Source organism: Amphiura filiformis, chromosome 11 (genome assembly GCF_039555335.1).
Source record: "Amphiura filiformis chromosome 11, Afil_fr2py, whole genome shotgun sequence".
In the NCBI taxonomy this organism is placed as follows: Eukaryota; Metazoa; Echinodermata; class Ophiuroidea; order Amphilepidida; family Amphiuridae; genus Amphiura; species Amphiura filiformis.
In genome coordinates, this window is record NC_092638.1 from 53344576 (window position 1) to 53412595 (window position 68020).

General features: G+C 39.2%; 3 protein-coding genes across 4 annotated transcripts; all 3 read left to right on the plus strand.

Annotated features, from left to right (window-relative positions):
- The first annotated feature begins 2414 nt into the window (after positions 1-2414).
- LOC140164998 (carbohydrate sulfotransferase 13-like) lies at positions 2415-6953 on the plus strand. Its single transcript, XM_072188403.1, has 4 exons — positions 2415-2572; positions 3473-3582; positions 4320-4417; positions 5858-6953. Exons 1-4 carry the CDS (start codon positions 2538-2540, stop codon positions 6755-6757), a joined length of 1143 nt encoding a protein of 380 aa, XP_072044504.1. The 5' UTR covers positions 2415-2537; the 3' UTR covers positions 6758-6953.
- A 5869-nt stretch (positions 6954-12822) lies between these two features.
- Positions 12823-40789, plus strand: LOC140164999 (uronyl 2-sulfotransferase-like). 2 transcript variants are annotated; one of them, XM_072188405.1, is made up of 10 exons: positions 12834-12918; positions 13024-13193; positions 20182-20303; positions 22886-22971; positions 26054-26200; positions 26809-26903; positions 30524-30676; positions 31802-31902; positions 35474-35649; positions 39484-40787. In XM_072188405.1, exons 3-7 carry the CDS (start codon positions 20189-20191, stop codon positions 30663-30665), a joined length of 585 nt encoding a protein of 194 aa, XP_072044506.1. In that variant the 5' UTR covers positions 12834-12918; positions 13024-13193; positions 20182-20188; the 3' UTR covers positions 30666-30676; positions 31802-31902; positions 35474-35649; positions 39484-40787. The 2 variants fall into 2 exon arrangements, with proteins under 2 accessions (XP_072044507.1, XP_072044506.1); XM_072188406.1 differs by lacking the exons at positions 20182-20303; positions 22886-22971 and having other exon boundaries at positions 12823-13193; positions 39484-40789.
- A 10813-nt stretch (positions 40790-51602) lies between these two features.
- On the plus strand, positions 51603-60624 carry LOC140164047 (carbohydrate sulfotransferase 14-like). Its single transcript, XM_072187312.1, has 4 exons — positions 51603-51778; positions 54803-54906; positions 55574-55698; positions 59436-60624. Exons 1-4 carry the CDS (start codon positions 51666-51668, stop codon positions 60318-60320), a joined length of 1227 nt encoding a protein of 408 aa, XP_072043413.1. The 5' UTR covers positions 51603-51665; the 3' UTR covers positions 60321-60624.
- Positions 60625-68020: the final 7396 nt, after the last annotated feature.

The window sequence follows — 68020 nt, forward strand, 5'->3', positions numbered from 1 at the left end:
CTTTCCCGGTACGGATCATTCTGGGACACCCTGTATGTGCCCAATGAGCAAAATGAGGTTTCTGTTCTATACAGACAGTGAGACACTCAACGTTCAACTATAGTATTTAGCCTGGATATTTTGAAGCCAATGATGGGTTTTTCTGAACCAATCGCTCACCGAGCGCGAGCATAAATTCAGCTTATTTTGTAATAGCAGCTACTCTCAGCAGCCGGCGGGTAGTATATACATGTTTTAAAGACACGTGGTTTGATGCAAATCGAATTTCCATTGGTTCGTTTACTCTCTATGCAAAATAATTCTTTACCTGGTGAGGACGATGTGTGGTAGGCAGGTAGGCAACCAACTAACTACCTATTAGCCAGCGAAGTGGTTATAGTCACGCATCTTTTGACATTGATACTATATATACTGCGCCAAGAAAGTACCCTTACACTTGGAAAAATAATCACAATTTCAAAACTGAACCATATTGGGGTAAATTTATTTTTGTAATAGATGCACATTATGACACCACATTGAATCCAATGTGACCTCAAGAAGTAAAGTTACAAGCAATTGAATAGACGAAGGTCCAGTTTTAAAAGTGACAAATTGGCCTATACAAGGTGCTAAAAAGATTCCAACAAGCGCAACAAAGAGACTACACAGTTTCTTCAATGAAACTTTATTTAAAGCAGTTTTTATTTCAGTTTTTACTTCTCTGTACTTTTCATAAGTTGCATTTTATTTGTCAGCTCTTTTGTTTCAGTTTCCTTTTGTTCCTTTTGTTTTAAATTAAAGGCACACACAAATTAGCCATTTACCACTCTCAAACCAAATGTCTAGTCCATGGAGTTTTGAATAGGCCGGCGTGTCACTTTTAAAACTGGACCTTCGTCTAATCAAATGCTTGTAACTTTGCTTCTTGAAGTCACATTGGATTCAATGGCGTGTCAAAATGTGCCAGATTAGATAGTGCATCTATTTAAAACATTTTTATCCCAATATGGTTCAGTTTTGAAATTGTAATTACTTCTCCAAGTGTAAGGATACTTTCTTGGAGCAGTATACATGCAATAGACTTTTTGTTGTGTTCATTTTGATCGTGGTGCAGAACTCAAAAGCGTGATCCAGTTACAGATGTTTCAATAGGATGTTTATGTATAGACGAGTCAATTTACGTATGAGCTATGGAACACCAATGACTCTAAACAATCTCTTAAACACCATCCAAAAAAGATTTTTAAAAAGGACACACTAGGGGAAAATGGTAATTGGCATCTATTCGAAATGGCCACTAATGCAAGGCTCAAACAGGGGGATGAGACTGCATTGGTTAAATGTCGGGACATATAGGTCACAATTTGAGAAGAGATGAGGTACCACCAACGGCCATTTGTGGAAGTAAAAAGCCATGTCTGTGACCTGTACCATAATTGCCTCATCAGTTAGGGGCTGTGCAATATTTATAATGGTAAAATTTCTGAACGGCCCGCCAAAAATCGCTTGCCCACCCCACCCCTCGGCCTGCCAAAATCGCTTGCCCCCCCCCCTCGGCCCGCCAAAAATTCTTTGTCCCCCCCCCCCCTCCTCCTTACGCATGTCAAATTTTTGGGATCCCATTTTGCAAACCTAAAATGGTCTAGATATATGTTGCGAGCGCAGCGAGCAGGAAAATGTGCATATTAAAGCGTTTCCGTACTGTTTTCCTAAGTCTTTTTAGAGCGTTTTATTTAAAAGGTGCCCATGAATGTGTGCCAAAAATCGCTTGCCCCCCTCTAGGCAAATTTTAAAGAAAGAAAAGTTTGGTATATATCTCAGTTATTTGGTTGCCATGGTTACCTGGGTAACATCAACAAATAGGTCAAGGTTAACATAATTCAATGGGCTTTGAATTTGTTACCCTGTTACTCAGGTAACGAAACACCTGAGATATTGCCAACTATTCTTTGGTTAAAATGTTTTTCCAAGCGGGACCATTTGAGACCACTTTGAGCAAAATCGGGGCATTTTCTTACCCCTGTACATAATGATGGAGACCAAAATATGACATTTGACCTTTATGCCTATAACTCAAGAACTGTAGGCCTACATCAGAGATAGGTCAAACTATAGATGGATTTTTTATAGTCCCAAAATTGTGGAATTTGAGGCCTGCATTGGCGACCATTTTGGAAATATGCGAATTAACATTTTTTCCCTGTGCCCTTTTTTGTCCTTTTTGGATATGTTGTTCAGGAGGGTATTTAGAGTCACTACCAAGCAAAACCATTGGTGTTCCATTTTTGTCTTGGTGCGTCCATATTGGACGGTACTTTAATTGACATGTCTAGTAGTGCCTATTATAGTGGTGTGCGCCCTTATTATCATGCCTTTCGCTGCTGCTCTGTGATGCCTAGTCAGCCGTGCAATCCTTGAAAAACATGTTTTTGAAGGCATTCTTCTTGAATATTTGCCTAATTTACATAGCAATGATCGACGACACTATTGACTAGTTGTTGTTAGTAGGGCCTACTTGTAGTGAATGTGCAACTCTTGTTTGTCACTGGTGGTGTATGTGTTGTGTGGTTTGCGGTATATGGTTTAAAAGGTAAGACCATGGAGGTATTTATATACCTCCATGGTAAGACACTAAATAATAATGCATTTTAATCATGTCAAGTCAATACCGTAATAATAATAGGCCTACTATTTATCAGACTGCGATGGGCACTCTAGTACGAGATTCCTCTTCATGGACGTGTATTAAATCAGCCCCGATAAAATGAAACACTTAGGCCTACATTTCCATGTTTAAAATATGATCATGAAGTAGGCCTAATAATGTATACTTACAACTTTTATGGCCCGGGGCCATGTTATCATGGTAAACTCCATGAGTGTAATGTAACTTTGGTAAACTCCATGAGTGTAATGTAACTTTGCATCGTCTATTGTCCATGATATCAAACGATGTAACTTTACATGCACGACATGTTAGCAGCTCGATCATGTTATGCAGCACGATGTATAAACCATCGATGATGTAACTTTACAGAGTCTAGCCCCAATGTTTATCATCAAGACAACTTAAAAAAATACTGTCAGCCATGCCATGTGATCGTCAGCGAATCATATTCGTCACAATCAACCCATATTCCATATGCAGGGCATTCAAATAAATAATTGTTTTCATGTAAGCATTGTCTGAAATCAATGATACTTAAAAACATTGATTTTGTCCGATACATTTAGAAAGGACTAGTATAACCCGGGATACTCGTATAACCTATTAAAGTAGAGGTGTTACAGTTTCATGTACATGTCCTGTTTTGCCTTTAAATAAACGGCTTTCGGCTTAAATTATTTTATCACATCTAGTGCTACTAACAAAGGTTAAAAAAAACTGAATTTGGATGATTTTACGATTTTGCGAAATGATTAAACCGCTAAATAAAATAGGTCTTGAAACGTTACAAACATTGACGTACTTGTCCATATTTTATTTCAGATTCACAATGAGATTAAAGAGGAATTTGTTGTCTATTGTCATTATTGTCGTCAGCATCGTTGGAACTGTTTTCGCGTTCATAAACTATCAAATGGAAACAGGAGAAACAGGTCAGTGCATTTTCATTTACAATGTTTAAAAATGAACTTTAATATTTAGATTTTTAGTTTTGATTTCAATGTAATTAGCCTTTTCGAAGTATGGCGTACACAATAGGAGGGCAGTATTCAATTTGGGTAAAACCCGGCAAATTCAAAAGGCTTTACCCACTTCGTGCAGCGCCATCCTATAGTGTCCACTATATCTCGAAAAGGGAATATAGGCCAAGATAATAATGTTATACAAGTGCACTGAAAAGTGGATCTTTAAATAGACACTAAGAATTTGTGTTGCAGTACAACTTGATTGGAGTTAATTTTTACCTCTAAAATAGGAGGCGTGGTATGACGTCCTTAATCAAGTTGATGCGATCGAAGTTTTGGGAATCCCTTGACATTTTTTTGTCAATCAAACCGGGCAATCAAAATTAGGTTTCATGCCAAATATCTTGCTTTTATTCAGAAGTGCTGTTATGTATCTTCCGTGTGTCAGGAAATTTGCGTATTTAAACGTTTCCGTCCTGTTTTTAGAGCGCTTTATTTAAACATGTTAAAAGATGCCCCACACATGTGCCAAAAATTGCTTGCCCATCCCTCTTTTTTGGCTTGTCAAAAATTGTTTGCCCCTTTCGTTCGGCGGCTAAAAAAATCCTGTTCCCCCTCCCAATTATTTTACCCTCCCCATCATGGCTCATAATTATTACATAGTTCTAACATTTCATGCATTTTTTACATCTTATATTTTGCAGCTCACATTAATTCTAATACTAGGCAAACAGAAAATCCGTCATATTCAAGTGTTGCGGAAGATTTCGAAGAATTTCTAGTAGATAGAAGTAATAATAAAGTAAGTATTTTGTTTATAGCCGTGCGGGAGCACGCTTCGTTCCAAATAGGACCAGAAACAAAGACCCGAAAACTTCAACATTGATGTTGCATGGTATCAAAATCACACGTAAAGATGTAAGCACTTGATCATTGTCATTCTTGGCTCAAATGTTCTTTGGAAAGTTAAAATATTACATCAATTACAATTAAAGTTGGAAAGCTTCCAATTGCAGAAATCGAAGTTTTCTCGGACAAACTGTTATTCATCTTCAGTAAAAACATGAATGACATAACACCGTCGGATTATAAAATAGATAATGTGGACTAAATTTAATGAGATACACAAACTTTAGGAATGCGGTGAGCGAGTATGAAAAAAAGCGCCTTTTGATCAAACTTGGAATGAACTGCACTGATGCACGCATTATGTTATCGTTCATTTCTTCGCAACCAATCAACCGAATTAAATAAAAAATTTGTATGTGATGCACAACAAAATAAGCTATGCGCAACATTTTAAATTTTTTGATTCTGATGTCTATTTCTGGACTTACGTACAATTTTATTCGCTCGGTAATTTTTTCTGGGACACCCTGTAGAAGCATTTGCCTTTATAGTATATGGCGCTGTGTTGTGATATTTGAATTGAAATTATGTCTTGCTACATTAGCATGATTAGCGGAACCAACGTTTTTTGACATCCTTGCATATCAAATGTTAAAACTAGAATTGGATCCATTTTTTCATATGACCACTATGATTCCCACGAGGGTCGAAGGTCATTAAAGGGGCTAAAACTCAAATTTGTTCTATCATGCATGTTGTAACATACCTTAAATTTTTCCTCTCTTTTTGAAGAAAAAACCAATTATGTTGCATTAGAGTGCTTATTTCTGTAGTTATAGAGTAAAGTTGATTATTAATGTCAAATATCTCATGCACAGAGGTAACATTTTCAGAATGCACGGATTCAATCGTAATTTGTCTCAAATTACTCCTCTCGGCAAACGAAATAGGAAATAATAGTTTGTTTGAGAATCGAAAAGGGAAAGGGACCATCCCCGGTTCTAATAATAATATGGGCTTCTTGAATTAAGTTTGTTTGATTTTTTTCTATGGTAAGGGGTAAAAAATTGTAAAATTAGTGAAGAACCAAAGCAACATTGTTCTATTGCCGGGATATTTCATTACAATTTTTGAAAGTTATCAAAATACAGACTGAGAGGTCATACATATGACGTAGTTTATACAACAAATCATACCAGGATGCTGTAAGTTCAACAGGCATGACAGAAGCATTACCACTTATATAGGCCATAAGTTTATTCAATATAAGATCTGCGATCAAATCTAGGTTCCGGGATCGTGCATAGGTACACTGTGCATGTAAAGCCTATGCGATAATACTCAACATAACATTTTCTTTAAAAACAGTCAATTTCCTGTGCTCTGTTTTCAGGACGATGTGTCAAACGTGTCGCATACTCAGATAGAATACGACTTTGACCAAGTTCAGCGGCACCGTAAAACTCACCTCAACGGCGCGTGTGATCGTCTCAACCAAACCCGCACTCTTCCCCGCGTTTCACCGGCTTCTACCTTCCACTTCATTATCAGCGATAAATTCAAATTCTTGTTTTGTTTTGTACCAAAGATTGCATGTACAACATGGAAAGGTATTATGATTCAGCTCTATCATAATCAAGTCGGACCAACAAAGAAGCGGTTTGTTAAATTGGACGAGATCGGATCACCTGAAAAAGTGAAGAAACGGTGGCAGAATTATAAGAAAGTTGTTTTTGTTCGAGAACCACTAGCCCGAGTTCTTTCAGCATACTTGAATAAATTGCGCGATGGCGACAAGAAAATTCAGACGAAATGGGAAAGGCGGTTTGGCGCCCAAATTGCTAACATTGCTAGAAAAGATGACACATATAAACGTAGAAATTCAGATTTCACTTTTGTGGAATTTATCAAATTTATTTTAAAACTTGGACCTGATATTAAATTAGACTCAATGAAAGACCACTGGCTACCATATAGCTCGTTTACGCATCCTTGTAGAATACAATATGATTATATCGGCCATTTTGAAACTCTAGCCTATGATGGTCCAACGATTATCAAAAAATTAGGCGTGGAGGATGTAGTGCAATTCCCGGAAGTACATGGTTCTGCAGCAGTAGATGGGTTGCAAACAGAATATGCCAAAGTGCCAATCGATTTAATTTTGAAATTGCAAGAATATTATAAAATGGACTATGAATTGTTTGGTTATTCAAAAGAAGAGAGTTTAAAATTAGTATTGGGCAATAGAACTACTAGCGATATGCCTCCACAGGTAGTGATGCATGTATAACATATAGAGCAGTGGGCACGAAGTGAGATCTATGGGCAGCAGTGGGCCCGAAGTGAGATCTATGGGGCCCGAAGTGAGATCAATAGTACTATTTTCCTGATGGGCGCAGCCTCGAAGGAAAAAAGTATATTGATCTCACCAAAGGACCATAGTTTTAACCAGAACCTCGAATAAAGGTAGTATATATTTGATTTGATTTGATTTGGTATTATTATTTTATTGCCAGTACAGTAAATTACAATATGAAAATACACAAAATAACAATAAGAATTAAAGATTTAAGCAAGAATTACACAGGATATAAAATATACAATTTGATGTTCATGAAAGTTTATCTGTGTTGGTATAAATCATGATTTTGATTTAACTTATGATCCAAACACAAGGAATTAATTCCTCCCTCGGAATTTTCAGATGGTACTCCATCTTTCATCAGCGCGTGAGTGACCTGATAACAGACTCGTAGACTCCTGCAAGTTTGAACCGGCCCCGTCTTTGTTGAGAGATGGTTGGTTAGCTTTGATGTGAACTGCTTCTTTGAGTCCATGTTGGAATCACGTGTTATCCCCGTCGAGTATGTGAACTTTGTCTGAGTCCACGAAGTGTCCAGGAGACTCGATGTGGTTTGAGACTTCAGATGCTGTATTACTATAATAGGCCTCCTATATGTTCACATACTCGACAGGGACAGCAGGTGGTTCCAACGTGGAGTCAAAGAAGCAGTTCACATCAAAGCCAACCAACCATACCTCAACAAAGTCGGGGCCGGTTTAAACTTTAAGGAGTCTACAAGTCTGTTATCAGGTCAAAGGTCAAACAGATCACGACATGATACAGTCACTCACTCGCTGATGAAAGATGGAGTACCATCTGAAAATTCCGAGGTAGGAAATAATTCCGTGTTTGGTTCAAAAATTAAATCAAATTCATATACAATTTGAATTAACATGTAGAAAATTGTGTATAAAAGTCACTAAAATCATTTTTTGAAATATTGCACTTTTTAACATGTATAAAATGACATGGATGGAAAGTATAGTAAAGTATGCAGAACAACTCTGGGTTGCAAAGCAAAATCGCAAGTTATTTATAAAGGAGATCAACAAAAAACGGTTAGTCCTGGTCCGAAACTGAGATAAATTACTACTATTTACGCAAAGAACGACCATGACACTCATTCCTGGTAGGAGGGATAAGAGAACTTGTGCGATTGGTTTTGGAAAGCCCTTCGGCGAACCTAAGACAGTGCTCCTCCCTCCTATCAGAGAGGGTGTCAAACTTGCAAACTTGAAGAGCATCATCATACGATAAATAGTGCCTTCCCAGGATTGTTCTGCAGGCACGTTTTTGAATGGCCTCTATTTCTTTACTCTGTTTAGCTGAAATACCAGAATGCCAAACCACATCGGCGTACTCAAGAATTGTTTGACATGTCCACTATACACGACACCAAGCTCTTAGGTGAAAAAAAAAAACCAAAGCGTTTTAGGGTTCCAATGAACCTACGGATCGCAAATCCAATGAACCTACGGATTCCCATATCAATGACCTTGCCAATAAGAAGCATGTGGTCGACAAGGTCGAATGCTTTCGAGAAATCCGTATAATATAAAGTACCACTGTCCATATGTTGCGACTCCTCTCCGCTCCCTGGAAAAGAAAATGAACAAGAGAAACTAAATAATGAGAAGTGGACACTCCTTTTAAATTCCCATATTGGCGGATTTCATTTTGAATAAGTAATAAAACCTTCAGCTATTTTGGCAAAAATTGATGTGAGCGAAAATGATATCAACTTGTCAATATTTGGTGGATACTGTTTAGGAATAGGGATGACAATTGCTTTCTTCCACTGCTCAGGAACGTAACCCTCACTATAAGAATTATTCAAAATATCGGTAAGAGGCACATTTAACTCATATATATGCAAACTAATTGGCCAGTTTAGGCCGAACTTGATTATGGCCGCAAGATTTGGCAGATTTAAGTTTACGTAACTCGGCATAAACTTCCCATGGGTATAACTGAGGAACTGGCTCTTCAGCAAGAAGATAAGATGGTAACCTAGCTGCTACAGTCGAGAAGATCTAAACAACAGACACATGAGCGGACTTAGAATTAATAGCATTATTGGCAATGCCTTTCAAATCTTTGTCCTCAATACCCTGGATGTTTATCTTGAGATCAGGTTTACTAGAGTTTGTAACATTTCTAATTTGTTGATGCCATTTCCTAGGCTCTGTTGTTTGTAAGTTCCTAATTCTGGTAGCATGGCAAATTGTCCGTTTAGCTGACACGAATCATAAAAAGAATAGTTTTGCATATATGTGTTAACCTACTGAGAAAGAGGTTAAATATGTCAAATGCCATTGGCTGGCCATAGATTCTTATGTCAAGACAAACAATTTGCCACCAATTTTGGGAAAATCGGAGCAAGTGGACATTTTTACCCCTGTACAACTAAAATGTGCGATTTTTACCCAAAAATTAGGTTTTTGTAGAATAAGTGATAGGTCGTAGATAGCACAAACTATACATTTTTGAAATCCTTGTGATCAGATGAATAATTTGATGTTTTAGGCGACAAGATAGGAGCATTTTCACATTTTAACCCCTGTGTGACCGTTCGTGGCCTCTAGAGGTCACTAGGGGTCAAATTTGAAGTGCCTCCACATCTTAAAATAAAATTTTGACCATGGTACTTCATGTGTGGAAACTCCCATGCTTTTATCACAAAGTGCACAATTGTACCAAATTTGGGAGCTTAGCAGCTAAACTATATGATAATTATGGTTATGGTTTTGTATGTTTTAATGCAGTTTTCACGGAGCTTGTAGAGCTTGGAACTTATTGAATTTGTTTGGATACTGCATGATGCTAATTGCTATTGCTACAGAATTTGAAAATCCTGAATTTCATCTTGCTCAACACAGAACTTTCAGATCTCTTTAATGAAATGTTTACATGAATATCCATAGAAAGGTCAAAAGACAGCCTGAACCCCTGAACTAGTAATAAACAAATAATTCAGAGATTCTTGCGTACAAATCATTTCAAAATTTGGGTTGATGTTACGTACCCCAATGTCAGTTTCGTACTAAGACTTAGCACTTTCTCAAATTCACTGACCAATTCCTGCTCCTCGACTACTGCTACTGACCAGTTGGAGCTGACGTAGGTGGCGCTGTTAGGAGTTGGTCGTAGATGTGCGGAAGAAAGTAGTTCCCTTCGTCTCTGTTGAGTGTTTTGGTCCCCCTCTTTCTTATCCAGATGGCATCCTTGGTGCATTAATTGGTCAGTCAATTTGAGAAAGTGCTAAATCTGTTTTATTGACAATCCTGATGAACTTATTTGCGGATAAAAATATAAACTACTTGTGTGTCCTGAGTGCGACTAATTTCATCTTGTTGCGTAACTTGCGTTGCGTCTCTGCTTCCTGCTACTAATCTGCACTTTGAACTATTTTCTGCGTTTTAATCTTGCGGCGTTGCAAGTGTCTTGATAATTAAGTCGTGTTCACACGGTCGGACTTACCGGTTATAAGTCGCTTATTACCGGTAATAATTCAGTTATATCCGACTGTGTGAACACGACTTTAATGAATCAAATCATAGACCGTGAAGACATGGACGGTCATCTGCAGCATATCCTTAGCTCTTGATCAAAGCTCACGATGATTAAGCTTTTGATATCAAATTTGGTATCAACCTTCGAAGGAAAGTGTATCGAAAAATATTATATAAATTATCAGACTGACTAAATGGGGATGGAACTAGTGGCGACTTTTTAATTTGGCTGTGTTTATAACGCAAAGTGAAACTCATTCAATGCCAGAGTAACAGGTTTTCTCAAAAACTGGTTTGTAAGGAATCTGCTGCACAGTGCACATCGTCATCATCGCTATATCTTCGTGTCAAAAATTGCCGTGATAGTAAAGCGAATCCTCTCGTTTTTCAACAGCTACGTATGGCGATTTTGTTCGAGATAGGCCGAGCGACTCAGGCTAAGCATACCATGACTATCATATGAGATACCACAGAGTTTTTATATTCTACACATTATTACGATTTGTGCATGCTCTTGTACCCCATATGATGTTGCTATTACAAGAAAAATCGATTTGTTTTCAGGTAAAACCCAGGTTTTGTTTTCACTACACTAACTTGAAATGCAATTAACTAATTAGCGGCGACTGCTGTTTGTTGTGTATATATTTTACTGCATTTTATCCGTAAAGATTTTTAAATCGCCGTAAAAATTGTGATATATTTAATTTTGAGAATTACAATTATACTTTATAGGTATAAAGTAACACGTTTAGCCCATTCAGTTAAGATCCAGGTGCTTGTATAGATTATTCAATCACAAGTCCTATAACACAATACATATGTAAACTTTCTTTATCTGTGTCAATAATAGAATATTGATTTCAACAGAGTATGGAGCTGTATGGAAAAAATATTTATAATACACTATGCAGTGTCGACACCCAGTGTTATAAATATGTGACCATCCAGCACAACTGAGCCCTGAAGTCGCCAATCATCATTTTGAGATATTCAACCAAAATATTCTGCTTGAAATTAGCTTTAAAATGATGTATATCATGTCTATAGTACTTGACATTTAAATAGAGAAAAATCAATAAAACAGTCAATAAATCCTTTGTTTCCTATTGTTTATTGTTAAGTTCAATGGAGCATATCTCAATAGTGGTCACATATAAACTTAATACTCCGTTGGTGAGTGACGGGCGATTGGTATTTCACCGAACGCAAGAAAAGGAGGCCTATCTGATTGGCTAGAAATCGATCACTTGATCGCTCAGTGGTGTAGTACAAACTCAAAATGGAGACATGTTATCAATTCGATTGAAATCGATACATGACGCAGTTAAAGAAAGTCGATAATGTAAACTGTATTATAGATACAGCACCTGGATCTTACACTGGTTCCTTTATATAATTCGTTTCTCAAACAGTTGAATATATCACAATTTTAACTTTTGATTTCAAAATCGTTACTTATAAAATTCAGTAAAACATATCCACAGCAAAATACCGGTCCCCGCTAATTAGTGTATTTAATTTCCAGTTAGTGTATTAAAAATAAAACCTTGGATTTACCTGACAACAAATCAAATTTTCTTGTAATAGAAATACCATATGGGATACTGATCATATACTATAGCATACTGAAAACATTGAATAGAAACTGTGTGGCAGGCTCTGTGGAATCTCATATCGTCTTAGCCTGAGTCGCTCGGCCTATCTCGAACAAAATCGCCATGCGTAGCTGTTGAAAAACGAGAGGATTCATCGTACTATCACGGCATTTTTTGACACGAAGATATAGGGATGATGACGCTGTGTGTTGTACTTGTTGGATTCCTTGCATCATTTCCTTTATTAAAAATGTAGATTTTATGCATATGCATTTTTCTCAAAAATTATAGCGTATTGGTGACAAGTAAGATGTATATTACAGGGGCAAGGACTACATTAATACTGCACTCGAAATTTTATTTTCAACAGACAACAGTTGTGGAGTTACAGTAAAAAATGAGGGAAACCCAATATTTGATCAATAAATCAATAACTACTTGACGTGAGTTGCTGAATTTTCAGCGCAGTAGTAGTAGTCCTTGCCCCTATAATATACATATCTTTCTTGTCACCAATGCGATATAATTTATGAGAAAAATGCAAAAATGAGCACAAAATTGGCCAGGAGTGTAGTACCCCCTTAAAGTGACCCTTCTTGCCCCTTAAAACACATTTACGACTACGCAATAATAATTTTACTTAAAAAACAAGAGGAATTCCCTTGGAATACACTATACCACTCTTAATGCAGGTATGGTTATTTACTATTTACTAATAAAGGACGGTGCTTTGGTTGATATAAAAGGACGGGGGCATACTGGTGTGCATACACGATAGAAGAGTTAGAATAATAATAGTCAGCATGGTCATGTCTGATGACTCGTGAACTCTATTGTTGCAACCAAATCAGCGGTGAAAATGTTCAGGCATCCATATATCTGTATATCCACGCGTTATTATGTGATACCACGTTGAGTCAGTACCAAGTTCAATTTAATATTATTCGACCCTATTTAGATTTCTGACTTATTCAGGTTCTCAGGTTCTATATACATGGTAGGTATGGCCAAAGACCTTCAATCATGAAGTTGTATTGATTGCATTAAAAGGTCTTTGGTATATTAAAGGAAAGTCACTTTCCTGATTATAACCAAACTGCAGGTATAACTCGGTGCGCCTTCCAGACATGTACTTACAGGGAATCATTTTATACCCGGTTAATGCCGTAAGAAGAATACAGGATCGATGCATGGACCGGACGAGACCTGCGAGTTTTAGAAACTTGTAAGACATGGTTTTACTGGAAGGACAAACTCGCGGAAGACTCATAGGTATGTTTATGTAGATATAAAACTGTTGACGGAACTGTTGATGTGTATTTTATTTATCTTGAGTTTCGTACCTCGTACCAACCTTTGTGTGATATTATACTCAAACTTTAAGGTTAGCAACTATTTTAAACTGTTGCGATTTGGTAGTTCACAGTATCTTGCGAATGGTAGTGAAATTTGGCAAAGATTACATTGATCATTTCATAGTGAGTGTGTAGAAGAATTCAAATATCACACATTCACAGATATACTTTTGTAGGTCCTGTGGTTCTTGAGTAATGTTGCGAACGGGAGCCATTCCATGTCAACTCCAGGGATGTGCACCGCAGCACCGCTTCAATTTTTTCTTTTTCTGTGTGGTGGTAGATATTGATGAGAAAGTAAAATCATGAAAATTTGAACTTGATACTTTATTTCGTTTTCCCGTGGCATCAATTTGAAATTAAGAGGGGTCAGCGTAAAAAATGTGTCGCAACGCGAAAGACGATGTTTGAAGGTCCACAAATGTATAAAGGGAACCGCCAACAACTTTGAAAAGTATTAATCCTGGGGTACTTTTTTGTGTAGAATTCAAATATGGCATCAGAAAACGTATGACTCCTTTACTGTAAAAGATATAGGGCCCTCAAAATGCAACTTCGTCCATCCAGGACCAACTTCGGGGGGGTCAGAACTCCAAAAGTAAAAATAATTTTATGGTCCATTTTTTTACCAGTCAGAGCCCTTTGGTAGGACATTACTCTTATCCCATATTGAGCCTATTAGAATACTTTTAGCTGAGATAATAGCTTTGGGACTCGATGACTCAAATATGAGTGTTCCAAAACGCTACTAATTCAACGACGCTACTTGAGAGAGCAAAAAGTGGGGACCTGGGCCAAATTTTGACAAGCCATATCTCCAAAACCGCTTGGAGTTGAGCATTCATTTTTTCCATGTGTTCATTATGCTCATAGAAGTATGCTAGAAATGATTTTCACCAAAATTTGAGGGGATGACCACTGACCAACCAACCAACCCATTTTGTTGATGTGGTTGGAATGACATATATGTGAGTAGGCAAACCTAACTGATGTTTTTAAAGCAAAGTCATCGAGTCCCAAAGCCAATATCTCTCAGAAATGTTGTCCAAGAACATATTTTCAACATACCTGAAGTTGATGGTGGGGCAAAATGTCTGACATTGGTTTTCAGGGGGGTCAAAATGTACAAAAAATGTACACTTGGAGTTTTGCATGGGTAATATCTCAGCTAAAAGTATTCTAATAGACACAATATGGGATAAGAGTAATGTCCTACCAAAGGGCTCTGACTGGCAAAAAAATGGACCATAAAATTATTTTTACTTTTGGAGTTCTGACCCCCCGAAGTTGGTCCTGGATGGACGAAGTTGCATTTTGAGGGCCCTATCTCTTTTTAAGTAAAGGAGTCACCCGTTTTCTGATGCCAGATGTGAATTCTACACAAAAAAGTACCCCAGGATACATACTTTTCAAAGTTGTTGGGGTTCCCTTTATACATTTATGGACCTCCAAACATCGTCTTTCGCGTTGCGACACATTTTTACGCTGACCCCCCCCCCCCCTAAATTTCAAATTGATGCCACGGGAAAACAAAATGGAGTATGAAGCTCAAATTTCAGGATTTTACTTTCTTATTAATATCTACCACCACACAGAAAAAGAAAAAATTGAAGAGGTGCTGCGGTGCACATCCCTGGAGTTGACATGGAATGGCTCAAAGAGGACTGAAACAATAACACTTTTGTTCAACGTACATAACTCATTAACAACAATCAAGCAAGTTTTCAAAGTATATGATTGCTAGAATGAACTTTTGCAAAAAATGAACGTGTTATTTTTCAATATACTTCTAGTGCCCGTTTCTATTCATCGTTATGTATTCTTCTCCGTGCATTATTTTCGCGAACTACTTCGCGTGCAGGTTTATATAACCTGCGTACAGGTGATATAATGAATGCAGCAATTAATATTACCTATTGTTTTAATACACTCAAAGTATATGACGGATAATGTACTCGTGCAAATGCATTCGTCAAGATAATCGCACTTGCCATGGAGTTATTGCATTTAGCTCTCGAGCCTATCGGCTCTCGAGCTAAATGCAATAACTCCACGGCGCGTGCGATTATCTTGACTAATGCATCACTCAGTTCATTATCCTTAACATAATATCGATATTGATTTAGATAATGAAAATCGATTTCTTTGTTTGGCTGCTTCAACCAGCAGTACCTCGTCAACTATTTCAACCTTTGTGTGATATTATACTCAAACTTTAAGGTTAGCAACTATTTTAAACTGTTGCGATTTGGTAGTTCACAGCATCTTGCGAATGTTAGTGAACTTTGGCAAAAATTATATAGATCATTTCATAGCGAGTGTGTAGAAGAAATCAAATATCACATGCATATATACTTTTGTAGGTCCTTTACTCCTTTGGTTCTTGAATCATATAGTAAAGAGAACTGAAACAACAACACTTTTAGAAAAAATAATATTATCAAGCACGAATCACATGGTTTTATTTAAAACAAACCTCATATTGACCATAAAAACGAATAAAAACAGTCGCCTCTTAAAACGCGATATTCAAAATTCCCTCGCCAAAATTGTCTAAGTGCAATGACGTAATTGTTATTTGTGCTCAGCCATCATTGTATTAGGGGCCTACTAGAACGTCCATGTTCTCCCCAATATGTAACTCGTGGGTGATTCGTAACGAGCGATATTTACACAGCCGTGACGTTAGTCACGGCTGTGTCTTTTTTCTTACAGGTTCTTTCTTTACACAGCCGTGACGTTAGTCACGGCTGTGTCTTTTTTTTTTTTTGTTTTTCTTCTTCTTTCTTCTTTCTTTCTGTCAACCATTACATTTGCTCTAGCCCTCACATGCTTACATCGATTTTGACTTAACTTGGTCACAATGATCATTGACCATGCCCCTACATGTCACATGAAACTCGTGGGGTCAAAGGTCACGCAGGGGTCACAGGGGTCAGAAACGTGATTTCAACTAAAAATGCATCTTCTCCCACAACTTACGTAGGACAGCAACCCTACTTGCACACATGCATTGTTATTACCCAGTGTCTATGTGGTGTACACAGATTTGGGGTCAAAGGTCATTAAGGGGTCACTTCCGGTATAAAACGAAAAACCTTCAAAAATTTGTATTAGCTAAGTAAAACATAGCACAGTAACGGTATGTTCACATATGATCTGCAGTCACCCAATGTACATGTGGTATTTTTTTATTTGGGGTCAAAGCTCATTAAGGGGTCACTTCCGGTATAAAAAGAAATACCTTTAAAATGCATCTTCTTCCACAAATTATGTGGGACAGAGATGCCACTGCACACATGCATTGCTATTACTCAGTGTCTATGGGGTGTACACAGATTTGGGGTCAAAGGTCATTAAGGGGTCACTTCCGGTATAAAACGAAATGCCTTCAAAAAATTTTATTAGATAAGTAAAACATGCGACAGTAACGGTATGTTCATCTATCATCTGCAGTCACCCAATGTATATGTGGTATTTTTTTATTTGGGGTCAAATCTCATTAAGGGGTCACTTCCGGTATAAAACGAAATACCTTTAAAATGCATCTTCTTCCACAGATTCTGTAGGACAGTGACGCCACTTGCACACATGCATTGTTATTACCCAGTGTCTATGGGGTGTACACAGATTTGGGGTCAAAGGTCATTAAGGGGTCACTTCCGGTATAAAACGAAAATCTTTAAAATGCTTCTTCTTCCACTAATTACGTAGGACAGTGACGCCACTTGCACACATGCATTGTTATAACACAGTGTCTATATGGTGTACACACATTTGGGGTCAAAGGTCAGTAAGGGGTTACTTCCGGTATAAAACGATATACCTTCAAAATATCCCTTCTGCCACAAAAAGCATAGCAAAGTGATGCCACGTGGACACGTGCATTGACATTAACCAATGTCTATGGGGTTTTCATATATTTTGGGGTCAAAGGTGAGAAAGGGGTCACAACACGGCTGTGTTCGTGGTCTTAGACCACAGCTAAGTCTAGTTCTTCTTTCTTCTTCTTTTCTTTCTTCTGTCAACCATTACATTTGCTCTAGCACTCACATGCTTACATCGATTTTGACCTAACTTGGTCACAATGATCATTGACCATGCCCCTACATGTCACATGAAACTTGTGGGGTCAAAGGTCACGCAGGGGTCACAGGGGTCAAAAACGTGATTTCAACTAAAAATGCATCTTCTCCCACAACTTACGTAGGACAGCGACCCTACTTGCACACATGCATTGTTATTACCCAGTGTCTATGTGGTGTACACAGATTTGGGGTCAAAGGTCATTAAGGGGTCACTTCCGGTATAAAACGAAAAACCTTCAAAAATTTGTATTAGCTAAGTTAAACATAGCACAGTAACGGTATGTTCACATATGATCTGCAGTCACCCAATGTACATGTGGTATTTTTTTATTTGGGGTCAAAGCTCATTAAGGGGTCACTTCCGGTATAAAAAGAAATACCTTTAAAATGCATCTTCTTCCACAAATTATGTGGGACAGAGATGCCACTTGCACACATGCATTGTTATTACTCAGTGTCTATGGGGTGTACACAGATTTGGGGTCAAAGGTCATTAAGGGGTCACTTCCGGTATAAAACGAAATACATTCAAAAATTTTTATTAGATAAGTAAAACATGGGACAGTAACGGTATGTTCACACATGATCTGCAGTCACCCAATGTATATGTGGTATTTTTTTATTTGGGGTCAAATCTCATTAAGGGGTAACTTCCGGTATAAAACGAAATATCTTTAAAATGCATCTTCTTCCACAGATTCTGTAGGACAGTGACGCCACTTGCACACATGCATTGTTATTATCCAGTGTCTATGGGGTGTACACAGATTTGGGGTCAAAGGTCATTAAGGGGTCACTTCCGGTATAAAACGAAAATCTTTAAAATGCTTCTTCTTCCACTAATTACGTAGGACAGTGACGCCACTTGCACACATGCATTGTTATAACACAGTGTCTATATGGTGTACACACAGTTGGGGTCAAAGGTCAGTAAGGGGTTACTTCCGGTATAAAACGATATACCTTCAAAATATCCCTTCTGCCACAAAAAGCATAGCAAAGTGATGCCACGTGGACACGTGCATTGACATTAACCAATGTTTTCATATATTTTGGGGTCAAAGGTGATTAAGGGGTCAAAACACGGCTGTGTTCGTGGTCTTAGACCACAGCTAAGTCTAGTTGTTTCTTTGACGAGTTGAAACTCTCTCGCTAGCAGTGGCGTAACTACGGGGGGCAGGGGGCAACTTCTAATTGTTTCAAAAATTGCCTGCGTCTAAGATATTCTCGGGGGGGGGGGGTAGGGGCGCCAACTTTGTTTCTTGCTCCGGGCGCTACCAACCCTAGTTACGCCACTGCTCACTAGCAGTCGAGTTTGGGTGAGCGACTGGGGCGAAAGCGATCGCTCGCCTCAAACGAAAAGGCGTGACTAAATACTTGTTACACAGCCGTGACGTTAGTCACGGCTGTATTTTTCTTACAGGTTCTTCTTTCTTTCTTTCTTTCTTCTTTCTTCTGTCGACCATTAAATTTGCTCTAGCACTCACATGCTTACATCGATTTTGACCTAACTTGGTCACAATGATCATTGACCGTGCCCCTACATGTCACATGAAACTCGTGGGGTCAAAGGTCACGCAGGAGTCACAGGGGTCAAAAACGTGATTTCAGCTCAAAATGCATCTTCTCCTACAAATTACGTAGGACAGTGACGCCACTTGTACACATGCATTATAATTACCCAGTGTCTATGTGGTGTACACAGATTTGGGGTCAAAGGTCATTAAGGGGTCACTTCCGGCATAAAACGGAATACCTTCAAATTTTTTTATTAGCTAAGGAAAACATAGGACAGTAACGGTATGTTCACATATGAGTTGCAGTTACCCAATGTATATGTGGTATTTTTTTATTTGGGGTCAAAAGGTCATTAAGGGGTCACTTCCGGTATAAAACGAAATACCTTTAAAATGCATCTTCTCCCACAAATTACGTAGGACAGTGACACCACTTGCACACATGCATTGTTGTTACCCAGTGTCAATGTGGTGTACACAGATTTTGGGTCAAAGGTCATTAAGGGGTCACTTCCGGTATAAATTGAAATATCTTCAAAAATTTTTATTAGCTAAGAAAACCATAGGAGAGTAATGGTATGTTCACACATGAATTGAGTTTACCTAATGTATATATGGTATTTTTTTATTTGGGGTCAAAGGTCATTAAGGGGTCATTTCCGGTATAAAATGAAATACCTTTAAAATGCATCTTTTCCCACAAATTACGTAGGACAGTGATGCCACTTACACACATGCATTGTTGTTACCCAGTGTCTATGGGTTGTACACAGATTTGGGGTCAAAGGTCATTAAGGTGTCACTTCCGGTATAAATCGAAATATCTTCAAAAAATTTTATTAGCTAAGAAAAACATAGGAGAGTGATGGTATGTTCACACATGAATTGTGTTTACCCAATGTATATATGGTATTTTTTTATTTGGGGTCAAAGGTCATTAAGGGGTCATTTCCGGTATAAAACGAAATACTTTTAAAATGCACCTTCTCCCACAAATTACGTAGGGCAGTGATGCCACTTACACACATGCATTGTTATTACCCAGTGTCTATGGGGTATACACATATTTAGGGTCAAAGGTCATTAAGGTGTCACTTCCGGTCTGATACGAAAAACCTTCAAAATGCCCCTTCTGCCACAAATAACATGGCAAAGTAATGCCACGTGCACGCATACATTGACATTTGCCAATGTCTATGGGGTTTTCATATATTTTTGGGTCAAAGGTCATTAAGGGGTCAAAACACGGCTGTGTTCGTGGTCTTAGACCACAGCTAAGTCTAGTTCCTTTTTTTTTCAGGTTCACAATGAGATTAACTATAAGGAAGTTATGCCTACTATTTGTTCTTATCGTCACATGTGTCGTCATCAACATCGTTGGAAACTTACTCCTAAATTATCAAAGAAGAACAAGAGAAATAGGTCAGTGCGTGTATAATTATGCAAGGATGGTTGTGATGATGATGATAATGATGATGATGATGATGATGATTTTTTTTTTTTTTGATTTGATTTGTTCGGGTTGTGACAACCCTGGATAACCCAAGAAAGCCTCTATTGAAGCTTATTTCCATTGGGGTCCATTTGAACACCAGGACGGGTTGGGAACAGTCAGGGGTTAACACCCTACTCTTTTCGAAACTGACTGCGAGATACATGTACAGGTATGGCTCTCTGCACACGGGACCGAAGGCTTAACGTCCCCTCCGAAGGACGGAGTACTTTCATGATTCATTTACCCAATTCTAAATGAACCATGGGGGAGAGCGGAAGTCTAAACTTAATCTACAGATGTTGCCAATTAATTTCAGACTTTTTTTTCCAAGTCAATATCCCAGCAAATCGCCACCGCCGGGAATCGAACCCGGGACCTCATGCACCAAAGGCAAGTACCCTAACCATTGCGCCACGCTCTCCCTCACGATGATGATGATAATGATGATGATGATGATGATGACATGCGCGTATTTGGGGGGGCTATGGGGGCGCCAACCCCCCGGGGTAAAAGCAGTGGGCGGCCAAAATGAAGGGGCGGCGGAAGAAGAAGGGCGGCAAAAACAGGGGCGGCAAAAACGAAGGGGGCGGCAAAAAGAATTAGTAAATAAAAAAGGGCGGAAAATTTGATAAAGCATAACAAATTTTGAAAAAATGGTACTATAGGCCCTACATCAAAATGTGGTGCTTTTAGGGCGCTAGCGCCTGTAACCCTTTTTTTTTTTTTTTTTTTTTTGCTCTTCACTTTTTCAAACGACCGAGAAAAAAATTGGGTCAACCATTCCGGGCTGTTGAGGAAGTGGCGGCAAAATTGGTCAGATGATGCGTTTATAGTTAAGTTGGAAGGAGGGCCTACGTATATGGCAAGCTAAGCGGCTCAGAACGTGGGACTAGCTACGCGCAGCTTCTTTCTCGTTACGTGCAGCTTATTAACCAATCAGATTCGCGGTTTTAAACACGTGGAGCTGATGTAAACATCCTCTCTCACAAATATTACGTTGTTAATTTTGTAAATGAAAATATCTGTAGTATATCAGCAAAAAATGGTATAGGTGCTATTAAAGTAATATCTGAACAGAATGATGATTGTTCTATATTTAGGGGGCTATCATTTTCTTCGGAAGGGGATCCCAAATATAGGGGGTCATACTTTTTTGGAAAGAAAAATAAGGGGGAGGGGGTCATAAATTGATAATGACAAAATGTAGGGAGTCACAAGATGACTACAGATAGTGTGTTTATTGTATTCAAAAAGACTGATTTCAATACAATTTTAGCCTGTCTAGGGGGTAAGGTGTATCGGTGGTGGGAGTAGGGGGTCATAACATTTTGATGCCGAAATAATGAGGGCCGCAATTTATTGACGCCGACTTTTTGTAAATTTAGGAACACCCTCGTTCCGAAAAAAATGATGACCCATTTTACTCTCTCCATATTTACACAGTGGCATGTGATATCGCTTTCCTATCTTTACACAGCGCTTTACATCAGTAGTAGTTGTTGTTTGACCTTCATATCCCCTGCACCGCTAATACAGCCCGAGTATAAAGTTACTTGCTATTAAACACGATGTAAACTTGGAAACAGTAAATAAATATGCTTTGTGTCATTTTAGCCAGGCATTAGCAACATGTTCTCTTGACACGTGCTGTGATTTGGCCTCCTTTACCCGTTCGTTATCTATGCTAATTCCGTAAATTAATTACAAGATAATAATTGTGAAAGAGGATACCTATAACTATACTACGCGCAGCTATACGACCCAACCACGTGATTAAATTTGACTATTTTGATTGGTCAAACAGCTGCTCGTAACGAGAAAGAAGCTACGCGTAGCTGTTCCACGCTTTTGGCCCCCTTGGCTTGCCATATACGTACACCCAGTCGGAAATATAATTCAAATCAACGTTTCTAGATCAGAAAACATGCGTAGAAAAAGCTTAAAGATAAGCTATATGGTAACAAATTTTAAAAAGTGTCCCTAGGGGTTAACAGGGGTCAAATTTCATACAACAGAGTTGAAATTTCAAAATTGCTCGGATTTTGTCACAAAAGCTAAAGTATTCTTCTAGTCATAACGATTCAGAAAAGTATAATTTGACCTATCTGCGACGTACAGTTCTCGAGTTATAAGCAGAAAGGTCAAAATTAGGGGTGGTTAGTTTCTTTTGCCATAAAGGGGTCAAAAACTAAAAGTGCTCCGATTTCAGTGAAAATGGTCTCAAATTGTGTAAAATTTGCACTGTGTAGAATGCTTTTTTATTGCCAAAATCCAGCTATTTTCCAGTATTTCCCAAGTAGTGGGCCCTAAGTATTTTCTGGAAAAGTGTCGAGGAGAATTTTATTTTCCTCCCTTCAATTCTGTCATAAAAACTCTATAGTGTTCTAGGGTATTATATTTTCTGCAGAAACTGAGTAAGTTTTTTCTCTCTCTGTCTCTCTTTGCATCTTTCTGTCTGTCCTCTGTCTTTTTGTGTCTGTGTCTGTCTCTCGGTCTCAATCTCTCTCAGGATCGCGATTTATTCTGGGAATTTCAACAGAGTCACCACAAAAGTTAACGGAGCATAAGAAATATGGCGTGCCTATTACGGGACTGGTAAGACCTATACATGTAGTAATAAGTCAAAATTAAACTTTGCCAACAAAATTAACACACTGCTATGTTGTTCTACCGTAATCCAGTTGAAAATTATATGGTTTTCAAATATATTTTTGTGACTAACATGATTAAGGCCTGCAACCATAACAGCTTATAACGATGCGGAAGATTTTATATATCAGGAAAACTTATTTGATTTATTATGTACCTTTCTCCGAAAAGAGTTTATGGGGTAAAATTGTATACAGGGGTCAAATTTCAAAACATTTAACGTTTTATTCACAACCGCATCACAGTATTCCTCCCATAATGATTTCGGCGAAAATCCTGTCGCAACCATTCAACTTAAAGCCATATTATAACATTTGCTGAGGAGGACGCCCTCACTGATTTTTTAAAATTCATTTTTTTACACGAATATATTGCACTTTATTAAACCAATATACCCTGCAAAAAATCAAGACTCTAGGTGCTGTAGTTTTGTCAAAATCCGAGATTTTGAATAAAACGACGGAACCGGCGTTTTATTATTACGATGGAATTATTAGTCGAACGCATACACGATGTTCTTAACACACAGTACGTACACGGCGTGCGGGACGGTGATCTACACAACAAAGGGTCGTACCATAACATGACCGAAAGAGTGGTACGTATTGGCAACATATGCGTTGGTAGTAAACTCCAATTTTCTTTGCTTTGCCGTGGTTGTTCGGCTCAAAATTAAAAGGGGATATATCTGACAGTAAAACCTAACATTTTATGGCAAAGAAATTCTAATCTATTTTGTATGAAAATGTTATAATATGGCTTTAATTATATTGTACCAATGTGGATCGTAATATAAAGAAATGATCATGAAATATCTTTAACACATAACAGGCTATAATATCTGAAAATTTGATCATTCAAATCGTATTATTTTGGAAGTAGCGATGTTGCCTTTATAATGTCAAATTAATAGCGTGGAAATTAAATTTATGACTGAAAACGTAATGTGGGTATCCGTTTTAGAGAAAAGCAAGACAAAGTACCATAATCTATGACCGTATGGTTAAGGAAAGTAACCTACGTTACCATTTATCTGAAAATCAAACGGTAGAATATACACCTGGTAGGTAGTAAACATTAGCACGTGATATCCTGATAAAAGTGAAATAATTTTGTTGCACTGCTATCATTAACAGAACATGTGGAAATTTTAGAAGTTTAAATGAAACATCCGTTAATGAAACATACGTTACCAGTATTTGTACGACCATGATCAAATATAAGAAAATCACATCAGACCCCACCTGCATGTCATTTTTAGTCCGTCCAGCGCCCCCTCGCACGGCTAGCAATGTATAACTTTTTTTTTTGAGTTCTATGAGTATTTGTAACATACGTTACGTAACATGCGATACCATTCTTAACAGTGACACAATACAATATTAGGAACCATTATGGAAATTATTTGGTGGTATATATGTCAAACACATTAAACAAGATACTTTTTGATCCAATACTTGCATAAGATTCTCTAAAGTACCAGATAATAGTCTAAATTATGTAAGATGGATATAGATTACTTATTCCACATCTCCTGTATTCAAATTCACACTCACTCCAAAATGGCAATGGTAAGGGTGAAATAAGTCTTTTGGGTTGAAAGAAGCAAGTTCAAACATCCATTTCAAATAGTGAAAACCGATCATTAGTAATGTACGCTTCCCTCCCTGACAAAAACACTGCTGAATTTGACAAACCAGTTGTAACGTATGTTACAGCAGTAAATTTCGCTAGTTTACTTGTAAATGTCATGGGATACCAATGGTACGGGTGAAATAAGTCTGTTGGGTTGAAGGAAGCACTGTTCAAACATCCATTTCAAATAGTGAAAACCGATCATTAGTAATGCGCTTCCCTCACTGACAAAAACACTGCTGAGTCTTACAAAACATAGTAACGACGTTACAGCAGTAAATTTCGCTAGGTTACTTGTAAGTGCCATAAATAAAAAAAAAGTTCACAATATTGCGTGCTCATATTTGTCTGGGTCAGAATTCAAAGTGTTATCTCTGATTTTATATGTGTAAACATGACTAGAATAACATTTTATTTTTCCCATTTTTGGAAATCCGAATTGCTCGTTTTTAGTGGTTTTGACCCACTCACGACGTTTGGTTCTCGAGTTATAAGTACCAGGTCAAAGGTCGCCGGAGCACTTAATAGTTAACACACGGGTATGATCATCCGGAAACACCCCTGTTTTGGAGCCGCGAAGCTCCGAATGACCCCGGGGGTACATCAAAATATTTTGATGGGTACTGTTTCCCCGGAATTTTGAGGTGGTGAGTGTTTGGGAGCTGTTGGCGTACCGGTAAAAGCGCGCGGGGGTCATTTGGAGCTGCAAACAAGTAAAATGGGGACTTTTGGAGCTGCGAACAGTCAAAATCAAGGGTCTTTTTCGGCTTTCTGGTTGAAAATCACCTGAAAAAGCAGAAATATGAGGAATGATCAATTTCGGGGTCTTTTAGAGCTGAAATTATCAAAATCAAGGGTCTTTTGGAGCTTTATTTTGGTCAAATATAGGGGCTCTTTCGGAGCTGCGAAATCCAAAATGGGGGGATCTTTCTGGGGAAATATACCCGTATGGTCATTTGTGTTAAGTGCCACCCCGGGCGAATGACCCCTGAATTTTAACAAGTGCAGACAAATGCTGAGAACATAAACCTTGCAATGTCGGTTGTCGCGTTGTCCCGTCTCTTAGTTTAGTGTTCACTGCGTTGTCCAGTTGGTCCATACACTGGGTTCCGTACTATGTGGAATTCGACAGCATGTACGCAAGTCATGGATACACGATGATAATGTCGTAAGAATGATGTCCGCTTTTGTCATTGCCATCATGTGTGTCATTTGTTCGCTTCAGTTAGCCGCACATTTATATGCTTCTTCAAAAAAGTTCCTTTTACAAAATCAGCCTTGAACGTGATATTATTTTTATACTCGTCTTAATACTCGTCTTATTTTTGAGGTGTTTGCTTTAATAATATATTTGTTTCTATTTTTGCTTTATATTTTTATTGCAATATTCCAGAACCATACCATTATTTACAATAAATTACCTAAATGTGGCAGCCGGACAATGGACATGTTATTAATTAGTAACGCTAAGCGTTTTCACGTGAAGCTTGATCATAATCAGGTCCACAGAGGATATGATCTTGATGTAATAGACCCAAAGGTAAGCACTACGTCATCTAAAAAGAACTACTAGTTAATACTGGGGGCCCAGTCAACTAAAAACATCAAGGTCGCTGGGCCTTCAGGCCCGAGGCCAGAGACCACTCCAATTAAGTTCTGATATAGAAGGGCCCGTTAAAAAAGACCCACTGACCACTAAATTTGGATATCCAACTAGATTGCCCCGCAGGGCGACAAAGAACCACTAACCGCTAAATTTGGATATCCAACTAGATTGCCCCGCAGGGAAACGAAGAACCACTAACCACGAAATACGTATACATCCGAGAAGCTTAAACTACAAATTAGCCCTTGATATAGGGCATGGCTTGGGGGAATGGGGAAATTATGGGGTAATAATCAAAAAAGTAGTATCTATATATATTCTATGGTGTCAAGGTTTCTTGCCTAGCGGGGCCTTTCTATATGGGAACTGACTTAGAGTGTTTAGTCGTCTTATGGGAGTCTCCAGCCTCGAGCCTGATGATGATGATGATGATGATGATGACGGTGGTGATAATGGTGATCATTATCATAAGGATTATGATAAATGTGACATTATGTAAGCTTTTCATTAATTTTGCTTATATATTTTTTTATTTTACTCAGGGCAAAGAAGAATTTGCGATAAAGCGAGTACAACAACTTGCAGCCCACCCACCTGCTTTGTTTAGCGATCACGTGTTATATTTTCCAGTTGACAAGTAAGGAAGCAATAACTGAACAAATATATTATTATTGCCCTATCCAAAGTAGTTTGTTTCCTTAAAGTTAGCAACTATTTTAAACTGTTGCGATTTGGTAGTTCACAACATCTTGCGAATGGTAGTGAGCTTTTGAAAAAATTGCAGTGCTCATTTTATAGCGAGTGTACAGAAGGAATATCACAGATATACTTAGGTCATGTGGTTCTTGAGTTATGTTGTAAAGAGGGCTGAAACAACAACACTTTTGTAAAACGTACATAACTCATTAACAACAATAAATCAAGCAAGTTTTCAAAGTATATGATTTGTAGAATGAACTTTTGCAAAACATCAAAGTGTTATTTTTCAATAATAGGCCTATATTGATTTTGTTAATGAAACATTTTTAAAGGAATTTCTATACAGGAAACAAATTTGGCCACAAAAATGGAAACAAAAATGCCCTTATCACTAAAGTAAACAAATTACACAGCCATTTGCTCTTGCTAGCTTTTGTCAGGGTCATGGTCCTGCTTTTATAAACACCAATATTGTACAGGTTTATACACATGGGTTATTACAAGAGTCCATAAACATTCAATTATAGATAATGGACTTAGTTTTGTGCAATGTAGTAATTTTCTGAAGTAAATCACCTGCTGCATATAGTTTTCTATACAGCTGATATGTTTACTTTGTGATTAGGCCTGACCATGACCTTTTATTTTGATTAACCAATCAGTTATGTGTATTGTCAGCATGTGATGGCTATAAGCCAATTGCAAACATGTTTATAAAAAAAGGCTAAAAATTCCTACATTTAAGGTTGGTCTGAACCCAGGAATTATGGAAACTTTCGGGCCTCATAACTGCTAAAGTGTTGGTGTAAAGTATATAAAAGTATACATATTTAGAATAGCAAAGACTTGATAAGTTCATCTGTGATGTCAAATTTGGGCCAAAATGCTCATTTTTGGCCCAAAATTGGTTTTTTGACCCACTTTTTTTTCGTGCAACGTAAAAAAAAAAAAGAATTCTTGGGCCCAATTTTTTTTTTATTAATTTTTAAAAACTAGACAAAAATATATAGGGACCGTTTTTTTATTTTTTTGAATTTTGACCAACTTCACCAAAAATATCTGAAATTTGGGCGAAAATCGGGCTTTTTTATGATTTTTTTTGGAAATTCAGCATTTTTTGACCATTTTTGGTGCAAATTTCTTGAAGTTGGTCGAAATTCAAAAAAATGAAAAAACAGTCCCTAGATATTTTTGTCTATTTTTTAAAAATTAATTTAAAAAAAATTTGGCCCAAGAATTTTTTTTTTTATCCCAAAACCGTTCACAGATGAACTTATCAAGTCTTTGCCATTCTAAATATGTATACTTTTATATACTTTAGACCAACAATTTAGCAGTTATGAGGCCCGAAAGTTTACATAATTCCAGGGTTCAGACCAACCTTAACAGACTCTTTGCCGGGTTTAGGACTAAATATTAAGTTGTCATGTGGGGCAAGATTAGATAAAGACATACAAACTAGGGTATGAGATATTAGGAATTATTTCCTAGCCTCTTAACCACAGAGTTGGTGGGCTATAAAGCTATTCAAGACACATGATATGTAAGGGATAAACTGTATATGAGATGTGGACGTGGGGGCAAGTGGCATCATTTCACTGCCGTGAAAAAATGCATTTTTATTACTTGTTATCTGGTTTAGTTACACAGTCATTTGATGTTGTTTCAGTTATAACCTGTGATCATAGCTCGTGCATATGGGGCTCATCTCGTAGGATTGATACACACATACACGTTATTAAATGTTTTACGAATTTTACCGGTTCCGGTGAGGCATCAAACCTTATTTTGATTCTGAGGTCACCTGGGAGGGGCACTTTGGAGGGGACGCGTATGAAGGGCTTTTAAGGCCCCTTTTCCAGCATCGCTGTCACACAAAAAAACCCATATTTTATGAACACATGCTCTATCACCCAAAGACTTCATATTTTTCAGTTCCATCTGTCACCCAAAAATTGTCAATGAGAATATTAGCAACTTTCATTTTATTACTGATTTTGTTACTTATTTTGAAATAACAAAGCCATTTGAAATCATAGAAATTCAGTGTTTGAGGCTTCCTTTGGCTCTCACCCAAAACCTAAGGACCGGATCCCATTTAAAAAATAGGTCCTAGGCTATTCTTACCATATGCTCCCTACTTTAGGCCCATCTCTCACCCAATGACCCCATATTTTGTACACGTTGCTCTCACCGCATGCCAACAATTATGCTCTCTCACCCAATAACCACGTTTTTTGTTGTTGTTTTTTACTCTCACCGAATGCCCCTTACTGTGACGTGAAACTGTCAGCCCTACACTTATATCCATTTTATATTGAAGTGAGCCCCCAGGGGTCACCTACAAAAGTCTGGAAAAGGTCTCAATATACATTTGCATAGTGCAGTTATTCTGCACAGCAAACATGATTCGACCTTTGTAGTACTTAAACCTTGTTAAGGCACCAGAAACAAATATGTTCGATCTTTGGATCGACCGTCGATGCTCTTTCGATGCTTGTTATTAATGAACTATCAACTAATTAATCGGAATTAACGCTAAATTCATATTGGTCAATATCGCTACAGGCTCAGATTACTATTTTATTACAATTAGCAATAGTAAATTAATTTATTTCATAAATAATAAGGATCGACCAAACATCGATGGTCGATCGAAAGATCGAACTAATTTGTTTCTATTGCCTAACAGGAAATTACTCCAGCAAAATCAATCGATAGAGTCTAGCCCATCCTCCACATTGAATGGTGGACTATACTTATGCCCAAATATGGCACTTGCCAATCAATAATCACCCACTTGAAATCCCCTGGCTCGCTCCACTGACCAAAGTTATGAACAGATATGGCAGTTGTTTTTGCTGTTATTTTTCACTTACATATCAGGGAGGTGGAGGTACGAACATTTGCAGATGCCCCACCTACTCAGTTTTTAGCCTACATGTAATATATACATTATTCTTGATTGACATCAAGTACAAAAGATATCCGTCAAGTGGTTTAGGTTTAATGCCCTTCGGAAGAGAGCGGTCCACAAGTGAGTGATAATCACTAAAAGTTGCATTCGATTTACACAGGCAATTTTGCAGGCCATGTGTGCCCTTCCTTACTAAATCACCAAAGTGCGAATATTTCTAAACATCTAAATTAGTTAAAAATTTAGGACATGTTGCAAAACTATATTTTCTAGAATTCCAAAGAGTACAAAACATATTGGCCGATTTATCACACAGTGACGTTTAGTAGGCAATGCCCTATACCTATAACATACACTGTTTGTAGAGGTCACGCGTCAATGGTGAGAACACTGTGTATTATGTATAGGAAAATGAACAGTAACTGCAGTATGGCCCGATGAATGCTACATTTGAAGAGGCTAGCATGTCAGTACAGAAGCTTACAGAACCAAAGCCATAAGAGATTAAGAGCGGAGGTAGAACCCTGGGGTAGAACGTTCTGACAGTCGTAAATTGGACGTTTGTATCTATATATCAAGTGAACGTGACCCAATCATAATCCAATGTCCATAATTATTATTCACTATTATTTCATTTACAGGTCCAATAATCCAGTTTACATTAATATGATACGAGATCCGATTGAGGCACTCGTTTCCAATTACTACTATATACAGCATGGAGACAGAGCGGTGGCACAAAGAACAGTAATACGAAATCAGAAAAATATGGAGGAGATATGAAAATGAATGAGGTATGAAAACTCCATGTTAACCCTCGCACCCATAAATACCACACGATGAAAAATTCTGCGCATGCATGCATCCCAGGGTCTGCGATGATGCAATCACCTTAATTAAGTGCCAAATGCTCACGGAATTGCTGACCGGGCGGCAATAAACCGTGTAGCTCCCGGTCCGCGATCGGCACGTGGTTGGCATGCGGGGGGTCAAAGGTTCGAATCCCGGGGGTGCCAAGTCAAAAATTCTTCTTCTTCACTTTTTCGGATCTTCTGTGACTTCCGATAGCAACAAATCTGGGTCATTGTTAGGGTTAAATGTATGTTTTTATAGTTCTCTGTATCCGGGTATATCTGAGACATTTCGTTAGCTATTAAACCCGGGCATTAAACGTCCAATGTCTATGATTTTGGTACGAATCAAACTAATGGATAAGTATAGTTATGTTTTTGTAAACTATTTTTTGCAAAGATGTTTTACTGGTAACCATGATGGAAATTCACTTTTGATAGGTTTCAGGAGCGTTTGCAAATTTAACAGTTAGCGGCTTAAAAGACATTGTCTCGGCAGTGGCGGCACCAGGATTTTTTTTTCGGGGGGCATTAGGGGGCAAAGTGAATTTCAGGGGGGCAAAATCAACAAATTTTGCGCAAAATTACCGCAAAAAGTGGAATTTTTCGTAATTTTTGGTTTTTTCTGGGGGGGCAACAGGGGGCAAGACTTCTGACTGGGGGCATTTCCCCATGCCCCCCCCGTGGCACCGCCACTGTGTCTCGGTATTAAATCATTTTACAGTGGAACGGCCATCATGATCCCTCCACGCTTTCTTAAATCCAAATGGAGATTTTAAGAGATCCATGAAGGACTTCCCAGCAAACACAACATGTTTTTAAAAAGTTTTAAACGGGCCATTTGTTGGGGTTTGGTATTGAAAAAACGTTTTTATAACATTAAATGTTGGGTTATATAAAGGTCAAGAAACTGTTTTTTAAACGTTTTGTAGGAAAACACGGTATAGCAACATTTTTAAAATGTGGTCAAAATGTTATTGTAAAATGTTATAAAAGAACATTCTTGTGATTTAAATTAAAATATGATCAAAATTAAATGTAATGGTTTATTTGTCTTCTTTTTTATAGACTTTCGATCAATGCGTCTTAAAAGAACGTAAAGCCTGTATATCGGAAGGACGCCTCTCTTTGATGTTAAAGTTCTTCTGCGGCACACACCCAAAATGCAGGTAACCTATACTGTATAGCGATGGTTGTTCGAATCCTTGCCATTTAACCTTGATAACCTTCAGAACGAGGGTTGTCAGGGACGTACCATTTGATTTGTAGGGGGCTAGAACTTGATGTCTTTGAAAAACAAACTTCACCCACTACATGAGTAAAAAAACACCACCAACGCTAAAAATATTCCCCAGCCATTTTTTTTTCTTTAAGAATAACCCTGGGCAACACCTAGTGTAAAAAATGGCTACCTTCGGCGGCAAAACAAAAAGAAATTGTCCTGACCTCAACCGCCCCCACCCCGGAAATCAAAAGGGACACACCTGGGCCTCAAGGAAGAACAGATGATTAGTTGTGTTTTCAACTGATTGAGTGTCCCAGGTTAAAGAATAAATAAAACAAACAAACAAACAAAACAAACACTTATGGCAAGCTTTCGGTGTCATAACGTGCAGCTAGCTACCGTAGCAGCTATTTAAAGCTACGTGCAGCTTAATGACCAATCACCAATCCCATCCTTTCCTTTCCTTTCCTTTCTCATCTTTTAATTGTTGGGAAAAAAACGAGGCATTTGCCTTCATTCATTCATTCATTCATTCATTCATTCATTCATTCATTTTATTTTCATCATCATCAATACATATATAAACAGCATAACAGAGATAAGCAATGTGGAAAATAATGATGTGATGAGGTAGATGCATTACAAAGCCAAAGGCCTGAAAGACAATGCATCACCTTTACATTGAATAATATATAAGTTTAAGATATTTACACAAGAAAGACACGGAACCCATCTTGAATATCACTTATATACATTAACCAGGCAAATTAATGCAACAATATTTAAAAAGTGTTTATAAGTAGCAAATAACTTGTACAATAGAGTAACAGAAACATTACATGTATGCGATAATCAAGAGTTAGTGATCACCTTTACTGAATCTTCCTAGCCTCAACGTAGCAACGCCCCTGCGATTAGAGAGATTACTTGTTTGATGACAGTTATTATTTTGATACGGCAATGTCACAGGAAAATGTTGGCAATAATTGACAAAACGGACTAAATGATAATTTAAAAGTTGTACAACTGGGCCTATATTGAAAGGATATCTAAAATATGGCCAAATACCGTATAAGGTTGATTGGTTCGTTTCCATGATTACAAAGTTGCTTAAATTGCATATATATTTGACCATTCATGCCACGTTCGACAATTAATCCTAGTATTGCGGAGGGGTGGATACCCGTAAGTTCTTTCATCAAGCATATTAAAACGCTTTCAAAATTTGACCTCCCCTTCCTATCCAAACGTCGTGATATGGCCACCCTCTGCCACCTGTACGTACCAAATTCTCCACAAGTTATGCTCTTCTCCAAACCCATTTAAGCAACGCCCACGCCTTGGCCTTCGTAGAATTAACAGCTGCGCCCTTGTCACTCCGTTTTCCCGTCTTTCCCTGTCTCAAATATAATTTTTCCCATATGTGCCTACCCTATGGAATTATCTTCCTGACTCTGTTGTCAAATGTCCATCCCTGGCCGCCTTCAAATCTGCTATTACTGACCAAGTGTTCCAGCCATCTCCTCCTCCACCTCATCTGTTTTGTTTAATTGTTCTCATCCACTTGGTTTCTCCATTTTTGTCTGTCTTTTTTATTTGGTGTTTGGTGTATTTAGGCCGCTCTTTACTTTAGTGCTAGTCACTATTTGGTTTTCGCCTGGGCTCTGACCGAATTGTTATAAATATAAATAAATTAATATCCAAATGGCTCAAGCTAATTGTAGATCCATTCTCGTGCACTCATGTTCACCCACAACTTTACCCCGGGGAAGGGGGGGGGGGCGTATATAGCAGTGACCAGCAAACCGAGTCCTTCTCTCTCTGATCTTGTCTGATAAGCTCTTCATCCACGCTCCTAGGTACATGAAATTTTGCCTGTACTTTTGTACATGGCCAGAATTTCCCATTCTTTGAGGGCCCACACATATTGTGACGTCATATCGACGTTAATGCTTATTTGATTAGTAGAGGGCTGGAACTTGATGTCTTTGAAAAACAAACTTCACCCACTACGCTAAAAATATCCCCCAGCCATTTTTTTCTTTAAGAAAATGGCTACCTTCGGTGGCAAAAAAAAGCAATTGCCCCGACCTCAACTTCCGCCCTCACCCCGATAATCAAAAGGGACACACTTATGGCAAGCTTTCGGTGTCATAGCGTGCAGCTAGCTACGAGAAGCTACTTAAAGCTACGTGCAGCTTAATGACCAATCCCACCCTTCCTTTCCTTTCTCATCTTTAAATTGTTGGGGGCAAAAAACGAGGCATTTGCCTTCCTTGCCTCAACGTAGCTACGCCCCTGTGAATAGAGATATTACTTGTTTGATGGCAGTTAGTAGTTAATTAGGTCAATGTCAGGGGAAAATGTTGGCAATAATTGACAAAACGGACTAAATGATAATTTAAAAGTTGTACAACTGGGCCTATATTGAAAGGATATCTAAAATATGGCCAAATACCGTATAAGGTTGATTGGTTCGTTTCCATGATTACAAAGTTGCTTAAATTGCATATATATTTGACCATTCATGCCACGTTCGACAATTAATCCTAGTATTGCGGAGGGGTGGTCACCCCTGAAGTCTTTCATCCTGCATACTAATACGCTTTCAAAAGTTGACCTCTCCCTCCTCTCCAAACGTCGTGATATGGCCACCCTCTGCCACCTGTACAAGATTTTCCACAAGTTATGCTCTTCTCCAAACCCATTTAAGCAACGCCCACGCCCTGGCCTTCGCAGAATTAACAGCTGCACCCTTGTCACTCCGTTTTCCCGTCTTTCCCTGTCTCAAATATATTTTTTTCCATATGTGCCTACCCTATGGAATTATCTTCCTGACTCTGTTGTCAAATGTCCATCCCTGGCCGCCTTCAAATCTGCTATTACTGACCAAGTGTTCCAGCCATCTCCTCCTCCACCTCATCTGTTTTGTTTAATTGTTCTCATCCACTTGGTTTCTCCATTTTTGTCTGTCTTTTTTTATTTGGTGTTTGGTGTATTTAGGCCGCCCTTTACTTTAGTGCTAGTCACTATTTGGTTTTCCCCTGGGCTCTGACCGAATTGTTATAAATATAAATAAATTAATACCCAAATGGCTCAAGCTAATTGTAGATCCATTCTCGTGCACTCATGTTCACCCACAACTTTACCCCAGGGAGGGGGGGGGGAGGCGTATATAGCAGTGACCAGCAAACCCGAGTCCTTCTCTCTCTGATCTTGTCGGATAAGCTCTTCATCCACGCTCCTAGGTACATGAAATTTTGCCTGTACTTTTGTCCATGGCCAGAATTTCCAATTCTTCGAGGGCCCGCACATATTGTGACGTCATATCGACGTTAATGTTTGTACTTATTTTGGTATCACACATAAAGGAGATCCATGGTTATATCTTTATACCGGTATGTGATGTTTACTATAGAAGAAAAAAACATCCCCATAGTCGTGTTACAGAAATGGCTCAGTGGTAGAAGATTAAGCTGTATTAATTTTATTTACTCACGTTTCTCTGTCTGTAGCACTGATCTAAAATGGTCATTAAATGAGGCCAAAAAACGTGTAGAAGAGGAATACTTAATAGTTGGACTACTAGAGGACTACGAATCTACACTCAGGCTTATGGAGAAACTAGCGCCTAGCTTGTTTAAAGGCATTGTGACCGACTATCACTCTGCTGAACGAAAGAAGAGATCAGGTACGTTCAAGTGTTAACCGGATCCACAACATTCTCATCTATCGGGGCACAGTTCTTTAACCCCAATACTTTTGTACATTCATTGAATGACCTTTGGAAATTTGGGTACACAAACTCATACTCCACAACTTGAGGTCAAATTTTGAACTAAGATTGTTTTATTGAGGTTATTGAACTGTGCCATTGAGATGAGGCCATTGTGGTCCATAGTGCTAGTCATTGTCTCTTTTTGTGTTGACAATAATGATTGGACGAAAAACAGTCGCTCATTGGAAACGGTTGCATAATCATCAGGTGCCACTGCCAGTGCCTACACAGTATTGATCATAACTTGAATTTCCTCCTACTGAGGTTCAGTATCTCTCAACGAGGTGACCAAATCAACAAGCCGTCATTCAGCTAGAGGTAATATGACAGAGATGGGTCAATGAGTTACATAAAATGACCTTGTGTGGTACTTGGTTCTCTGGAAGTGAGTTTTGCCTGAGGCAATTTGTGGCCAAATGGTGACAGCTCACTACAATATTTATTACCATCGATTTGGTTGAAATAGGAAGTGAGAAGAGACATTATTAATTTTGTTAAGGCAGTGGAACCTAATGAAATTTAGTGGCGAATTTTGGAGGAAAGAAGGAGTAATGATACATTCCAAAATACTTTAGGAAAAAGATTAAATCAAGGGCATCCGAAATAGGAAAGAGAATTAACATAAGTATCATAATATATTATTGATCTTTTCCACACTGCACAACTTAGAACTATTGTAAAATGAAGACTTAATGAGCCCCTCAAATCAACACCTCTGAACACTCCGCATCATGCAAATGACGTGGAACTAATTATCAACACCAATAAAGTTCATGCATACTTTTACCGATTGAGACCAAACAAAGGATTCGAACTAGTGTCCCATATCGTAATGCAGTTTCAATAAACTGTTGGGACCATCATGCTTGTGCACTGCGCATGTTATATTTTCTGTTGAATACACTTGTGTGTATTTTAAAGATACGAAGAGCTTATTTCCACAACCACATGTTTATCATTTACTTGTGCGATACAATCACAATTCTCGCGTTTCACAATACGATGCGCCACCAGCAGTTGCTTTTGGCAGCCAAATTTTCGACTCTAGAGTCGACATCGCCGTTCTAGCTGCTATTGAATTTTCACGCGACTGTGATAATAAATACGTTGAAAGTAGCTAATAAATATGTTGCAAGTAGCTCCATGATGGAAAATCGAAAATGGATCTACTATATTGGTACATTGTTGTTTTGGTGTGCATTCGCATGTAACATCATTATAATGACATTTAAACCCACAATGATGCATGTTCCTGTATTGCATTCGTATTACGCGGGATTTGGATGTCGACTCATGTCCCATGATGCACTACGTATTTTGGCCTCGACCCAGCGACCGCTGGAGGTGCATCGTATTGTGAAACGCGAGAATTACTTTGACAAGTTTGACATTGACAACAATGAGTTGTACCATCAACAAGCCATTATTTACCACAAGAATGCTGCTTAATGCTCTGCGTGCTATCCACGTGCTTCAACGGAAAAAGGTAAAGTTTTGAAATATGTTCTCAAAATATCAAGAGCTATCTTAAGAACTACTGAACCAATACTAGGTTTGTTTGTACTCATTTTAATACATTTTTCATGATGATTCCAAATATGGGCAGGAAAATTTACATTTCTGAAATTTTTGAATTTTTAAGAAATTTTTGAAACATGTCGTCGACACCCGCGTGAAGAGAGTTAAGATCCATCCACTGTTTGCTTTATATAAATGATGCATCCAACTGAAATTACTATACATATAGCATCACATCCCATTGCAATATTGCACAGGTAAATCAGAAACATGTGTTTGTGGACTTAACATGGTTTAGAACCAAGCTCTTCATATATGTGACTGGACACCGCGAATCAGCCGTAAAGACGGCCCGGTCAATTTTGTTTTATTTCCTGTTTAGAAAATATATATCATATGCTTTAAAATGGTATATCATTTGACTTCAAACGATATCCAGAAGCGGGGTTATGGTTTGTTGAACTCTGTTCCTTCAACAACATTGTACGTTTTTTCGGTTCTACAAGTGTCTCTTTTCAAACAGTCATAATTGGCGGTCATTTTAAATCATCCCATGTCAACGAGGTTCAGTAATGTCCTCTCATTGTTAATTGTTGGTTATACATGTACATACCTAGACAAAATACACACCCATAGTGGGTAGGAGAACATGAAAACTAATATGAGATACTGTATTAGGATCACATATTAAGTATCATGTGAGAGTATACTCTTGTACTCCAGAAGACAGGATCACATATTAAAGTGTGCGACACTATGGAATATAAAAAGCATGATATGGGTATGTTAAAATTGAAATGAGGTATGGGGCTGGCTGGGGGTGGCTACGGGGCGTTATCTCAAGGACAATATTGTTCAAGGTTGCGCCGCAGGCTTACAAAGAAACAATAGCAATCAAGCTTAAACTTTAAATTAGCACCCGATAGAGGGCAGGGCCTGAAGAATGAGGGAAATTATGGGGTAAATATTTAACGGAATAAACTGCATAATCATATTATTTAGATTTATTCCGTTAAAAATCTTATTTTAACTTATCAAATTACTAGTTTTTATATTCTATGGTGTCAAATTTTTATTCACAACGTTGTAAATACGCATTAAATACGATTAATAACAACAGAGGGCGCTTTTTCTTTAATATGTGATCCTGTCTTCTGGAGTACAATAGTATACTCTCACATGATACTTAATATGTGATCCTAATACAGTATCTCATATTAGTTTTCATGTTCTCCTACCCACTATGGGTGCAATACAATGCTTTGTTATCCACCACTTGAACAGGATTTAGCCAAAGCAAACAAAGACGAGAAATATTTAAGGATTCTATTGAAATAGGTAGAAGCTTATTATCCTCTTCAGCAATAGATTTATTAATTGGGTTAAACAATGTTTGATGAGATACTTGTCGCACCGAATTGAGATACCTATGAATACGACCTTCAGGCACATTTTACACTGTAACTCGGAATACAATTTGCCGAGTTTACGGCTCATTCGTAGTGTCCACTCACATATTGGTATGCTTACATTGAACAGAGTTAAGCATTCTGACATGGTTATGGTATTGTTATGAATTTTTAATTGGGGAATTAGTCATGGGAAAGAAGAGCGAGGTACCAGATTTGGAGTCCCATGGGATGAGGGAATGAACGGGAACGGGAATGACTATCACGAAATGAACAAGATGAAACAGAAATTAAGTTAAGAATTTATTATGAATTTACATCGCCAGACAAGCTGATCAAAATAATATAATGTATGTATTAATATAAAGTCTTACCAGAGTTACATCGCAATAAGTATAATTGAATATGATTCACGTGCAAGACATGATGACATTATAATCGTCATCATGTTACCAATCTAATTAATCATCATGAACGAAAGTAGAATACGTCTTCGTCTGCCGCAGGGTTAATAAGGAGTGAAGACTTTATTAACGCAGAAACAAATCATCGCTTCACTCAGTGCAATTGATGCACGTATTACGTATATAAAATGTTCACTTGATGAATGGTTATCATGGCTTTCTGCACTATGATCAATAATCAATTATTGACTGAATTATCGTCACAACAGTATAAACAACGTCACATGCATGGCTTCTACAAAAACAAAAACAAAAAAACACCCCTTTTTAAAATTGTCATGAAATATCCCGGGCTATAGATCAAATGTTGCTTTGGTTCTTCACTAATTTTATAATTTGTTTTCTCCTTATCACAGGAAGATTTCATTCAAACTTCAAGAAGCCCCCATCTGCAGAAGTACGCGCGATACTTAGAGAAAAACTCGACTTGACGTACCAATTTTATGACTTTTTGAAGACTAAGCTAGAACTGCTTAAGAAGGAATATGATATATAGCTGAATCAGGTCCGGGGTTCGGACATGTCTACAATAGTTAAAAAGTTACACGGCGTATTCAGCGTATAATCAACATGGTCAACAGTATGTTGTATTTAATCATCTTTCAGGGGGAAAATTTTTCAAGGTCAACTGAATATTGATTGTTGGGTTGTCGGGAAACTTGCTTGGATTGATATCCATTGAGCTTTTTGTTACAATTCTGAATTGAATATATTAGCACATATTTTAAGAGTAAATTTGTATTTGTATTTCCTAGTATGTCCTTAGTGGTATTTACCAACAATACCGGTATTTCCCATCCGGTTAATTAATTTACACACAAAACACATACCAGCATATATATCAGCACTTATCAATGCAAAATTATGAAATATGATCTTCATCCGTGGCATCGTCTTTTTAAAGACAGTTCTTGTTTTTAAATGAACTAAGAATGATAAGACTGATATTATTCTATCGTCTTCTATCAAGCTCCAGCCAAACACGATCCATCACAGTTATAATACTGTTTAATAACATTGCACACCCAGCAGTGTAAAAGGACACATGGTAGTCACCAGTTACGTCATAAGCATAACCTAAAAACGTAAAATGAAGCAAACATTCGGCGTAAACATGGTGGTAAATGATCTTTAACAATAAAATTGTGAAGAATTAAACAGTGAATAAAAACGATCAATGAGATGAAAACCACATCCGATAAAACTAAAAGGTTTTTCTTATAATTGGTCCCTTCCAGCCGTTGATGGCGTTTTGGCTCAGCTAACTCTAATCAGGCAAGAAAGCGAAAAATCGAAAGCGACGACGACTGTGTAGCGAAGCGGAAAATTGAAAACGAGAACGATTGTTCAGACTGGCTAAACAATCGTCCTCGTTTTCCATTTTCCGTTTCGCTTATTCCCGCCTGATTGGAGCCAAAACGCCTTCAACGGCTGGAAGATGCCAATCATAAGAAAACTCTATATGTTCTCGGAATATCATGGGACAATGAGAACCAGAAAACCGAAGGTCAGATTTTTGCTTTTTTTGCAACTTAAACATAATTCTTCTAATCAACCTTAAAGCCATATTGTAACATTTGCTGAGGAGGACGCCCTCGAAATTTTGTTAAATTCAGATTTTTATACAATTGTAATGTACTTTAGTAAACAAAGATACTCTGCAAAAAGCAAGACTGTAGTTTTGTCTAAACGAAATATTGAATCAACTGTCTTCATAAGACGGTTTATTATTACGATGGAAATATTAGTCGAACATGTACGCGATGTTCATACCCATAACAGTACGTACACGGCGTACAGGACGGTAACGCATCAAAGAATCGTACCGTATTACAAACGCAGGAGTAACACTGCGCATTGACGCTGTTAGTAAATTCCAATTTTCTTTGCTTTACTTCACCCAAAATTAAAACTGTCTCCTATCGATCAGAAGAAAATCGTATACTATTACATGGAGTGCCAAAGGATATGAAGGGGAACTTTCAGTGGAGGGGGAATTTGACGAAATGGTCAAAAACATGATTAAGATGAGTATTGAATCTGTTTTTCATCTGGACTTACTATTTTTTGATAGCGACAATGTCACGTCTCATCCAAGACGCATCATCAGCCTGACTGATCAGATGGTGGACAATTGACCTGTGACACACTTGATGGTATGACGTCACAGGAGGTTCGCCGGGGTAGCTTCCTGATTGCTGTGTCGTAGGTCCTTGAAAGGTTGTGGCGAAGTCCCCCTCCTCTGTTGAGCGAAGGTTCCTCCCGCCGGACATGTGTGGCCTCCTTGACCCCTCTTTCAAACCACTTATATTCTCTATCGAGTACTAGCACATCCTTATCCTCAAATGAATGATTGGCAAATTTGAGGTGCGTGTAAACCACAGAGTCATTCAAACCTGTAGAGCTATGGGTCTACGGTGCTGATACATGCGTTTGTACAAGGGTTGTTTAGTCTCCCCTATATAAGAGTTCTCACAGTCAGAGTCTTTACACTGGACGGCATAAACAATATTACTTTGTTTATTGCGGGGGGGGGGTGTTGTCCTTCGGATGCAGCAGTTTCTATATCAGGGTATTGCCAGGTTTCAAGGACACGGGGATGTTGTGTTTCCGGAATACACGCTTCAACTTCTCCGAAACCCCTGCAATATATTGGACGTGTGCTCCTTGTGGCAGTGGAATCAGACGAGGTGGATTTTGATTTCGAGAGCTTTCCCAAATGTCCAGTTCTGGTACTCACAAGTACCTTGCCAGATTTCAGATGATTGCGTTCTTCCAACTTAGCCTCTTCGGTCATGTCGGCAGATGGAATTTCCTCAGCGCGATCAATATCGTCCACATAACGAAACCAATGCGTTGGTGGTGTGCCGTTATAGGACTGTAGGGTTAGCCGCTCAAAACGCTCTATGTATAAATTTGCGACGATCGGGGAAACCGGCGAACCCATCGCACAGGCTGATGTTTCTGCTTGTAAAATTTCCCGCCGTAAACAAAATAGGTGGAATTCAAACAAAATTCCAAAAGGGAGCAAATTTGGTCAGTGGTAAGCTTAGTGCGTTGACTCGGAAATAATTATCTGACTACTTCAACCGCACCGTCAGGGTGCCACGCATGTAAACAGCGCAGATACGTCGTAATTAACATGTTAGTTTCGGCATCTTCCACTTGAATATCTTTAAGCTTATCCGCCAAATCACTAGATTTTGCTACGTTGTGGCATGATTTACCAACTAAAGGGCCAATGATCTATAACAATTGTTTGGCAACATTATAAATGACAGAATCAATGCTACTGACTATGGGTCGCAAAGGAATGCCAGGCTTATGAATCCTTGGTAGACCGTAAACAGCCGGTATTGTTTCACAAGGGTACAACTTATGATATTCGATATGATCTATGGCCTTAGCCTTTGTTGAAGAGACTCGATTGTAACTTTTTGTAACCAGCCGTGTGATATCTTTTCAACAGCTCATACACTTTAACATCATTCAAAGCACTGGCTTTCTCCTCATATTCAGATTTATCTAAAACAACCTTTGTCTGCGGTAATACCAGGATGTTGTTGTCTTTACCTAGCGTTGAACTGGCGTTGCGTTGCTCCTTGCTGATATTTGATGGTGGTAGTTTAGCATTAACAAGACAAGCAGTAACTTGATTGAGCACGTAATTCGTCCGCTTTCGCGACGTCCAATTGATTTTGCTTTATTGCCGGTTCCGTTGCTGTGATAAGCTCCACGTCAGGGGCGTCGCTAGACCAATATGATTCGGGGGTGTAGAGCATGTTTTGCCGACGGAAATCAATTTTGCCGCCCCTTCTTCAACAGCCCAAAACGGTTTACCCAATTCTTTTTCGGTGGTTTGAAAACCCACCGAAAAAAAACACGTAGGAGCCAAATTTTTTTTCAACGATTTTTTTTATTAACGAGTAACTACAATCACATTAACAACAGCTATATTACGTATCTTAAGTAACAACAGCACAATTTTGTAACGCATTAATATTTTAGATGGACTCTTGCAATTTGCCGACAATCACAATAGCTTTGACTACTTTTGCCGACAATCATATGGTTTTGACGACAAGTCAATTTTTGCCGACAAAATTTTTGTATGGGGGGTGTCACCCCCATACCCCCCCCCTCTAGCGACGGCCCTGCTCCACGTGTGGAATCCAATCCGGTGTGACAGAGAAGTTCAAACCTCGTGATAAAACATCCTTTTCCGCGTCACTCTCCTGTGACGTCATACCATCAAGTGTGTCAAAGGTCATTATTCACCAACTGATCAGTCAGCCTGATGATACGTGTTGGATGAGACGCGATACTGTCGCTATCAAAATTAATAAGTCCAGATAAACAGATTCAATACTCATTTTATTATGTTTATCTACCTGGACGACTGAGAATTTTCACAAATTTATTGGTCAAAAACCCGGGGTATGTTCCACCGGAATTTTGAGGTGGTGGGTCTTTGGGAGCTGACGGCGTACCGGTAAAAGGGGGTCTTTTGGAGCTGCGAACCGGGCTGCGAACAAGTAAAATGGTGTCTTTGGAGCTACGAACAGTCAAAATCAAGGGTCTTTCTTGGATTTTTGGTTGAAAATTGCCTGAAAAAACAGAAATATGAGGAATGAGAATTTTTTGGGTCTTTTAGAGCTGAAATTATCAAAATCAAGGGTCTTTCAGAGCTCTATTTTGGTTATTTTATTTTTGGGGTCTTTTGGAGCTGCAAAATCCAAAAAAGGGGTCTTTCCGGGGGAACATACCCGTATAGTGCCGCCCTCCCCGGGGTCAAAAAGGCCTAAATATATCAAATACCACGGCTGGTAGCATCCCACGTGGATGGATGGAGGTATGACGTTCCACATGGGAAGCTTCCCTCCTTTGGATACGCCATTGGTTATAATTAAAGACAGGGATAAAAAGAATTTATCGCGTCTGATGTGACTGACAATTACGATCTTTGATTGGTTTACACAGGTTAATAGCGCGTGAAAGGAAGCCCGATCTATCTGGTGCTGATCGGCGGGAATAGCAGCAAATGGCGAAAAATTACGTACTTTTACAAGGCAAAAAGCAGCTTTTCTAGGCATTGTTGACATGGTGCCTTCGCCAAAGAAAGTTTCCTACTATCAAGACCTAACTTTTGAGATGGTTTGCATGTTTAATGGTGCAAAATTAACAATAAGGCGCCCGGTTGTACCGCCGCGTTCAGCAAGTCATCATCACGACACTTGTAAACAAACCGTGCTCGAATTTGATTGACAGATGACGTAGACGCGATCAATTCTTTTTATCTCTGTCTTTAATTATACTTACTTACCCATAAGAGGTAGAGTGATTAACGACGTACCATCCATAAATATGACAACAATCCCATATATCTTCTTAAAATAGTTGACTCCAACCACCTCTCTGATTAACAATGGGTGCATGGCATAATAGATGGATGAAGATGAGCCGAGAACTGCAGCGAAAATTGCCAATGGTACATAGGACTTAGCGAGAGATCCAAGAAAACAAGATGAACTTGCTATGCCTAGGAGTAAGCTTCCTAAATAGAATGGCGACACGATCTTTTTGTCGATTATTGGGCTATAACTTAGTCGTCCGATTATTCCACATATGCCATAAATAGAAAGGAGAAAAGCAGCGTCTGATTTTGGTATACCGAGATTAATAGCGTTTGAAACGAAGTACATCAGTGATGTATGTAAGCCTAAACCTACCACTAAAGGCGAAATAATGCACATCATTACAACGCGAATGGATAGTATGTTAGTGTATGATTTCACAAATGCTTTGGTATGCCTCCTCACATTCGGAGCTACAGATGGTCGCCATTTTGAATTCCTTGAACCAACATGTGCAGTGACGTTCTTATTTTCTATATTAATATATTGTTCATTTTCAGTTTTAACTTGAATCTCTTTAACATCTGGTCGTATTCCCGTCATGCTAATCATTTCAGCTTGACTCATTCGAAACAGAGAGGAAAATACGCAGATATTTCCCAGCATACTACCGCAAATCAACATGGCGCCTCGCCATGAATATTCATCATTTAAACATCGTATTAATGGAGCCAGGAACAGCATTCCTGCGCCGGCACCCGAAATCCCTATTCCGGTTGCTAGAGCAAGTTTCTTGTCGAAGTAGTAACCTAGTACTACAATGCCGTTGGTGTATCCCAAACCCGTGCCGAACCCTGAAGTTTAGAACAACATAAAAATAAAACAATGGTTAGAAATAAGCAGTAATTGCTTGTGTGAGAAAGATTTCGTCAGATTTTGTGTAATTTGATTCATAGAAAGCAAAGACTGGGCAAACATTGTCAAAAGACGTCACCCGGTAAGATTAGCACAATTATGTTATTAGATTCAATCACGGAAGCTCACGGAGTCCAGATTAGGACAATTAATTAAACCAGGGCTGTCAACTCTCACGCATTGGCCGTGAGTCTCACGCATTGGGTCACTTTCTTGCGATCTCACGCCAAGGTAGTAAAATCTCACACCCAGGTAATAAATCTCACGCAAAAAGCTGAAAAATTTGTAAAATCTCACGCATCGTCACGAATAATTTGTTGTTCCAAGATGCAGTTTTAACTCGAATTGGCAACAGATTCGATACCCTCCAGTGCAAAGATACCCCTACTCCAATAACTCAAGAGATACAATCAGTTTGCAAATACTGTTGCTGCACAAGTGGCAAGTAGTTTGCAGACGCTAAACTGGGTGACTAACACACTATTAAAGCCGAAAATCTAGAGAAATGTCTGAAGGTGGAGGAGGCTCAATTATACCAGCCTGAATGAGTCGTACGGAATCAGATAATCTACTTTGCTAAACAAGCAGACTCGCCGACTTGATGGGTGAAAATAAATCTTCCATAATCTTTTATAATAGTCCATGGCTTGTGCACCGAAGTGTAACATAGTGTTCTGACACCACCCAGCCAATGGAATTATGTAGACTTCATCTTAATGAACAACCAGGCTGGATTGCGTCAAGGTAGAAGTTGTGTCGAGCAGATTCACATTTCTTTAAAATGATGGGTGGGTGGTTTCCAAGATTACCAGCTTCCTCTTACATTTCAAATTGTATAGACTTCAAGATGGCCTTTGATTCCACCAATATAAAAGTCATGTTCTCAGTGCTGCGACATTGTGGAATACCAGAGGATGTGGTCAACGCCAAGCTCCAAGTCTTTCAAAACCTTGGCAGGATATCGCCTGGAACATGTGGAACGGCGCGGATGTGTTCCAACACCACTCCCAGCAAACACAAAACGTTTTCGTTCGACATCATTCGCCAAAGGTTAGAAAAGGTTTGCCAGAAAACGTTTAAATATCGGGTTATATAAAGGGTATATAAAGGGTATAAAACGTTTTCATAACATTTAAAAAACATTTTTTGATAACCACCTGCAAATATTAAAACACAATGTTATTTAAGTGTTGACAAAATATTTGCCAAAACATGTTTGCAAAAAAATATTTTACAATAACATTTTGAAAACATTTAAAAAATAGTTTTGTAGTGTGTTTTCTCTCTGTGTGTCAGGTGGCGCTGTGTAGCGCTGCTGTGGTCTTCACAAGAGTACGCCATCTCACTCGATCTGATGCCAAGTGCGTTGCACCTGAGACGAATATATTCGTCTCAGCGTTGCACCTTGCATTCCTTGATTAGAAACCAGCTTCATGTCATTAGTCCAAGATGTTGGTGGACGTCCTCTTCCTCGTCTGCCTTCCATAGCCCCTTGCAAAATCTGTTTTTCTACACCTCCATGTTTCCTGACAGTATGGCCAAAGTACTTCAGCTTTCTCTCCATTATGCCGCTTCTAATGGTTAGACTTGTACCAATCTTGTTGAAGGATATAGGAATTTGTTCTCCTGTCTTTCCATGTCACTTGTAGAAGCCTCCTGTAACACCACATCTAGCTACATCTCAAAAGCATCTACTCTTTTCCTATCATTCTAGGTCATAGCCCAAGACTCGCATCCATAATTGGCAATGGAAAACACGGTTGCACGAAGTAGGCGTACCTTGAGGTCAATGGATAGACCTCTGTTTTTCCATATGCTTGACATGCCCTGCACAGTTGTCCTTGCAATAGCTAGTCTTCTCTTAATTTCAGTTGTGCTGTCACCACTGTTGTTAATCATGGAACTGCTTCACCTCCTCAATCTGCTGTCCATCTATCACAAACTCATCACTTTTCCGCTCTCTGTCTACAACCATTATTTTTGTCTTCTTTGTGTTCAGGGGAAGGTATTTTTCTTCGCTGGCCTCTTTGATGCACTTCAAAAGATCAATCAGCTCTACTCTGCCATGTCTGCTGCTACAAATAAGAGTGGTATCATCGGCGTACCTCAGGTTAGTAATTCTTGTACCGCCAAACTTCACTCCACCTTCAAACCCCTCCAAAGCTGTTCTCATTATGTCTTCAGAGTAGATGTTAAATAGGTTTGGTGATAGCACACAGCCTTGTCGTAAGCCTCTTCCAATCTTGAACCAATCTGTGTCCCCACTACTTGTTCTGACTACCGATTCTTGGTCTTCATAAAAGCAGCTGATCAGATCCACAAGATGACTTGGGAAACCCATCTTTTTCATAGTTTTCCACATCTGAGGGTGGCTAACACAGTCAAAAGCTTTACTTTAATCTATGAAGCACATGTAAAGAGGAAGTCTATGCTCTCTGCATTTCTCAATCACATTCCTGATGTTGACAATTTGGTCCCTAGTCCCTCTTCCTTCACGAAATCCTGCCTGCTCTCAGATATTTCTTGCTCCATTTTGTTCTTCATTCTCTTGATGATGATCTTCAGAAGCACTTTACTTGCATGACAAATCAGGCTGATGGTCCGGTGATTGGCACACTCTTTAAAATTTCCCTTCTTTGGCAGTGGAATAAATACTGTCCTGCACCAGTCTGTAGTAGTAAGTAGTAATGTTTATTTTATTTCATATCGCAGCCCTAAGGCTGAATTACATGGAAACTTACAATTTTAAAACACATCAAAAATATATGATATTATATACAACAATCAAAATACTATATTGCACTTGACACATTTCAAAACACAATTTATCACACAGCAATAAATAAGTCATGCAAATAAAAATTACAAAAGGGGTCAAATTTCATAAAAGTCAACACAATGGCATATAAAAAAAACACTGATGGGGACTGGATGAATTAAGTTAGCAGGACAGTCCTGGGCAGGTAATATGAAAAACCACTAATTATTATTCAATAAACTAATAAAAAATGGGATGGGGCTACCCTGGAAGCGCGAAGTTCTGGCAAAAAGCTGGGACAATTTGTCAGCATTTCGTAGGTTGCGACCATGGACTCTGCCCCTGACAGGGGGAAGTAAATCATTTGTTCTGGTATTATTAGAGAGCCCTTCGGCAAACCTCAGACAATGATCCACCCTCCTGTCACAGAGAGAGTCCAGATCACAATCACTCAGTGATTCAGAATAAGATGTGACATTCCTGCCCAGGACTATCCTGCAAGCTCTTCTCTGCAGCTGTTCAAGTGATTTAGATTGGCCAGCAGTTAAAGATGAGTGCCATGCTATGTCACAATACTCTAAGAGAGGTCTGATGTACCCTCTGTATACAGTGATAAGCTCCTGATGGTTTAAACCAAATTTTTTTAAACATGCACAGCATGTAAATCCTGCGATTGGCTTTTTTTAGTAATTTCCAGGGTGTTCTTGTCCCATTTAAGATTGTTCTGAATCCATATGCCAAGGATTTTGGCATCATTAACATAATCAAGAGGGGTGTTATTTATCTCCAAGGCAGTTGGAAGGGGCACATCTCTTTTAAAACACACCTGGAGGGCCTGACACTTGCTGGGATTCAAACACAGTTCATTGTCACTGGTCCATTGCGAAAATGCATCTAAAACCTCTTGGAGCTTGCCAGACGTGGAATGAGTGCGATTCTCAGCAAGTGTCAGGTCATTGACATATTTCCAACACTTAGAATTTGGGGCAAGATCAGTGGCAGCATCATTAATTATGGCTTGAAATCCCAGAGGACCAACTTTTGTTCCCTGTGGAAGCCCCCCTTTCAGTACTTTAAAATCTGAGAATGACTGATTATATTTGACACATTGCACACGCTCGTTGATGAAATCACACAACCATGGTACGATGCCCCCCCTGACTCCCAAATGAATAAACTTCTCAATCATGAGAGTGTGGTCAACCATGTCGAACGCTTTTGAGAAATCAGTGAGGACCACCGTACCAATGTTGTTGATAACATCAGCACCAGTATGAAGAAAATGTAAAAGACAAACTAGGTAGTGGGAAGTAGACACCCCCTTTACATTACCAAATTGTTGAGTGTCTATTTTCTCTGAAACATCCTCCAGCACCCAGTTGGTAATAAAACTCTCACTGACTTTGGCAAAACAATCCGTCAGGGAGACAGGGCGTAATTTGTCTTCCCTAGGTGGGTGTGTCTTAGGGATAGGAACAACCACAGCTCTTTTCCACTGTTTCGGGACCACACCTTCAGTAAACGAGCAATTGAGCAAGTCAGTAAGAGGGGTACTTAATTCATAAGAGAATTCTTTGACTAATTTAGGGGATATTCCATCAGGTCCACATGCCTTTGATGGCTTTATTTTTTGAAGTTCAGCATAAACATCCCACATGTGTAAAGTGGGTGGCGGTGTAGGAGCTCGGCCATTTCTTCTTTTTCCAAATGATACCACATAGACGCCACATTAGGTCTATCCCTTCTTTCCCAGTTGCCTTCCACAACTCAGAAGTTATATACATTATCAATGCCAGGTGACTTAGCATTTTTCATTTGTTCCATGGCAAGCTCAACTTCGGATCTCAATGGTGGAAGTTCTTCCTTACTCGTTTCACACTGTACATACACCTTGTCATCTTGTGCCTCAAACAGCTGGGAACTATACTGAACCCATCGCCTTTTGATGTCTTCACTTTCGGTAAGAGTGTTACCTTTCTCATCATTTATAACATCCATCCTTAAAACCAAGTTTGATATAAAATTGGATTGATTGAGCCCATATTTATTGGTCGGGCTATGAGTTTTAAAATATTGGACGAGCGGTTTTTATACTCATAGCGAGACCAATAAATATTGGACGTAAAGCATCCAATTTTATCATAACATTATGTTTTGGATCCAATATTTTCACACACTTGGATTCATCAAAACATAATTAATGTTTCGTATAGACCGCTCGAATTATGTGTTTCTTATTTGGTGTTTATTTGCTCTTTCAGTAGCTTCCCAGCAAACACAAAAACGTTTTTAAAACGTTTTAAATTTGCCCTAAGAAAACGTAATTTTTTCTTCACAGGAGCGACTCAGTTTTAAGCGATATAATGGTTGAAATCAGCCCTTGCCTGATCCCTCTGACTGGGAAAAATACAGGTTGACCGTCATTATTTTTACGGCTGACCCTCGAAGTCTACGATGTCCGGGAATTGCCTATTTTACATGCAAAATCATGTCAGTGTTTCTGCAAAGAAAAGGTTGCTTAAATCATTAAAAAAATATTCAATCTCTCCCATCTGTGGTACACTTGCAGTATTTAACATTACTAATCATGACCAATCCAAATTTTGCCAAAATTATGAGAATTGAAATTAAGGGCGCGCAACCATATAATTCTATTTGGCGGTGTGAAATCTGAAGCCTAAGCCTGCATAATCGCCTGCCGAATTCGACTACCTCCTTCGGCCGGAGATTAAGTTCAAACCCCACCTCAAAAGGGTAGATGGAAGTTAACATGCCTTTGACTGAAATCCTATCGAGTTCGACCAGGAATTGCCAACTTTTGTGAGGAGAGGTGCAAAAAACCTGCAATAATTGCAGGTTTTTTATTCTGCATGTTTTATCGCAGTCACACAATTCAAAGACTTGGCACAGGTCTATGAATTTAGCATGTTTGAGTACATCTACTCTTAATATACGGTAATAACTACAATTTCAGGCTGAAAATTTCATTATTGGTTGTAAAATAAAATAGGGCCTATTCTTCCCTACCAATTTAGAGTGCATAGACTAATATTAGACTTTGCGCAAGTTTCAGACTTGAATTGTCACAGTCTGCAAACAACACCCTACGCATACTTTTAGTCTTATCCCTAATTCCAAAACTAGGTCAACTATCAAAATATTTATTTAACATAAGGGTATAAAATTTTAAAGAGGTATAATTAAACTGGTCTTTTTTAAAGACTCTTGTTGTTTCAGGATCATGTGGACGGACAAATCCTGAGAAATATTACAGGCCTAAACAAAAATGAAATTATGTATTAATAATTGATAATTATTGACTAAAGCTGCTCTGTGGTGCCTCCACGTTAGTCGTGTTGACAAAGGTTTCAGAATATTGAATATTTGCCTTATCATATGTACATAGCAATGGTCACTATATTGACTGTTTGTACTTGTAGACCGTTTATGTATGTGAAGCATATTTGAGCTCCGTACGCGGCATTAATAATTTATAATTGCTATTATTCCAATGGTCACTATTGACTGGTCAAGTTTGTGGACAATCACAATACATTCTCTATGGCATCAATTCATGGAACCGACGTTTACGACAAGTGATGGTTTAAAAGGTCCGGGTAAAAGGTAAGACAATGTATATAATTATAATAATGCTTTTGATCATCAGTATTAATTAATAGTTGTGATGTTTCATAACAATTGTGGTGGGCACGAGATTCATTCTCAACTACAACCATAGATTTTAAAATCTATGCTACAACATGACTGAGATCCAGGGCTGAGACCGGGACAACTTTTCAGATCCTTGTTAGAGAAACGTCTTCTACCTCCTCACAAACTCATGTTTTTAACGGGTTTTTTTATTTTTTTATTTTTTTTAATTATTATTTTTGGTTTTGGATAATTAAAACGTTAAAGTCAGCATGGTCAGGTTATTATAAAGGTGACATGAACACGTTAAAACGTTTTGTATGTAACGCCTACTGTAAAATATTTGCAAACGTTTAAAAATATTTTGAGAGTGGGATGGGAGGAGGTACGGTACTAGGCCTAATGTGTACAGTTTCTGCGTCCATCTAACTATAGTATAATACTGCAGTGTATTTCTTAATATTAATGCGTTGATACTATAGGAAATAAGTCAAAAAAAGCAGTACCATTTTTTATATTTCCATATGCGTCGCGGATGTTTTGGACGTTTTCCCCTTCATGAACAAAATCATGCGGATGACACCCCTATTTCATATCAAGCCTTGGGATCTTCTGTATCATGTTTATAGAACCCATACATTCCTCTTGTGTGTCCGCATTATTTGTCTCAATATTCGAGTAAAAACACTGCTAGGTCTTGCTCCCCTCAGTTTTGCAGCAGCAACTTTAAAAACGTTTTTATACCATTACTTGATAACCTTTTGCGAGTGTTTTCGTAAACGTTTTGTGTTTACTATAGGCACACAATCATCTTTCCCAAACTACAAGTGCATGAAAAACAATACCCCACCCTATAAAATGTGTAAAAGTAAATTGTCATTTTCAAAAGTTTTCAGTATGCTTTATCATGTTATGAAGCCTTTACGAATTGGATGATACTACATGATGCACCCGGGGGGGGCACTCCAACTTTGGAGGTGACGCGTACATGTAGGGCTGTTAAGACTCCCCTTTTCAGCATCGCTGTCACCCAAAGACCCCATATTTTTTTACGAACACATGCTCTGTCACCCGAAGACCCCCTATTTTTCCATTTGATCTGTCACCCAAAGACCCTTACAAGTTCAATTTGAACAGCAACTTTCAATTATCACTGATTTTGTTATTTATTTTGAAAAAACACACAGATTTGAAGCCATTTAGAACTAGAAATTCGATTTTCGAGGTTTCTGTGGCGCTGTTTCGGTTCTCACCCAAAGATTCCATTAAAAAAAAAGGTCATTTTCTCACCCAATGACCCCATATTTTTTACATTTTGCTCTCACCGAATGCCCCTTAGTGCGAAAGTGCCAGCCCTACACCTATATCCATTTCATATTGAAGTGCCCCCCCCCCCCGGGCCGAAGTATTTCAGCTTTCTCGGCTGGTCTAAACCTATACCACAAATATACCGTTAAAATTCTTTAACAAATGTGCCTATTAAAACAGGTTGCTCGGACAAGAACAATTTTTTAAGGTAGTTTGTTAACTTTTTATTTATTTATTTATTTTTAATTGTTATTTACCAATATCTGTGTTACAGCTTTTTTTAATATAAATATATAGGGCCTAATAGTAACCCATGAAGATTATAAGGGCGGGTCAGAGGAGTGAATGACCAAACCACACTAATGGTGTTTGCACTTAAATATTGAAACAAGTAAAGCTAACACACAAGAGTGGTATGGGTTCTAAAGGAGATTCAAATGCTTGATATATCATAAGGGGTGTCATTTCGTCCCATATGCATTATAGCTCATTATATTTCCTGGGAAAACGAACGAAACTTTGGTATTGATATTATTATTGGCCTTATAACTCAAGACCTATGGAATTGAAATGGGATTATTGGCTTCCTTGACTCATTTTCGATAAATGATCAATGTATCAATATTTATGAAGCACACTGTCCTTTTAGTAAGTCATATTCTTATATAACACAAGTGGTGTATCAGGACCCCGTCAGATCTCACAGATGGCAAAGATGAAAAATATTCCGGTGCGGAGCATAATTTTGGCCCTGTTTCACTATTTAGGCGCATCAAGGTGAAATTAAAATTTTTTACTGGGCCAATTTGGAATACTTTTTTTAACTTCACAAAGTAAGATGTTTATAATTATACCAGGCTAAAGAGAAAGATTCAAAGGGCACATGGTCGATTTCTGCCCGGTAGATGGAGCCTGGTAATAGCCCTACCACAGGGCCTTTTTTTATTACACATTATATACTATCCGTATACTATACACCATGCTATATACTGAGAACTGCAAAAAACCCAGTGACAGCTCACAACCCACTAACCGCTGTCCCCGGAATTAGCATTCACTGGCAGCAGCTCTCTGGACATGGCCAGGTTTTATGATATAGCATGGTTTTGGATCATCACAGTCAAAAGGCCCTATACTAGTAGGGCTACCTGGTAATAGCTACAAAGGCAAAATGAAGGAGGGTAAAATTGCAATATCGTCCTGATAAGGGACTGTTCACAAACACTTGTTATAGGGGGGCCTGATGCAACAAAATTCCATCGCGAAAATATTTCGCCCCCCCACTTTACAGACCTAAAAATTTCAGGGGCCCCTTTTTTGACATGACAATTATGGGTCAACCCCATAGACGGAAAGCATATAAACTCAATTTTCCCAGGAACATTTGTGGTAATTTTTTAAGGGCCCCCTTAGGAGGGTCAACATTTTTCAGGCACCCTTTTTGCATCAGCCCCCCTAACAAGTGTTTGTGAACGGTCCCTAACTGGCCTGTAGGCCTACTAACAGTTTAATGCTATGGCCTAAAATACTCAGACCCTAAGCTGCATGATGACCATACAAAGGACATGATATATTCGACACCGATCACTAAGTAACTTAAAATAGGTCGCTAGACCCCCCTTAACCACGATGTTTAGCAAATCTGTAAACATTACAAATATTGACGTACTTGTACGCATTTTATTTCAGATTCACAATGAGATTGAAGAGAAATTTACTTTCTATTCCCATTTTCGTCATCAGCATCGTTGGAACATTCTTCGTCATCCTCAATAATCAATCAGGGGAAACAGGTTAGTGTAATATATACAAGGATGATCCCTGTATGATGTATGGTAATTTGGGCAAATTTGGAACAAAATATATAATTTTGGTCCATTTTTAAAACCTTTTTACCCGATGACCCATTTTTTTCAGAATTCAACTACCCTTTTTCAAAACATTTTTCATTTTGTTATACCTAATGACCCTGCTTTTGGAAATAACATTTTTATACCGATAGGCCTCTATACTTTCTGGCGTCGGTATAATTCGTCGCTAATTTTCTCAAAACGTATAATGACCCCGATAATGACAATTATTTATACCATTTTAGATTATGTTTATGCAGAATTCCGTGCTGAATAACATGATATATAATTTAGTAGGGGGTTATCGACTATATTGTTTGAAATAAAAGATTTAAAAAAAGCAGGAGGGGGAGGCATTAGGAATAGCGTAAATAAACTTGAAAAAGGGGGTATAAGGTTTTGAAAAATGGGCCATCTTGTGGAAGTTTCGAAAAAATGGAGCAAAATTATTATTTTGCTGAATTTAATAAGAGAATTGAAAGTTTCTTCATTATTTTATGGCATTTTATGGCGGGATGGATGAAAAGGCTCAAGTTACGGATATTTTTATCTCGTGATATTTGATGCAATTATGTTTTGTAATAATTAGCCTATATTCTTAATTTTTCAGAAAACGTGAAAGAAATTCCACGCAACATACATTCTAACAACAGGCAAACAGAAATTCCTTCATATCCAAATACTGTGGAGGACTCCAAAGAACTTCTGGTAGATAAAAGCAAGAAAATAATTCAAGTAAGTCATGTGGGCCTAAGTATTGAATATTATTGTATGATTTTTGTATGGTCCACTCAGCTTTTAGGTACGGGAGCAGCCGGTCTTACCCCAGTGGGGCCCACTCTGCATCCACTCAAAAGTGTATAGGAGAGCTGTTAGGTATGAGAGCGTAAACCGGTCTCACTCTAGTAGGGCTGCCCCACTCTGGTCCACTCAAAAGTGTAGGAGAGCTTTTAGGTACGGGAGCGGCCGGTCTTACCCCAGTGGGGTCGCCCACACTGCATCCACTCAAATGTGTAGGAGAGCTGTTAGGTATGAGAGCGTAAACCGTTCTCACTCTAGTAGGGCTGCCCTACTCTGGTCCACTCAAAAGTGTAGGAGAGCTTTTAGGTATGAGAGCGTAAACCGGTCTTACCCCAGTGGGGTCGCCCACACTGCACCCACTCAAAAGTGTAGGGGAGCTGTTAGGTATGAGAGCGTAAACCGGTCTCACTCTAGTAGGGCTGCCCCACTCTGGTCCACTCAAAAGTGTAGGAGAGCTTTTAGGTACGGGAGCGGCGGTCTTACCCCAGTGGGGTCGCCCACTCTGCATCCACTCAAATGTGTAGGAGAGCTGTTAGGTATGAGAGCGTAAACCGGTCTCACTCTAGTAGAGCTGCCCCACTCTGGTCCACTCAAAAGTGTAGGAGAGCTTTTAGGTACGGGAGCGGCGGTCTTACCCCAGTGGGGTCGCCCACTCTGCATCCACTCAAAAGTGTAGGAGAGCTGTTAGGTATGAGAGCGTAAACCGGTCTCACTCTAGTAGGGCTGCCCCACTCTGGTCCACTCAATAGTGTAGGAGAGCTTTTAGGTACGGGAGCGGCCAGTCTTACCCCAGTGGGGTCGCCCACTCTGCATCCACTCAAAAGTGTAGGGGAGCTGTTAGGTATGAGAGCATAAACCGGGCTCACTTTAGTAGGGCTGCCCCACTCTGATCCACTCAAAAGTGTAGGAGAGCTGTTAGGTATGAGAGCGTAAACCGGTCTCACTCTAGTAGGGCTGCCCCACTCTGGTCCACTCAATAGTGTAGGAGAGCTTTTAGGTACGGGAGCGGCCAGTCTTACCCCAGTGGGGTCGCCCACTCTGCATCCACTCAAAAGTGTAGGGGAGCTGTTAGGTATGAGAGCGTAAACCGGTCTCACTCTAGTAGGGCTGCCCCACTCTGGTCCACTCAAAAGTGTAGGAGAGCTTTTAGGTACGGGAGCGGCCGGTCTTACCCCAGTGGGGCCCACTCTGCATCCACTCAAAAGTGTAGGGGAGCTTTTAGGTACGGGAGCGGCCGGTCTTACCCCGGTGGGGTCGCCCACTCTGCATCCACTCAAATGTGTAGGAGAGCTGTTAGGTATGAGAGCGTATACCGGTCTCACTCTAGTAGGGCTGCCCCACTCTGGTCAACTCAAAAGTGTAGGAGAGCTTTTAGGTACGGGAGCGGCCGGTCTTACCCCGGTGGGGTCGCCCACTCTGCATCCACTCAAATGTGTAGGAGAGCTGTTAGGTATGAGAACGTATACCGGTCTCACTCTAGTAGGGCTGCCCCACTCTGGTCCACTCAAAAGTGTAGGAGAGCTTTTAGGTACGGGAGCGGCCGGTCTTACCCCAGTGGGGCCCACTCTGCATCCACTCAAAAGTATAGGGGAGCTTTTAGGTATGAGATCGTAAACCGGTCTCACTCTAGTAGGGCTGCCCCACTCTGCATCCACTCAAAAGTGTAGGGGAGCTGTAAGGTATGAGAGCGTAAACCGGTCTCACTCTAGTGGGCTGCCCCACTCTGGTCCACTCAAAAGTGTAGGAGAGCTTTTAGGTACGGGAGCGGCCGGTCTTACCCCAGTGGGGCCCACTCTGCATCCACTCAAAAGTGTAGGGGAGCTTTTAGGTATGAGAGCGTAAACCGGTCTCACTCTAGTAGGGCTGCCCCACTCTGCATCCACTCAAAAGTGTAGGGGAGCTGTTAGGTATGAGAGCGTAAACCGGTCTCACTCTAGTAGGGCTGCCCCACTCTGGTTCACTCGAAAGTGTAGGAGAGCTTTTAGGTACGGGAGCGGCCGGTCTTACCCCGGTGGGGTCGCCCACTCTGCATCCACTCAAATGTGTAGGAGAGCTGTTGGGTATGAGAGCGTAAACAGGTCTCACTCTAGTAGGGCTGCCCCACTCTGGTCCACTCAAAAGTGTAGGAGAGCTTTTAGGTACGGGAGCGGCGGTCTTACCCCAGTGGGGTCGCCCACTCTGCATCCACTCAAAAGTGTAGGAGAGCTGTTAGGTATGAGAGCGTAAACCGGTCTCACTCTAGTAGGGCTGCCCCACTCTGGTCCACTCAATAGTGTAGGAGAGCTTTTAGGTATACGGGCGCCGCCAGTCTTACCCCAGTGGGGTCGCCCACTCTGCATCCACTCAAAAGTGTAGGGGAGCTGTTAGGTATGAGAGCATAAACCGGGCTCACTTTAGTAGGGCTGCCCCACTCTGGTCCACTCAAAAGTGTAGGAGAGCTGTTAGGTATGAGAGCGTAAACCGGTCTCACTCTAGTAGGGCTGCCCCACTCTGGTCCACTCAATAGTGTAGGAGAGCTTTTAGGTACGGGAGCGGCCAGTCTTACCCCAGTGGGGTCGCCCACTCTGCATCCACTCAAAAGTGTAGGGGAGCTGTTAGGTATGAGAGCGTAAACCGGTCTCACTCTAGTAGGGCTGCCCCACTCTGGTCCACTCAAAAGTGTAGGAGAGCTTTTAGGTACGGGAGCGGCCGGTCTTACCCCAGTGGGGCCCACTCTGCATCCACTCAAAAGTGTAGGGGAGCTTTTAGGTACGGGAGCGGCCGGTCTTACCCCGGTGGGGTCGCCCACTCTGCATCCACTCAAATGTGTAGGAGAGCTGTTAGGTATGAGAGCGTATACCGGTCTCACTCTAGTAGGGCTGCCCCACTCTGGTCCACTCAAAAGTGTAGGAGAGCTTTTAGGTACGGGAGCGGCCAGTCTTACCCCGGTGGGGTCGCCCACTCTGCATCCACTCAAATGTGTAGGAGAGCTGTTAGGTATGAGAGCGTATACCGGTCTCACTCTAGTAGGGCTGCCCCACTCTGGTCCACTCAAAAGTGTAGGAGAGCTTTTAGGTACGGGAGCGGCCGGTCTTACCCCAGTGGGGCCCACTCTGCATCCACTCAAAAGTGTAGGGGAGCTTTTAGGTATGAGAGCGTAAACCGGTCTCACTCTAGTAGGGCTGCCCCACTCTGCATCCACTCAAAAGTGTAGGGGAGCTGTTAGGTATGAGAGCGTAAACCGGTCTCACTCTAGTGGGCTGCCCCACTCTGGTCCACTCAAAAGTGTAGGAGAGCTTTTAGGTACGGGAGCGGCCAGTCTTACCCCAGTGGGGTCGCCCACTCTGCATCCACTCAAATGTGTGGGAGAGCTGTTAGGTATGAGAGCGTAAACAGGTCTCACTCTAGTAGGGCTGCCCCACTCTGGAGTCCACTCAAATGTGTAGGATACTAGCTTTTAGGTATGATATGAGTGCACAACCCGGCCTCACTCTATTGAGGCCGCCCCAATCTGTATCCACTCGATTCTACATGATCAAGACTTGGGTAAAATATACAAATATATTAAAAATATGTTCAAAGAAAGAAATTGAACTAAGCTCTCTTTTATGCTCCAAGAAGATACTATGTATCATTTTGGGTACTTTAAATTTATTTCAAATTTGAAATTTGAATTTTTATTTTTTTTTCAGAACAATCACAATGTAGCAAACGTGTCGCATACTCATATGGAATACGACTTTGACAAAGTTCAACAGCACCGTAAAACTCACCTCAACGGCGCGTGTGATCGTCTCAACCAAACCCGTACTCTTCCCGCCATTTCGTGGGCTTCAACTGTCCATTTCATCATCAGCGATAAATTCAAATTCTTGTTTTGTTTTGTACCAAAGATTGCATGCACAACATGGAAAGGTATAATGATAGAACTCTATCATAATCAAGTCGGGCCAACAAAGAGACGGTTTGTTAAATTAGATGAAATCAAATCACATGCAGAAGTTACGAGAAAGTGGCGGGATTATAAGAAAGTTACTTTTGTTCGAGAGCCACTAGCCCGAGTTCTTTCTGCGTACTTGAATAAGTTTCGTGACGGCCCCGAGAAGGCGGCATGGGAAAGACGATTCGGCGCCCAAATTACAAACGTTGCCAGAAAAGGCGACCCACCTAAACGTCGGAATACAGATTTCACATTTGTGGAATTCATCAAATTTATTTTAAATCTTGGACCAGATTTTAAAATGGACCAAATGAAAGATCATTGGCTACCATATAGCTCGTTCACGTCTCCTTGTAGAATACAGTACGATTATATCGGCCATTTTGAAACTCTAGCCTATGATGGTCCAACGATCATCAAAAGATTGGGCGTGGAGAATGTAGTGCAATTCCCGGAAGTACATGGTTCTGCAGCGGTAGATAGACTGCAACAAGAATACGCCAAAGTGCCAATAGATTTAATTTTGAAAGTACAAGAATATTATAAAATAGACTATGAATTATTTGGTTATTCAAAAGAAGAGAGTTTAAAATTAGTGTTGGGAAATAGAACTACTGGCGATATAACTCCAAAGTAGTGATACGTGTATCAATAAGGTTACCGTAATCTTCAGAATATGAGCCGCCGCGCTGTCGTTACTGTAGATTCTCGCATTTGTGTTTTTAACAACAAACATTACGCGTTTTGGCAATCTTAGTTTCTGAAAATAACCGGATCCATCTGGAGATTTCGGATAAATAAAAACTGACGGAAGTCTGATGGTACCAGACGCAATATAGCAAGTATTAAACCTGTTATTATAATCGTTAAACAAATTAAATTGTGGATTTCAACTACAAACCGAATCGACTGAAAACATTCATTCATTCTTTGTTAAAATTAGTTAAAGGCCCATTCAGTGATTTGCTCATCCGGACGATCGTAAAAATCATCAAAATTCAGATTTTGGTACCTTTGTAATTGGCATAGATGTGCTAACATAGCCTGCTAGTGGTTCGGTCGAAAGCCGTGTATTTTAGACAAAATAAAGCATTTGCATGATTCTGGACTTTTGATACTGACAGTACAAAAAGTCCGACTCGAGATCGAAAGAAGCTCACTCTCCACGTACCAACACGCGTTGCGTATTGTTTCTACTACTTATTACATCAGTAGCTACTATTTTAAACAAAATACACAATTTTAACTGTTTTTCATATTTGAATTGACCGTTAGTTTGCCTCGGTGACCTTTAACATGTTTAATTGCTTATTTTGTTTTCTACTACAAAAATTAAGCGTCTGTTTTAAATCAATTTAGACTCTACTTCCCCGTGTTAGAAACACTGGACTAGGAAGTTTTTCCAGTCGATTGGTGGCGCACTGTACGAAAATCTCGATTTTCTCGAGTCGATCTGAGTTGAAGTAGAAAACCTTTCTAAAACTTCTGTTTTTGACTAATTTGTCGATGTATTCAGGGGAAAAGTGGTTTAATGAAATTCTGTAGACTTATTCTTTATTTCAAAGCAACTCTGACAAATTTCCATTTTTTTAAATGTTCCTGTGAAATCACTGATTAAGAACAGTATTCCTTTACATCCTGAAGGGACTCTTTGATAGAACTGTACGCCTTATACCTGTGGTATAAATTGAGATTTAATGTATTAAAATTAGTGCACAATTCCTATAGGGAAGCCACACACCACTGATGTGAATGAGGTCCACTTGTGTATCCGTGCAATTTAAAAATTATAATGCTACTGTCATCAGGAGCGTATGGAGAGGGCAAATTTGGGGATGGAATAATAATAAAAATGTGTTCCCATAGTATTCCCTTTTTAAATAAAATTTATTCCACAGAAAACTCTATTAATCCCATTCAAAGTTGCAACAAACTTCGATGATTTCTATAACCACGTAAAACGGTTGTGAGACTACCACACAGTAGTTTGGTATTCAGGTGCAGGAAAAACAACACGAATCTCTGATGTTGGGCATTGTTGGGCATCCAGGTTCAGGAAACACAACACTAGTCTCTGATGTTGCACATTGCTGGGCATCATGGTACAAGGAAAATAACATTAGTTTCTTATGTTGCATATTGCTGTGCATGGTCTCTGATGTTGCACATTGTTGGGCATCCTGGTGTAAGAAAAACAACACTAGTCTCTAATGTTGCACATTATAGGGCATCCGGTTGTAGAAAAAAACAATACTAGTCTCTGATGTTGTACATTACAGGACATCCAGGTGCAGGAAGAACAACACTAGTCTCTGATGTTGCACATACTATAATTATGGGCATCCTAACATAGGAAAAACTACACTGGTCTCTGATGTTGCATATTACAGGGCATTCGGAAAAACATAACTCTCTGATGTTGCACATTGTCGGGCATCCTGGCGTAGTAAAAACAACACTAGTCTCTGATGTTGCACAGTGATGGGCATCCTGGCATAGGAAAAAACTACACTGGTCTCTGATGTTGCACATTATAGGGCATCCTGGTGTAGGAAAAACAACACTAGTCTCTGATGTTGCACATTATAGGGCATCCTGGTGTAAGAAAAACAACACTAGTCTTTAATGTTGCATACTGTTGGGCATCCTGGTGTAGGAAAAACAACACTAGTCTCTGATGTTGCACATTGTTGGGCATCCTGGTGTAGGAAAAACAACACTAGTCTCTAATGTTGCACATTATAGGGCATCCTGGTGTAGGAAAAACAACACTAGTCTCTGATGTTGCACATTGTTGGGCATCCTGGTGTAGGAAAAACAACACTAGTCTCTAATGTTGCACATTATAGGGCATCCGGTTGTAGAAAAAAACCACTAGTCTCTGATGTTGTACATTACAGGACATCCAGGTGCAGGAAGAACAACACATACTATAATTATGGGCATCCTAACATAGGAAAAACTAAACTGGTCTCTGATGTTGCATATTACAGGGCATTAGGAAAAACATTACTCTCTGATGTTGCAAATTGTTCCGCATTCAGATGCAGGAAATACAACACTAGTCTCTGATGTTGCACATTGTTGAGCTTCCTGGCGTAGGGAAAACAGCATGAGTATCTTGCTGTTGCACATTGTTGGGCATCCAGGTGTAGGAAAAACAACACTAGTTTCTGATGTTACACATTGTTGGACATTCAGATGCAGAAAAAACAACACTAGTCTCTGATGTTGCATATTGTTGGGCATCCAGATGCAGGAAAAACAACACTAGTCTCTGATGTTGCATATTGTTGGGCATCCACGCGTAGGAAAAACAACACTAGTCTCTGATGTTGCATCTTGTTGGACATCCAGGTGTGGGAAAAACAACACTAGTCTCTGATGTTGCACATTGTTGGGCATCCAGGTGCAGGGAAAACAACACTAGTCTCTGATGTTGCATATTGTTGGGCTTCCAGATGCAGGAAAAACAACACTAGTCTCTGATGTTGCACATTGTTGGGCATCCAGATGCAGGAAAAACAACACTAGTCTCTGATGTTGCACATTGTTGGGCATCTAGGTGCAGGAAAAACAACACTAGTCTCTGATGTTGCACATTGTTGGGCATCCAGATGCAGGAAAAACAACACTAGTCTCTGATGTTGCATATTGTTGGGCATCTAGGTGCAGGAAAAACAACACTAGTCTCTGATGTTGCATATTGTTGGGCATCCAGATGCAGGAAAAACAACACTAGTCTCTGATGTTGCATATTGTTGGGCATCCACGCGTAGGAAAAACAACACTAGTCTCTGATGTTGCATCTTGTTGGGCATCCAGATGCAGGAAAAACACCACTATTTTGACCATAACACTAGTGCAAGGAAAACAACACGTTTTGACCATAACCAAAACACACTTATAACGGGTTTAAACGTTTTACAAACATTTAGGTGTTTGCTGGGCGAGCGTTCTAGTACGAATTCGTCCCCCTATTCCAGAGAAATCCAGCACTCATTTTTGGGGATTAAGAAAATATTATGCTGTTTTGCCAATGCCAAATAAAACATAGCTGAATCATAATCCTTTAGTTATCAAGCTCAAAGACTTGTACTTTTTAGACGAATTTTAGGTTATGCATTGAAATTTTTGGAAAACACATTTTCTGTATCAAAATTGCATGTTTTTGGCCCATTTCCCCTCAAATGGCAAAATATTTAATTTGGACTTTTATTTATTGCCAGTTAGAACTAAAGGATTCAGCAATATTTCATTTGGCAAAACAGTATAAAAATTTTAATCCAAAAAAATTAGTTCTGTATTTTATATGGAATATGGAGTAGGACCTGTAATTATATTTTATCTACCTTTTTTATTTGCTTCAGAAGAAACAATATTTATTAACTACACTGATCATGAATTTAAGATTTAGTAAATCTATTAATATAGACAATTTATTAATTCAGTATACATAAATTAATTTAACAGCTTTGAAACGAAGAGTGTAAGCAATATGTAATTGTCCTTAATATAATAATCATTATAAATAATAAAAATAAATTAACAATTATTTCAATACAAATCATTATGTTGGTTTTAAATAATAATACAACAATTCGATATAAAACATCAATTCTCACTACATGAAGTAATGGGCTATTCCAGGGAGCTTTTCCATTTAAAATCTACACTACCCATGTGGAAGATTACGGAAATATCTTCCACAGAGGGAGTATGAATTTCAAATGGAATTAGCACATTAGGTAGCTATTTGAATTTCATACACCCTCTGAAAAAGATTTGACATTAATCTTCCACAGAGAGAGGTGAGTTTCAAAAGAAATTGGTTAAGGGTACTACACCCTGACCAATTTTGTGCCTATTTTTGGATTTTTCTCTAAAATTATAGCGCATTGGGGACAAGTAAGGATATGTATATTATAGGGGCAAGGACTACAACTACTGCACTGGAAATTTTATTTCAGCACAGACAACAGTTGTAGCGTTACAGTCAAAAATGAGGGAAAACCAATATTTGATCAATAAATCAATAACTACTTGCTTTGAGTTGCTGAATTTTCAGTACAGTAGTTGTAGTCCTTGCCCCTATAATATACATATCTTACTTGTCCCCAATGCGCTATAATTTTAGAGAAAAATCCAAAAATAGGCACAAAATTGGTCAGGGGTGTAGTACCCCCTTAATGGGCTAATTCCATTTGAAATTCATACTCCCCCTGTACATATACATAAAGATAATTATAAAGCGCCTTTAAAATTGATCAAAGCGCTGAACAAGGAGAGAAAGGATGGAATAAAAAAAAAGAAACACAGAAGGAACAAGAAAGAAGCTAACTGAAAAGGTGAGTTTTCAGTTTCTGAAAACTGGAATTGATGGAGACTCCCTGATGGCTTTAGGGAGTTTGTTCCATTCCCTCGGGCCAGAGACAGAGAAGGTATTTAAACCAGCTGCTCTATGTGCCCTAGGCTGACTAAGCAGTGTCTTATCGGAAGAAGATCTCAATCCTTCTCTTCTGGGAGCATAGGCTGAAAGAAGCTCACAAAGATAATTAGGGGCACGACCCTGAGAGCACTTGAAAACATAAAGCAGAAGTTTAAAAAGAATTCGGTCCTGGATTGGAAGCCAATGCAATTGAATTTGAAGGTTGGAGGTACCAGTTGAAGATATTTCCAAAATCTTCCACAGGGGTATTGTGGATTTTAAATGGAATGGCCCAATAAGCCTGCAAGAGATATTAGGAGATTCAAGGTCACCCACACTAAGCGAAAACAGAATCATTGCTGTATACCTTATTTCTGAGAGGATGACAAACTTTTGAAGATGTACATTATTAAAAAAATAGTTTTGCACTGCAAATTGGTAGTTTAATGATTTAAACAACTTTGGCAAAGATAATAAAGAAAGCAAGATATATAGCTATTTCTTTCTGAAATGCCTTTTTTGTAATGAGCCTATTGGCCAAAATTCACATTCAAACATTTGTTGAAAGCATTACACTACTTTGAGCTATATACTTTTGTTTTACCTTGAGTTTGGTAGTGATGTAAGTGTTTTTTAGACCCTTAATGCATCACACGCGTAACTTGCCTTGCCTAAAAAACCACTCCCCTTTTACTCTACACGTTTTGTTGGTCACACATGCGTACAGACCATTTATGTGAGTACCCCCCCCCCCGGCTGAATATGAAATACTTCACAATCATTGAGGTTTTATTATGGAGTACAGACTGCATATTGGATTGTCATACTTAGTGACTAAAACAGTTTCAACATTACAAAGGTTTTGCAACACTTCGCTCATCGTTACTACAAATTACATGGACTCATATTGCAAACACACACCAAGCTGTCTTTTTTTTACGACATGGCACAACTGGGCATTAACAGCAGAGACAAAAAAAATCATTAAGAAGCTGCTGACGAGGAGGCACCCAGAAAGCAATTAACCTCCCTGCTGAAGCTGACCCTTGAACTAATGGACGAGAATTCCATAATTGGGCTGTAGATGGTAGAAATCGAGGGTTGAAAAACAGAAGGCCTTAACTCGCCTTTTTGAGAAAAATGAGTAAAAATAATATTTTGCATTGAAATGTGACCAAGTATTATTGTGCTATAGGTGCAATAGGAAGTTAATTGAGTTAAGGGTTTATGATTTTAAGAATCTGTGGGTATTACAGATTATTTTGGTACCAAAATCTCAAAATGGCCAAAAGTGAGTTAAGGCATAGACCGTGAAGAGACGGACGGTCGTCTGGATCGTAATTCTATAGAAATTTCACATTATGCTGAGACCATGTATGTCTCGCTCGCACCTGTTGGATTAGCGTGTTTGAAAGAAGCGGCATTCAATCGATACAAACGTTGTCTCTGACACAGTTACGACTGCAATGTAAACTCTGTTGTCACAAAACAATTATAGTTACAAGAAATGAAATGGTAAAAAACGCTTATTTGCTGCAGTTTCAAGTTAATTAAATAAATACATATATTCACCGTTTCGTTTTGTCTAACATTACCTGTTACTCTGGCATTGAATGAGTTTCAGTTTGCGTTATATAAGCCTTTGTCTCAACGTCATGCTTGCACGAATGCTCAGAGCACAAAATTCCATTGGCTTGCGACTGATAATGCAATTGAGTGGACGAGAGTTGGGTTATTGACCTTTTGTACGGTAAATCGATTCGATGGCAGGTTTGAAGACTATCTTGCCTTTGTGTTTAGGCGAGACGATCATAGCTTCAAAGGATACGCTGCAGATGACCGTCCATGTCTTCACGGTCTATGGTTAAGGCCTTCTGTTTGTCAACCCTCGAAATGATCTTTCTTGGCTGACAAGGTTTGATATTGGGACCCCGGGGGGGGGGCACTCAACACAAATGACCATACGGATATGCTCCCCCGGAAAGACCCCCGTTTTGGGGTTTCGCAGCTCGAAAAGACCCCTATATTTGACCAAAATACAGCTCCGAAAGACCCTTGATTTTGATAATTTCAGCTCTAAAAGACCCAAAATTGCTCATTCCTCATATTTCTTGTTTTTTCAGGCGATTTTCAACCAAAAAGCCAAGAAAGACCCTTGATTTTGACTTTTCAAGCAGCTCAAAAGACCCCATTTTACTTGTTCACAGCCGGTTCGCAGCTCCGAAGACCCTTTTGCAGTGCGCCGTCAGCTCCCAAAGACCCACCACATCAAAATTCGGGGAGCATACCCACCAAAATTTTTTTTTTTTTTTTCCCCCCCGGGATTGGGACTTCTACTGCTAGGTCATGGGATCTCACAGACTGTCGCAACCTGGGGTTGCCCTACATTTTGCACTCCATGAGAACATGTATGCAAACATAGCGGAGAAGTAGCCAGGGGGAGCCGTGGGGCAAACTGCTGCTCACAGAAATGGGGCTGGCAAAGTGTCATTAAAATGATTGAAAATGGGACGTAAAAATGACAAATGGGGACAAAAATTTGGGCTTGACCCCTCACACTAAAAAGCTGACACTGTTGTTGTAGTGGAGTGTGGGCTCTCTCTCATTTAAGAGGGTACTACGTCCCATCCCTGCCCAATTTTGTGCCTATTTTTGCATTTTTCTTAAAAATTATAGATGACAAGTAAGATGGACTACAACTACTGCACTGGAAATTTTATTTCAGCACAGACAACAGTTGTGGAGTTTCAGTCAAAAATAAGGGAAAACCATTATTTGATCAATAAATCAATAACTACTTGCCTTGAGTTGCTGAATTTTCAGTGCAGTAGTTGTAGTCCTTGCCCCTATAATATACATATTTTACTTGTCACCAATGCGCTATAATTTTTGAGAAAAATGCAAAAATA

What these genes read in the sequence shown, in the direction of transcription:
- LOC140164047 (XM_072187312.1), top strand. Translation starts at nt 51,666, where the DNA reads ATGGTCACTATTGACTGGTCAAGTTTGTGGACAATCACAATACATTCT. An exon ending in TAATCAATCAGGGGAAACAG is followed by an intron (nt 54,907 to 55,573) that starts GTTAGTGTAATA and finishes TTAATTTTTCAG; the next exon opens with AAAACGTGAAAGAAATTCCA. An exon ending in AAAGCAAGAAAATAATTCAA is followed by an intron (nt 55,699 to 59,435) that starts GTAAGTCATGTG and finishes TTTTTTTTTCAG; the next exon opens with AACAATCACAATGTAGCAAA.
- LOC140164999 (XM_072188405.1), top strand. Translation starts at nt 20,189, where the DNA reads ATGAGATTAACTATAAGGAAGTTATGCCTACTATTTGTTCTTATCGTC. An exon ending in TTGATGTAATAGACCCAAAG is followed by an intron (nt 26,201 to 26,808) that starts GTAAGCACTACG and finishes TATTTTACTCAG; the next exon opens with GGCAAAGAAGAATTTGCGAT. An exon ending in TTATATTTTCCAGTTGACAA is followed by an intron (nt 26,904 to 30,523) that starts GTAAGGAAGCAA and finishes TTTCATTTACAG; the next exon opens with GTCCAATAATCCAGTTTACA.
- LOC140164998 (XM_072188403.1), top strand. Translation starts at nt 2,538, where the DNA reads ATGTGTTGTGTGGTTTGCGGTATATGGTTTAAAAG. An exon ending in TGCGGTATATGGTTTAAAAG is followed by an intron (nt 2,573 to 3,472) that starts GTAAGACCATGG and finishes ATTTTATTTCAG; the next exon opens with ATTCACAATGAGATTAAAGA. An exon ending in TAGATAGAAGTAATAATAAA is followed by an intron (nt 4,418 to 5,857) that starts GTAAGTATTTTG and finishes CTCTGTTTTCAG; the next exon opens with GACGATGTGTCAAACGTGTC.